The sequence below is a fragment of the Erigeron canadensis genome, chromosome 6 (assembly GCF_010389155.1).
Source record: "Erigeron canadensis isolate Cc75 chromosome 6, C_canadensis_v1, whole genome shotgun sequence".
Lineage (NCBI taxonomy): Eukaryota > Viridiplantae > Streptophyta > Magnoliopsida > Asterales > Asteraceae > Erigeron > Erigeron canadensis.
In genome coordinates, this window is record NC_057766.1 from 38064624 (window position 1) to 38136712 (window position 72089).

General features: G+C 33.0%; 8 protein-coding genes across 9 annotated transcripts; 4 read left to right on the forward strand and 4 right to left on the reverse strand.

Moving 5' to 3' along the window:
- Positions 1–3952: 3952 nt before the first annotated feature.
- LOC122604826 lies at positions 3953–7233 on the forward strand. Its single transcript, XM_043777689.1, has 4 exons — positions 3953–5169; positions 5248–6660; positions 6744–6798; positions 6952–7233. Exons 1-4 carry the CDS (start codon positions 3953–3955, stop codon positions 7231–7233), a joined length of 2967 nt encoding a protein of 988 aa, XP_043633624.1.
- Positions 7234–12619: 5386 nt separating this feature from the next.
- LOC122603502 (nuclear pore complex protein NUP1-like) lies at positions 12620–19685 on the forward strand. 2 transcript variants are annotated; one of them, XM_043776220.1, is made up of 10 exons: positions 12620–12981; positions 14613–14659; positions 15434–15561; positions 15879–16077; positions 16184–16480; positions 16555–16629; positions 16720–17331; positions 17416–17768; positions 17889–17983; positions 18755–19685. In XM_043776220.1, exons 1-10 carry the CDS (start codon positions 12735–12737, stop codon positions 19324–19326), a joined length of 2625 nt encoding a protein of 874 aa, XP_043632155.1. In that variant the 5' UTR covers positions 12620–12734; the 3' UTR covers positions 19327–19685. The 2 variants fall into 2 exon arrangements, with proteins under 2 accessions (XP_043632155.1, XP_043632154.1); XM_043776219.1 differs by having other exon boundaries at positions 17889–19685.
- A 973-nt stretch (positions 19686–20658) lies between these two features.
- On the forward strand, positions 20659–24033 carry LOC122605508 (mitochondrial acidic protein mam33). The gene is made up of 3 exons (XM_043778461.1): positions 20659–20964; positions 21322–21662; positions 23533–24033. Exons 1-3 carry the CDS (start codon positions 20770–20772, stop codon positions 23696–23698), a joined length of 702 nt encoding a protein of 233 aa, XP_043634396.1. The 5' UTR covers positions 20659–20769; the 3' UTR covers positions 23699–24033.
- A 19000-nt stretch (positions 24034–43033) lies between these two features.
- Positions 43034–47018, forward strand: LOC122603313. Its single transcript, XM_043775987.1, has 4 exons — positions 43034–43511; positions 44758–44913; positions 44997–45626; positions 45717–47018. Exons 1-4 carry the CDS (start codon positions 43185–43187, stop codon positions 46764–46766), a joined length of 2163 nt encoding a protein of 720 aa, XP_043631922.1. The 5' UTR covers positions 43034–43184; the 3' UTR covers positions 46767–47018.
- Positions 47019–48852: 1834 nt separating this feature from the next.
- Positions 48853–50192, reverse strand: LOC122605978 (uncharacterized protein At3g28850-like). The gene has a single exon (XM_043778943.1). It carries the CDS (start codon positions 50044–50046, stop codon positions 48979–48981), a length of 1068 nt encoding a protein of 355 aa, XP_043634878.1. The 5' UTR covers positions 50047–50192; the 3' UTR covers positions 48853–48978.
- A 13114-nt stretch (positions 50193–63306) lies between these two features.
- On the reverse strand, positions 63307–63852 carry LOC122604827 (putative RING-H2 finger protein ATL71). The gene has a single exon (XM_043777690.1). The coding sequence runs from the start codon at positions 63850–63852 to the stop codon at positions 63307–63309; it is 546 nt and encodes a 181-aa protein (XP_043633625.1).
- Positions 63853–67585: 3733 nt separating this feature from the next.
- LOC122604828 (RING-H2 finger protein ATL70-like) lies at positions 67586–68098 on the reverse strand. The gene has a single exon (XM_043777691.1). The coding sequence runs from the start codon at positions 68096–68098 to the stop codon at positions 67586–67588; it is 513 nt and encodes a 170-aa protein (XP_043633626.1).
- Positions 68099–69428: 1330 nt separating this feature from the next.
- On the reverse strand, positions 69429–69908 carry LOC122604829 (RING-H2 finger protein ATL70-like). Its single transcript, XM_043777694.1, has one exon. It carries the CDS (start codon positions 69906–69908, stop codon positions 69429–69431), a length of 480 nt encoding a protein of 159 aa, XP_043633629.1.
- Positions 69909–72089: the final 2181 nt, after the last annotated feature.

The following is a 72089-nucleotide window of genomic DNA, read 5'->3' on the forward strand; positions in this document are numbered from 1 at the left end:
TTCGCTTATCTCAAAGGAACTCCATAACTGTAACGAATTAGTCAAACTTTTCCAAAATGCCAGAGACCTTATTCGCATAAATGACGTTCCTAACTTTTCTATCCGTTTGCATAGTTCTTATCATGCACTATCTTACGATAACCCTAGCGACGGTTGTATTGGGGCTATTATCAACGACATTGACCCTCTGTCTGACGGCTTTGACATCGTTATTCGAAATAAGCAAAGCGGTCTCCAACGTATTAACAAGCTACATCCATTGTACATGTCGTTACAATATCCTTTGTTATTCATTTATGGCGAAGGTGGCTGGTCTCCTGATATGCGTATAATTGCACAGGACAGTAGCACATCCAAAAAGATAACGATGAATATGTATTACAGCTACCAACTTCACGATCGACATAACTTATATACGTTACTATTAAGAGGTGGTCGCCTTTTTCAACAGTACTTGGTTGATGCCTACGTATGTATAGAACAAGATCGACTTGACTACTATAGGTATAACCAAAGTACATTCAGAAGCGAATTTCTTCAGGGAGTTCATGATGCGATTTCACGAGGTGACATACACGGACATGATGTTGGCAAGCGAACAATTTTACCGTCGTCATTCACAGGTGGCCCTCAGTATATGTACAAGCATTATCAAGATGCCTTAGCAATTTGTAGGGTCCATGGAAATCCACAGTACTTCATCACCTTTACGTGTAATGTCAAATGGCCAGAGATTGAACAACATATGGCTAAATATCCTCCACTTAAGGCTCAAGACCGCCCTGAAATCATAGCAAGAGTGTTCAACATGAAACTGAACTCATTACTTAACTTTATAAGAATAAAAAGACCCTTTGGTGAAGTTGTCTGTAATATCCTATAAAATTAAGATATTATAAAGAAGTCAAGTATAGTTAAAGAGATGATTTATCTTAAGTTTTATATAAAACTATTTTTCCTAAGATATAAATATAAAAATAAAATTAAGTTAATTATTGATAATAAAGAATGGAGTAGTCTACTGATAAAATTGTTACGTAATTAGAAATAGCAAGACTTAAAACTAAATTATTATGATAAAATAAAGTAAAGGCTAGTGTTTACATAAATATTCATATTACTTATCACTAGTTTTATAAATTCTAAGAGTAGTATGACAATTAATTACAATTAAAATAATTGTGGCCTTTGATATGCTTATGACTACGGTTAAGAAGAGAAACGAAAAGGATAAATAGTTATCTTAATGTTCATCATCTAAACATCTTACTCTCTAAATAATAAAAATATCGTCTGCATCTTGTTGTATACAAAATAATACTATAATAGAAGAAATTATCTTTTAAGACCGTAAAGAAAAGGGAATGGCAAGGGTAAAGTAGTAGGAGAATTTGTCAAGTATGTAGTTTATATATTGCTAAGGCTTCCACATATCAAACCTTTTGTTAAAATCTCGTACGTTGTCTGTATCATTCGAAATGAAAAGTTAAAAAGGAAGGATTTATGATTTGGGGTTGTGAAGCAGAGAAAGAAGTACAGAATATTATATTGATTAGTCAAAGTAAGTTAGTCAAGGCTCCAAGTATCATTTTTATTGGTAAGTTTTATATAGATTTTAGACTATATATACATATATTTTTTTTCTTTTTGATTTAAACATGTAATAGTTATCTGGTATTTTATTTATTTATTTATTTAATTTTTTTTTTTTGACAAACTTTTTTCCATTTAGTTTAATTAGTTATCATAAATTATTATTAAAATTTGTTTGAATGTGCTACCGTATCAAAATTTCTTTTCAAACTTTTGGACTTAAATTTGTTATCATGGAGACTTGTTTAGATAAATTAGTTAATGTTTTTATTTAAGAATCTTCATACAAGATTTGAGTTTCAATTCCATGAATAAGATTTGATTATGGTTTTGCAAAGAATTTTATTGTATAAGTGATCTCTCATGGAAGTAAAATGTATGAGGCGATGGTCTTTTTATTTTATTTTATTATATTTAAGTTTTAATATAAAATTTGGTCAATTGTAAACTAGCGTGTTGGAATGTAACATAATCAATTGGAATATAAATTATAAATTTTGGTTACATCTGCTAGTGAACTAGCGTTTTCGTAGAATTCGCTATATTGTTTATATATATACAAGCATAATAATTATAATTATAATTACGTAAAACAATGAAAATGTAGGATCTGATCGATTCTCGTCTAAATGATATCTAAACTAAAGTCACCTAAGAAATGGAAATGTAGTAACAAAACATTAGTCCTATGGAAATATATATTAAACTCATAAAAATATAAAGGATATTACATACTCCCTATTTGAATATATTTTGTGCTTATACTCTTGTATATGATTAGATTCGGTTTGGTGATCGCGTTTCGTTGGTGGCTCTTGCATTTTTGAATTCGTTGTGATCGGCGATAAGGTACGGATATTCTAGGTGATATTAGAATCTCTCTGGTAAAATCTTTCTTCTCAAAACTTCATTTAAATGTTGTGAAATTTGTATGGATTCGATATATCATTTGAAAAATTGTTTGTTTGTTAACTTTTGAATATATTTGTTGATTCGAAAATTATAACATTTTTGATATATATTAAGTGTGTCAAAACCATCTCTTGAATCTCAATTTGATAATAGTCCCGAAAGAGTTGCGTTTAGGTGTTACATTTGATGCGGTGATTCGTATGAGTGTTCCCCAATTCGTACACTCATATATGTCCCTCATATATGTCCCTCGATTAACGAAAATAATACTGTCGCATATTATGGGTGATGGAGATGTGATTTTAAGTTTATATTTAAATGTCTTAAAATACTTTTATTCTAATTGTCCAAAAATTCATTTTGTCTTTTTAAAAACTCATTCGATATATCTATATATATAAGTTGGTCAAAACGGTTTCTTAAGATATGCATGTAAGGGTAACCTATCCATGGAGGTCCCATGGGCACGTTATTGTGACACCAATGACGTGGCACCGTCCGTAGCGGTATATTTGATTTGTTCTACGGCGTCTCCTTTTGATAACCCGGTGTGGTTCGAGCTCATTATATTATATTTGATAGAAGGTGTATGGATCGGTCCTAGGTAATATTTGTTTGACGGTGGGCGCTTATCGTTGTGTCAGACGAGGCGTTTCGCACCATAAATGAATGATTAGTGGAGTAGCTACCCTATGAATTGATTCGACCCTTATTTGTTTGACTCTTAGATGCATTATTTTATGAAACTTGGTTTTATATTTGATATCTATATTTGATGTATAATATATTGTGGAAATTATACATATTTGTACTTTGATTTGAAATATGTTTGTTTCGAAAATAAGTTTGTTTATAAAAATATGTTTCACTTTTTACACTATATTCCTGCTTTTGTCATATCCGCTCATTGGTCTTTTGCTCAGCCGTATTCCTTTTTCTTTCTTATACGGCAGGTAATCCAGGGGGCATTGGGGACGAGCGAAGAGTGTAGAATGATTTGAACCTAGCACCTTTGGCCTTAGAGTTCTTCAAGCTTTAGTTTTTTATGTTGGATTATAAGTACTTTTGAATATCTTGTTACTTTGACTTTGGTTCGACTTTAGTTTGATTTTGAATAAGATTAATGCCCTTTTGTCGATTAAGTTCCTTTTGATATCATTTTGTACGTTTTGTAAGTTAGGGGCGTTACATTGTCGCAGGTATACTTACTTGCAATTTTCTCCCTAATTTGTAACCTACTTCTGCATCCGACCCCGTAATCTTTCAATACAGATCTGTATACAGTTGAGTTCCAAAAGAGAGGCTTACCTCATTGCCGTATGTTAGTATGGATTGAGCCTTCTCAAAGGATCAAGGATGCGCAAGACATAGACAACTACATCAGCGCGCCGAAATACCTGATCCTACAGATGATGCTCAACTATATAAGATTATATCAGATTCAATGATGTATGGGCCATGTGGTATTGCAAAACCAGATTCTCGGTGCATGAAGTTAGGTCGTTGCTCGAAGAAGTTTCCAAAAAAACATGAGGAAACTACATGCTTTGACAAGAACGGTTACGCACGATATAAGAGACGACAGACAACACGCGTTGTTAAAAATGGCGTGCCCTTAGATAACTGTTTCGTTGTTCACTACAATCGATGTTTGTGTTTGCATTTCGAGGCACACATAAACGTTGACTATTGTCGCTGGAGTATGCTGGTAAAGTACTTATTTAAGTACATATCGAAAGGACCAGATCGCATACGCTATGCAATATCCAGACCTTCAACCACGTCAACTAACGATAGAATAGACACAACTCACGTCGAAATAGATGAAATAAAAAACTTCATTGACAGCCGTTTCATCTGTCCTCATGAGGCTGCCTGGAGAATTCTTAATTTTAATATACATGATAGGAATCCACCTGTTCAATTACTAGCAGTTCATCTCAAGGACATGGAAAAAGTATATTTCAAAGACAAGGACAGGCTAAAGAATGTGGCAAGGAATCCATCTGCCGTGAAAACAACGCTTACTGAATGGCTTCGTAATAATCAGTATGACACGAGAGGTAGACATCTAACTTATATCAACTACATCTCTGAGTACCGATGGGTCGTATCTTCCAAATACTGGACTCGCAGATCATCGACAAAGACCCCAGCCATTGGGAGAATGGTTTACGTGCATCCGACAAGTGACGATCTTTTCTACTTAAGAATGTTACTATCACATCAAAAGGGATGCCAAACGTTTGAAGACATTTGTACAGTTGATGGACAAGAATGCATTACATACCGGGACGCATGTGAAAAGCTAGGTTTACTTCAGGACGATGACGAGTGGTTAACTGCCTTTAATGAGGCTGCTTTATGGGCAACTGCAAAAGAGCTAAGGACTTTGTTTACCCACATGCTACTGTATTGTGAGGTTTCAAACCCACGCAAATTATGGACTACGCATTGGGATAAGATGGCAGATGATATAGCTCATACACATGGCATTATCAATTCAGAGGACTTGGAACAATACGTGCTTTATGAAATAGAATTGTTACTCCGATCCTCTACTCCTACTTCGTCTTTATCAGAGTTTGGCCTACCATTACCTAATCAGCAATTACTTCTTTCTTTAAGAAATAAACTCTTACTGGAAGAAAAAAATTATGACAGGTAACTTCTAGCAGTTGATCATGTTTTACTGAAAGAACGCTTAAATGATCGACAAAGACAAATTTATGACTTTGTCAGCATGAAATTAGCGAGTAGTAGCCAGGTCCTTGCTTTCGTGTATGGCCACGGCGGAACTGGAAAGACATATCTATGGAAAACTATAATTTCAGGGCTGCGATCTGATGGGAAAATTGTCTTGGCAGTAGCTACCTCTCGTATAGCATCTTTGCTACTACCTTCTGGTAGAACGGCACATTCTAGATTCAAAATTCCTTTAGACTATGAGTCCACTTGCAACGTTAAAAAAAACACCCACCTAGCTCACTTACTGATTCAAACGTCACTTATTATTTGGGATGAGGCCCCGATGAACGATAGAAAGTGTTTCGAATCTTTGGGCAGGACTCTCAAAGACCTTTTAAACAACAACAAACAGCCTTTTGGTGGCAAATCAATACTATTAGGGGGAGACTTTAGGCAAACACTACCTGTTAAAAAAAGGGCTTCAAAACATTCTATCATAGCGTCATCATTGCCTAAGTCTTACTTATGGAGCAAATTCAAAGTGTTTCTATTAACTGAAAATATGCGCCTTCAAAGACCAGGTCTTAATGCAGAAGAAATCGCACAAATCTCAAACTTCTCTTCATGGCTACTAACAGTCGGAGACGGTAACATTGGTAAACCTGATGCGAATGACTCCCAAAATACAAAAGTTATTGAAATCCCTTCACATTTCTTAATACCTTTCCACCAAAATGCACTTACTAAGCTAATTGAATTCATATATGACGAGGACACATTGCAAAATCCAACCGCCACTAACCTTAGTACAAAAGCAATAGTCTGTCCTAAGAATGAAACTGCAGATGACATTAACTGTAAAGTGCTTGATATGACCCCAGGAACAACCAGAACTTACCTCAATACGGACACAATAGTTCCTCACACTGGAGACCATATAGACACTGAAATCCTTTATCCAACCGAATATCTCAATCTTCTTACCTTTAATGGATTACCGCCACATCAATTACAACTGAAACTTAGCACCCCAATAATGTTGTTGCGCAACTTGAATCAGACTGAAGGTTTATGTAATGGAACACGACTAATAGTAACACAGCTACTGCCCAAAGTTATCGAGGCACAAGTAATAACAGGAACAATGATAGGTCACCGTGTGTACATTCCGCGTATAACTTTAACCTACACAGACAAAGACCTGCCATTTCTATTCAAAAGAAAGCAATTTCCAATAAGGTTGTGTTATGCAATGACTATAAACAAAAGCCAAGGACAGTCGTTAAATAAAATAGGAGTTTACTTGCCACAACCAGTTTTTAGTCATGGACAACTATACGTAGCTTTATCACGTGCTACTAGCCCATCATCGTTAAAAATTTTGCTTATTCCTGAAGATAAAAACAGCCCAAACGAAACAAAAAACATTGTATATTCTGACTTTCTGACAGAAATAAATACATCACTGTAGAAACATTTAGGTATCACTACTAACCATTATTATTGACATACAATTGTAATAGCACTAATTTCCTTTTGTGTCTTTGCAGCTCCATGACTATCAAACGCATCAGTGAAATCAAACCTTGCGAGCCAGCTGGCGAAGTACGCATAAAAGTACTAAGAAAGTGGATTCCATTTTTCAAGAAAGAAGACCTATGCTATCTGTTTGTAGATATCCATGTAACGTTTAAAACACTGTATTATTATAGAACCTCCTACTACCAAACTACTAACATATATTCACTTTTGCCATAGGGAGATGCTATTGAAGCCTCGGCCAGCTCAGCGAAACAGAAATACTATGATTCCAAGCTAAAGTTGAATTCATGCTATGCTATATCGGGCTTTCTATCATTAGAAGCAAGGAAGACCATGCAAGTAGTGAAACACCCAGCTACAATCAGATTAGGACAAACAGCGACATTTGTGCCCATTGAAGACCCTGACATTCCTACCTATCACTACAACTTTGCAACCCGTGAACAGCTACAAGAACGACTATATAATAATACAGTCTTAACTGGTAAACTCTATTAGTAAAATATAAGCAAATAAACTTTCATATTGCTGACTTTGGTACTTCGCAAATTACATCGGTCGAATTGAAAGAATCTCAGGAATACTCACCAGGCAAGAAATGAACCTACGGAAAGTTACAGTACTGGACACCAGGTAAACCTATAACAAATACTATATTGCACTAAAAACTACATTAATCGATCACTCACATGAAAAAACCTGAACACTTAACAACAACAATTTGATTGAAATAACCTTCTGGAAAGACAAAATGAACAAAGTGAACGACATGGAAGCAATCGGAAAGCTACTGGCAGTGACGTCAACAACAGTTACTAAATTCAATGGTACGTCAATACCTTGAACTATGATTTATAATTTATATAACTTTTCAAGGTTCTTTTTTTTTTCTTGCCCATAAAAATTATATCTTTTTTTTAAGATTTTAAATCATGAATGTTAATTGTTGATATTTTGTTCATATGGATGTGATTTGATTTGATTTTAGATCTGTTTGGTAATACTTTACTAGGTTTATGTACTGTATTTAAGATTCTACAGCTTTTATGTTAAAGTATAACTGACCCATTTTAGGTTTTCAGTATTTTTGTGAATTTAGCTTAACTTATTACATATAGTTGTTGTTTAATGAAGATACATTACGAACCCTCTCCTATGTAATAAAAACACTATTTCATGGTTCCATACTCTACATTTCTTATTTATTGCAGACTTACAACTAGAGTCAACGTTAGCCACCAGTGCTACTATAATTCCTCCTTTACCAAACCTACATTGGTACATCAACATGTAAATCATAACATTGTTCACAATGCAATTAATCATACCTCTCAATTTTATATACATACAAACTGTAATGCATCTTTCTACTACAACTAGGTTCGAAGAAGTTGAGGATACAACAAACCCTATAATAACCCTCGCCGATTTGCTTTCAAAAGGACAGCAACAAATCACGGTATCATTTACTCTACCCGATTCTTTCATAAACATTCAAATCAGAGATTCCTATAGTAACTTCTTATCGACATTACAGCAACATCAGACCTTATGTAAGGCAGCCATCACAAGCATTGAATCTGACAAGCCATGGTATTACGTGCATTGCAAAGCATGCAACAGAATCGCACACTTGCAAAAATCAGAACACTACTACTACTCCTGTGAAGATCACGCAGACAAAGGGGGATTTAATTACATGTAAGTGAAACACAATCCTTCATATACCCTTTTACTTATCCAAAAAAAACAAGGACATCAGTTTCTCCCTTCTTCGTCGCCTCATTTTATACTACAGGTACTCTGTAAATACTACTATTACCGACAACACCACAAGCGCGAAGGCAGTGTTCTTCAATGAGGCCATGTCTGAAATCCTAAATACACCATGTGAAGAGATGGTAGTCGGAAACAACTGCTATGACCGGAAAACCATACCCAAGGATATTTTAAATATACAAGGAACATCGTACCTACTTCAGCTTACCATAAATAAAAGAGGAACCCTGTCGGTCAACAAAGCTAAAAAAGAAGCAACAATGACTCCAACCACCCCCGACCCAAAGGTTGCCGCCCGTAAAAGACAATTGACTGAACTAGGTTAACATGACAACCTACTTCATACTATCTCCATTGCTTTAACACTCCTACTTATCCTTCTAATACCAACATTAATGAAAACTTAGTCTTTCTCTATATAGTTTTACAAATTACTCTTTTGACCATAGAGATAGAAAATGTACGTATTTGTAACTGACTGCATAATTTTTTTTAATTTCATTTGCAGCAGCCAAAGAAGGACCAACGAAGAAACTAAGAGCATAAGACCCCGCAACCACCAAAAAAAAAGAAGCTTTTGGACAACAACTTTTTTGGACGACAAGTGATCAGTAAACTATCTTTTTGTTGTAACATAACTTTAACAGTATCCTGATCATCGTCATGCATCAGCAACGTCATGCATTGTACATATACTAAAAACACATATGCCTCTTATCCATCAGACAATACTAAAAAGTATGAGCAACTTAAAAATCCCGCCGCAACACGCGGGTTAATTTCCTAGTATAAGTACTATGAGCCATGTATACAAGATTGCAAGACCTAGATATCATTGTGCGCGTCAATATATTATAGTAAAAGTTTCTATTTCAACAATTTCAATATTTCATGGATTTTTACATGAGTAATATGTAGGAATGGCAATGGGCGGGTATTGTCGGGGACCTCAATCTCCATCCTAGTACCCGGTTTTCACTTGTAACCCTCATCCCCATCCCCATTCTCGTCGGGGAATTAAAATAGATCTTCATACCGGTCCCCATCAGGTATCACCGTATCAGCGATCCCCGTCGGGTACCAGGGATACCTTTTTTGGATGAACATAAACTTATCATAGTTGAAGATAAGTAGGAGAATGTATATTTCGACATTTTCTTTCGATGCATAAACTAATATATACGTTAAGTGAATAATTGTCAAAGTATAACACACACAAAATATTAAACAAAAGCTCTAAACTTAAAAATGATTCTAATATTTTTTAAAAAACTTAAGGTGATCTTAATAAATGTATATAGTGTTTCGGGTTCGGGTATGAGAATCGGGGATTTACGGTTTTCCATCCCCGTCCCCATCTTCATCATGGAATAGATTTACATCCTCATACCCGTCTCCATCCTCGGTCAACTCAAGGATTCCCCGATCAAATCGGGTGTAGGTATTTTTGCCATCCATAGTATTATGTGATTCAGATTGTACTAAAAATCTAGAATAGAAGTATTCAAAGCCCAAAACATATACCTCTAGTAAAGGGTAGATTACCGAGGTTGGGAAGCAAACTCTTGTAGAGTTGTAGATAGAGCCTATTGGGCTTACTCTGATCCTTGTTTACTTGTTTAGTTATTTTCTTTTTGTTTATATTAGAGAGATTTTTATGACATCTGATATATAACATGGTGTATATGTGGTAGTATAAAGCTTATATACGTGGTTTGAGGATTAAATAAGTAAAGGTTCTATTTAAAGGGTTATATACTACTCGTATTATATAAGATAAAATTACTGTATTTATATATGCAATTTTGAACATATGACTGACAAAGTCATCATACACAAAAAAGTTTGACGCATAATTTGATAAGTCACAGCCTAAGAATAGTTTACCCAAAGTACCGTCACAACGTACGGATTATATTACTAGTTTATACTATAATAAATGATAACTATCTTGGAATGTAACAAACTTTAGATGAATGTTTGTAGTATGAAATAACTAAAATTGTGTTCAAATTATATCTATTGTATGTATCCAAATGTATCTGAGCAATCAAAAACTAACAAGCTATATATGGTTCGCCAATACATACATTAGACATAATTTAAAGATTATTACATACATTGAATTCAACTTTAATTATTTCACACCATAGATATTCGTCTAAAGTTTGTTATATTCCAGGATACTTATCCCAAAAAATAGACAAACGCATACCAATATATTATGTTATATATATAGGGAAAAGTAAATATAAAGTTGTCTAGCTCTTAGCTTATGTGTGAACCTCTCATATACAATTTTTTTAATATTTTTTTATTAATGAATAAATGCTTGGGCCCCATGAAATTTATAGAAAAACAATATGTTAGTGTTCCACACGTAATCTTAGATACCTAACAACATTATATTATCATCCCTATATATATATATATACTAGCCAAATGCCCACACGGTGCGACGATGAAATGGTGGGTTGATAAGTCATAGAGTGTGATAGGTCATAGGAGGTGATCGATTATAGGGGGTGATAGGTCATAGGGGTGATCGATGATGGGGTGATCTACTTGGACGGGCTCTGCCCTTAGCCGTACGGGCTCCGCCATTGGATTTAAAATACATATTACATGAAGTGGTTTCTTTCTTTTCGTCATTGTTGAAGATTGCCGAAAATATCATAACCCGAAATTACACAACACGTTCGCAATGGTTGGTCTCTTGGTGATAATGGAACATGTACTTTAATTTTCTTCATTCATCCTCATTGAAAGTTGCCAAAAATATAGATATAGTATTTACAGGATGGTAGTGCAGGGGTAGCTTGGTAGGTGATAGTGATAATGTTAAAGGGTGAGTGTGATCAAATAAGGAGAAGAATGTATTTTACCATTATATTACTAGATATTTCATACAGTGAGTAATAAAAATATATTTTAACAAAAAAAATAATAAAGCAAACATAAATAATATAATTAATTCGTTATACCCGTTATCCATATATGTTTACTATAAATAATTTTCCAAAATTACAACTTTCTTTTAACTTACTTTTTCCTGTTAATATATTTTTTTTATTATTGAATTAAAGGTAGTTTTAATATAATTTATATACTTCATATAATAAATAAAAGTTGGGAAAAAAAGTGTTGTTTTACGTTCTGCATCCATAATGGTTAAAAACTAATAAAATGGTAAAAACTGATGTAATGCCGATGTGATGTTCTGGATGGTTCTACGCTGCATCCATACTTGATGCTTTTAAACATCTTTTTTAAATGACAATGACTAACTTAAGTGGTGTTGTAAGTAGGGTCGTCAATGAGTTCGGGTTGACAGGTTCGGGTTGGCGGGTTGGTGGGTTGAAAAACTCTGACCCTAACCCAACCCACTAAAAGTTTCAGGTCAGAAATTTCAACCCTGACCCACAACCCGCTAACCCATGACCCAACCCATGTGACCCGATAAACAAATATATATAAATATAAAATGGAATAAATCAACCAATATAAAACTTTATCATTGATTGTGTAAGCCGAAAACAAATGGTACAAAAAAGAAAGAAATACGAGAGTATTGTTAATACTTGATACAAAGTTAACAAACTTACCGCCTCATCTTACATCACTTATCATCTCACAGAATTTTGAATCCTCCTTTTATTTCATATTTGAAGTTACTTTAGGTTAGAAATATAAAAAATGAGAATAAGACGTATGAATTAATGTAATGTGGAATATGAACTATTATATATAATTCAATTATTTTAAAGATATTGGGTTGGCGGGTCGACCTGACAACCCAACAACCCAACCCAGAAAAAATCAGGTTGGTGGGTCGAAAATACTCAACCCTAACCTGATTTTTTTTGGGTTGGGTTTCCGTTGACAGTCCTAGTTTTAAGGTACATATATGATATATATATAAGCAGATAAGAGGTCCCTTTGAAACTTTGATCAGAATATTCGGTTCCCAATTTCTCTATCCGACGCTCCCAAAAGCAGATTTTAAAAAACATAGTATATATGTTAATAATAAAATAATAAAATAACTAAATCTATTACGAGTATTTGATTATTTACATATGTTTTTATACATCGTTTATGATAATTTGTGTCTGCGCTCTCAAAAAAATAAAAAAACCCTAACTTCCCAAACGCGCACACTCTCTCTCGCTCTCTATCCACCGCTCATATTTTCTCTCTCTAAAATTCGAGCTTCTCCGATGGAGACGGCAGAAAACGGTGGTGGTGGCGTTGGCAAGATAATTCGGAAGCAAACTCGTCGATATTCCAAAACGACGCCGTATGATCGACCTCCCACCGCAATCAGAATTAATAACAATATCAGCAATACTCATAACCCTAGCTTATTATCAAAGCTTGTAAGCCCTGCGTCTCGGCTAATTTACGCCGGTGCCGATAAGCTTTTCGGCGCTTTTCGTAAGCGCCTTCCTGCTATTGCACCACCAGGTGTGATGCTTTTTCTCCAAATTTGATTGCTTTTGTGATTTTATTGTTGTTTGGATTCAAATTGGGCTTTTATATACGTATATAGAGTCTGTATGTATAAAAGTTGATTCTTTTTATTGCTTTTGTTTAGGTTTATGGTTAAAAATATGATCTTTTTGGTTTGCTGTAGATGCAAGGTAGAATAAGAAAAGGAATGCAGGTTATTGGGGATTAGTATATTGAGTTTTTATTAGAATGTGTAGGGTTTTATGTACTTCTGTAAAGGAATTTTGAATGGACACGTATTTAACGAAACTAGCAGGATGAAAGGAATGTATATGTTTTTATGAATAGTTTATTAGTTTGCTCAATCATTAATGGTTATTAGTAAGAGGTGATTGGATCCTTTTTTTTTATTGTTTCTTTGTGTGGAGTTTTAGCCAGAATGACATGTCTAGTAGACTAGCACGGTTTTGAGTGAGTATGACTAATGATTGAGAATGGATGGATAGGCTAAGAATTTGTGATAAGAATCCCGAAAGTTGAATGCTTGGGATACTTTAATTGGGTCTTGGCGTTACTTGACTACTTGTTTTATAAAAATGGTATGTTCATTCATAACTTTGACATTGTTGCCCCTTTTAGTTTTTGATACTTCTTGCAACACTTTCATTTACATGAATAACTGAACTAGTCAAATTTTGTTATTAACAAGAGTTGCCATCGTTAATGCTCCAACTCAGCTTGGTGTTAAGGCGCACCTAGTCGCAAGCCTCGGAGCTTTCTGGTACCCTAGGCGCAGGGTGTACAAAAAGCGCTCGCTTTTTGGGCATAAGGGATAGGAGCACCTAGGCGCAAGCCTTAGAGCTTTTTGTACACAACATGATTTTTTTCGTAAATAAGTAATTTTTTTCCTCCTACTTTTTCTTTCTCAACAATATTGATCTTTTTTTTCTTCTTCCTCAACAAGACCAACAATATTTTGTGGGTTTTTTTCAAACACCAAATTTGATTAAAGTTGGACTTAAACGAGGCTCTTAATGATGGTGTTTTGGTATCTTATGTGTTATAAATACTATATAAATAATTTATAATTTTTTTTCAGAGGCTCTTAATGATGGTGTTTTAGTATCTTATGTGTTATAATTTTTTTCATAAGTGTGTGCCTTGCTTACGAAAAGCTTGCCGCTTTTGCGCTTCCAAAATGGACCCTGTCGCTTTTGTGCGCGTATCGCCTTTTAAAACCAAGCAACTCAGTCTCTACTTGTCTTAGGCATGAAGGCAAGAAGCCATCCCTTGGATATTCACTGCCAATAGTTATGGATTCTAAGTTTGTTTTTATTTTTTTGGGTTCAAGACATGCTTCTGCTGGCAGGATTATGTGTTTGAACTCGTTAATGTTATTTTATAAGCCACATTAGATATGGAGTATCAACAACTTCTATCCTTTATCATAATAGCTTGCCATTTTCTACAATTCAATAAACTTTACGGCTTCTCTTCTACATAAAGTTATGAGCATGAGTTGCATTTTTCTATTGTTCAATGGGTGCAATGACATGCATTTTAACTTTTCTATGATATGAATTAACTTGATCCTTCATATTTGTTTAATGCTTTAACACAACTATTTTTTTCCTGTGTGTGACCAGAGCCTAGTGCAGAACCAAAGAATGGGTTTCAGGCGGCAAAGACAAATGTAAGTTATGTACTATAACTGATGCAGAATCTTTTTCATTTGAGGATGTCTCACATGTATCAATCATATGTTTTATACTAGGAATTTTCACTTTTAATGTGAAAATGTCTAATCACGATATATTAAACAATGTTGCACCATCTTTCTCTCTCCCCTGGCCCATATCCTACAGATGTTATTATGCTAACATCAGATCAACTACTCAACTAAAAGTTTGTGATATGTTAGTAGATCCAATAGGTTTATGATCAGAGCAAATTGTTTGTTAGTCGTTTAGAGCTTTTTGCTGGTGGGAATGCTGTTATGCATTTGTACGTTGCCAATTTCCATGTAGAGTTCTCGATGCTCATTTATTGATATAGGACAGATATTGTGGCACATTTAATATGAGTCATGATTTACATATCTGGCATGGTTTTTATATATATTTTTTAATATTAGGAGTTTTAGATACATAAGCTATTTTTCTGATGTTGTAGACTTCGTTTTCTAAGACTGGGCTTTCTAGTGGTGTCCTGGTGCATTCACAATATTTGTTTGGTGCAATTTCTCTGATTTTTATATTTATTTGATAATCTTTGTTGCACACTAATTGCGTCTACATTAAGGTGTGTGGCTTTGAGCATATGGTCATGTTCTGAGTAGTTTTTGTTGTTACTTTGTATTTTCAATATATATTCTTCAATAATGCAAGTGATTTATCTTTACGAGTGATAAATTCTTCTTCTCCTACCTACTTATATTATTAAATCATGATTCACTTGTTTTGGGTAGGTCGGATCAAAGGATTTCGTTGGCGTATCAGAACCTATTACTGATGAAGGTGGGAATTTGGCTAGCAGCTCTGCTGCCACCGATATATCAGAACTTGAGAATATGCTGAAACATAAGAATTTTACTAGGTTAGTACTTTGTTTGGGTCAACTGTCAAATATCACTATTATCTGTTCCGCACGAGGTTTATTTGTGGTGCCTTGGCTTTAGAAGTATGTTCACTTGTATATAATTATATATGTCAGCGAACTATTATTCATTTATATCTCAAACTGCCATCGTTAGTGTCCAACTGATGAGTGCCTTTGTGTCTTGAAACATGTATTTTATAATCAACATATTAAACATATCAACATCAAGTCATTTATTAATAATAGAACCAGGGAAAGTAGTCTTTTGTGGCCGTGAATTTCTCTGATTTACTGATGTGATATTCCAACTTCAGATCTGAAATCGAGCGTTTGACAGCATTGCTGGATTCGAGGACTACCGAGTCAGGTGTTGGTGAAGGGGATAAAGCGAAGCTTCCTAACTCACCTCATATTTTGCGGCTTGAAGCATCCACAAGTGGGACATTGAACAAGCCTGCAGAGGAGACGGAAAACTACAATGCTGCTATATCAACTCCCGTTCTTCATTCAAGAGTGAGTTGTATGCTTTTGCACTTAAAAATCAGTTGATATTTAAATAGATATCTTACCAAAAAACTTTAAGCTCTTTACTCTTATGATATCATTGTGTTATCTCCAGATCTTTGAAGAGGATATTGCCTCACCTGCTGAGCTGGCAAAGGCTTTTATGGGGAGAAGGCTTGCCAAAGTATCGCCGTTACCCTTTAGGTCGAGCAGTCAAGCACCAAGACACGATTCAGTGTTGCTTAATAGCACGACAATCCTCCCAAGGACACCTAGCACGTCACTTGCACCAAGGACTGCCGTCACGGGCTATGCAAATAGTTTGACAACTCCGCGATCTCGAGGCAGATCAGCAATATACAATATGCCACGCACACCATATAACAGAGGGCCTTCAACTTCCAGCCAAAAGGTTAGATAACCTTGGATCTTTCACTTTATGTGTCTTTTAGGGTTTAGAGTGTTAATATGCTTGTCGGATTTCAGGTTGCGACTTCGCCCTTGCTTCTATCATCTCAACCTGCTTGGGAACATGAAGGGACAGTTGAATCAAGCAAGATGGTATCTATAAATGTGATGGATTTTTAGTGTTAATAACATACTTCTGTGTAGCAGGTGAATTGTCATTTGACTACTATTATTTTGTTTCAGGCTGTTAAGCGCAGGAGTTCTGTACTAGATGATTTTGGCTCTAGTGGCCCTGTTCGTAGAATTCGACAGAAAGCAAATCTTCCATCTTATGGAAGTTCTCTCCTAAAACATAGAAGTGAACTCGTTTCAAGTCAAAAAGCTCTTTCAAGGCCTGAACCCGAGTCAAAAGCTTTCAAAGGAGTAGAAGAAAATGGGGAGACCAGCAAGCGTAATCTGGGTTATGCTTCTGTTCCTACGGAGTCGATTCAAATGGCTTCAAAAATATTTGAACAACTGGAAAGAATGAGCCCGAAGGAAAAACCTTCAGGATCCAGACTTGCTCTTGGAAACCTGGAAAAAGTAGATTCACCAAAATTTTTGCCAAGCTCTGAAGATCACCGGAAATCAGAAAGTCAGCATCGCACCCCAGAGGCAACGTTTCAAAGCAAAGATAAATTTGAAGAAACTGGGTTAAAAGCAGCTGTTTCTCGTAATGGGCATAGCCTGATCAACAGAAATTCTACAGTGCCAGTAGGAGGTAATTCTCTTATTATTGCGAACACCGATTCCTCACTGAATCCGACAGCCGAGCCTCCTCAGAAGAAACGGGCTTTTCAGATGAGTGCACATGAGGTAGGTCGTATCCACTGTTTGTTTCATTTGTTGCACTTTCTTATCTTGCAATATTAAATTAACCTCTTTGCTTGTCTTGTGAAGGAATTACAGGAGCTAAATACTGACAACCATTCTAATGGGCATGTATCCACCCCATTGGCCGAATTTAAGAAACCAGCAATATCTGTAAATGCCAACAAGGATGAACCGTCTTTTATTAATAAGCAGACGGGATATAATTTTCATACCTCACGTCCATCAAGTAGCAATAGTCAGCCAGCTGAGTATTCTCAATCATTCTCTATTCGGGATACGGTTGTCCTGCGGGAGGCAACACCAGTTTGCACTAGCACTGAAAGTGTTGCAAATGTGTCACCATCTTTGCTTTCTGTTATGGAGCCCTCGGAAGTCAAATCAAACATTAGTCCAGATGCAAAGTCACTAGGCTCAACCAGGTAATGTATTTAGTCACCCCTGGTTATTAAGTATGCTTGTTGAGATTGAAGCCACATGATGTGTATATGGTGTTTCTTATGCCTGTTTGTGTTCTTTTTTGTTTTTGTGATTATGTGCAGCAATTTTAATTCGCGTATGGAAAAAGATCACTGGCAATTTTCAGCATCCAATAATAATGACAATGGAAACACTCAGAAGTCTACAAATATGTTAGGTAAAGAACATACTTTAATTTCTGCCAGTCCTACAACAGCATCCACCAGTGGTATTTTCTCCTTTAGTCACTCAACCAACAATACAAGTATTGCCAGTCCTACACCAGCATCCACAAGTGGTGTTTTCCCATTTGGTGGCGCAACCAATAAGACAAGTATTGCCAATGGGAATCCTGCTTCGAGCTCTTCTACTTTTGCTTCATCGACTTCTATCCCTGCTGTTGGTTCTAATGCAAATCAGATGTTCAGTAGTAGCCCTACCAACAACGCCACACTGATCACCACAGGTAGCCTAGCTGGGTTCAGTTCTCCAGCAGTTGCGTCAACTACCAATGAGTCTCAGCTAAAGACACAGAATTCTACTGCTGTTAAACAGGCTGTTCCTGTCAACTTTGGCACTTCATCTTCCTTTGTTTTTGGGACTGCTAGGACCACATCATCTACTTCAGGGAGTGCCACTGCTCCTAGTTTTGGACTTAGTTCCGCTATTGCCTCATCAGATATCAAGTCTGGTAGTTCCACCAGTAATTCTCCCTCCAACTTATTTGGTTCTGGTTTCAGTTCGACACCTAGTTTTGGTCTTAGCTCTACTGTTGCTTTATCAGAGACCAAATCTGTTGGTTCCACCAATGTCTCCACCACAACTGCTTCGTCACCTCCGCAGTCCTCTGTTTCTGGCTTTACAGCACCCTTTTCTTTTGGGGTGTCTTCTACTACATCCATGCCTTCCACCAGCAGTTTACCTATCATGTTTGGATTATCTAATGCAGGTACTTCTACGGGATCTTCCATGTTTTCAATTAAAGCAACAGGTGCTGCAAGTTCATCTTCCCCAGCTCCTGTATTCGAACACACAACTCCTGCTTCTGGAACTGTACCCAACAATAATGATCAGATGAACATGGAAGACAGTATGGCCGAGGATATTGTTCAGACACCCAGTCAGACTTCTGCGTTTGCTCAAGCTTCGTCTGGTACACCGACACCAGGTTTCGTATTTGGCTCAGGCACCTCTACATCATCAACGACACCTTTTCAATTTGGTGGGCAGACAAACCAAGCACCATCTCCGAATCCTTTTCAAGCATCATCTCCGAATCCTTTTCAAGCACCTTCTCCGAATCTTTTTCAAGCACCAGTTCAGAATCCTTTTCAAGCACCATCTCAGAGTCCTTTTCAAGCATCTTCTCAGAATCTTTTTCAAGCGTCATCTCAGAATACTTTTCAGGCGTCTGGTAGTGCAGAGTTCAGTGCAGGAGGAAGTTTCTCATTGGGCTCTGGCGGAGGTGATAAGTCTGGCAGAAAGTTTGTCAAAGTTAAACGAACGAACAAAAGAAAGTGAGCGTTAATTGAACATGTGGGAATATAGTTTCTGGGGGCGCCTAAGATTTTACATGAAAGAATCACATTTTATGGCTACTATGTTAGTATTGAGGGAAGGCATGACATTATGCAATATCTACATCCTCCAACAGATAATATTCTGATTTTTTTGGAGGAAATTTACTGTAACTTGCTATTGTAGGATGGATACTTCAGATTTCATGATGAATTTTTTAGTCTGTGTACCCATGTAAAAACATACAAGGTATAAACCACCTTTGATTCATAATGCTAGTATATCTTGTAATTCTGCATTGATAGTTATACGACATTCTAGATTTGGTTAAGTTTTTGTAAAATATGCTTGTGCTGAGTTCATTCATGTCTACATAATTGTTTCAGAGCTAATGAACAGCGCCGGTACAGTTATACTGGCAAAACTTGTGTGTTTTTTATTTTCATGTGCTAGGTTTTGTTTGGGCTAAAAGATGATTTATATTTTATAGCATACTATTAATTTGTCGACATATTTTAAAAAGTCATGGAGAATTATAAGTACCAAATTTGTCATCTATACAATTGTCTTTGTTGATTGTGGATAATGCCTAGATGCCATTTGCGTGTAAGTACCAAATCTGCCATCTATACAGTTTGAAGGAGCCTTAGGCTTCCACTTTGTGCTTAATCCAAAGCACATTCTTCCTTCGGGAATAATGACTCATTTTGAACCTTCTCATTGTGTATACATTTTGAGAATCTAGAATTAGAAATTAGAATTGCCTCTTTGTTGCAATTATGTTATTTATCCTATCTTGGTTTCTCTAGTCTCGTTTTGTGAAAAAGTATATGATTTTAATGCAATTCTCAATGCAAGTCTCGTTTGTTTTGCAAAGTTATTTATAGCTACTTGGTATCATTCTATATAATAGATTAAAAAATATTTATATTATTATAAACCCGATAGGGTGACAGGTTTACTTAAAAAACCGATATATATAGAGAGAGGTGATCCCTACACAACACAAATTTACCATACACAACAATATGTGCATCAGACAGTTGTACTGTACAACTATTTAATTATATTCATTAGTTTTAAATCAAGATATCATGTTATTTCAATGTTTTATATATGGAAAATGATCCCTACACAACACAAATTTATCATACACAACAATATGTGCATCAGACAGTTGTACTGTACAACTATTTAATGCACATATTGTTGTGTATGATAAATTTGTGTTGTAGAGGGATCATTTTCCATATATAAAACATTGAAATAACATGATATCTTGATTTAAAACTAATAAATATACATTTTCATCAAAATGTGCTACCTTTATATTTTTTTCATTTTCTTCCTGAAATTATAAAAAAATTATTTTACTCAAAATAAAACAAACCGAAATCTGACCCAAAGAACACTATACGAAAGCATTAATCTTTGCAGAAAGAAACCATGTTGAGAACAGCTATGCAACGCGCCACCCGCGCTGTTCTCCGGTCACCGCTTCCGGCCATCACCACAACGCCTTTCCGCCGCCACTACTCTTCCAGCAACAGCAACTCTTCACCGTCTTCAGTAGTCAACTCCATGATTCTCCGTTCTCTAAAAGATCACTACACTGAAGTCTCCAAAATGGCTCCACCCCCTGTACGTATATGTCATATCTATATCTTTAGGGTTTTACAATGTTTGGTTTCATAAACTGAATAACCAATAAAAATTTCTTCTTTGAAACATTTCGTCGAACACCTTGCAGACATTTTAGTTTGAATCAGAGATTGAATTTTGTTATCAGGGTTTTATTGGGGTTTATGTATTTATGTATAAAATGATATTTAATATCTTTATTGTTCATCAGAAAGTAAGGCCACCTGCAAACTTTACAGTAATGAAAAGTTAAAAGAAACTATTAAATTACTAAAGATTGAATTTTTTTGATCAGAATTTTACTGGGTTTATTTATTTATGTGTGAAATGGTGTTTAATATCTTGTGTGTTGAACAGAAGGTGAGCCCACCTGCAGAATTTACAGTAGTGAAAGGGGCACTAGATAGTGGTGGTCCGGTTTTAAAGAGGATGTATGGAGACGAAGAGATTAGTATATCGGTTATGCGGATGGTTAATATTTTGCCTGGAGTTGATCCTTCCGAAATTGATGGTGATGATGAGATCAATCAGTTGTTTCTTCATGCTGATGTATCGAAACCTGGGCAAGAGTATGTTTTGCATTTCCTGTGTGGGTTGTATCCGGATGCTTTGGGGATTCATTCGGTTTCTTTAAGACATAAGCATGAGACCTCGGGGCTTCTAGAGGTTCCATCTAAATACAATGGTCCTAGCTTTGAGTAAGTCATCTTAATTTTAATATCTATTGCTAGTTGCAACTATTTTTATGTACTTTATCCTATTGGTATCTCTGCTATAGGTTGATACACATTCTTCTTTGTTATGTGATGATGGTTACACATATCATAATACCATATTTAGTGTTTGTATAGTTTGTTTGTATTTCGACTGTGTATAGCCTTTACTTAGTGTTCCCCTTAAAAGAACTCGGTGGTTGTAGTTGCCTTCGTAGCAATTTCAATTAAATAGTAAGTGGTAAATAAAAAAGCTTAATTTTTAATTGATTTTGGAATCCAATAATGGGTGAAACATCCACATTTGTTGAGCTTTAGCTCAGTTTTGTTTCCAATTAACATTTTTCCTTTAATACCTGGAATATATATATTTCGTACAGCTAGTATTTGGCTTTTTTTTAATCATATCTCTTATATAACACGCGCACATACATATATCGTAGATGCATCAATTTCTTTTGTAAATTGAAAACCTTTTATTCTTATTGGTTGTGTTTTATCAAACTTTGTTCAGGAATTATCAAACTTCATAAATTTATCATTTTTAGTTTTGTTACTTTCTTTTAGTCTCCAAGTGCAAGTGTGCGAATTCAGAGAGTTTATTTTTGGGGATACATTTGAGGCTAGTTTGCAGCTTTTTTCTGCCCGAAAAGCTGGGCTGAAAAATCATGATATTGGCATCTGCCCCTGTGGTGGGGAAGAGCAGGAAGGAAAAGAATAGGGGGGAAGAGGAGGGAAAAAAAAAGGGGGGGGGGGGGGGGGGGGGGGGTGTTATCTAAGCACACATACTACCAATCATTATTCCCTTCTATCCGTGTTGTCAACTCAACTATGAACTTTTTTGTTCCTGATTCGAAGTTATCAGGAATACTGTAATTCTTTAAGATATAAAATGCCAAGTGAGAGAGAGACAAGAGTTTCGGATGGCAACATAGAAACTGGGAGGTATGATGCATCAAATTTGGAGAAGTATAAAAAAGATAGGATGGCACATCAACACGATGCTGATAGTCTGATTATTTATTCACAGTTTCATTTGTTAGGGGAAAAACTGGGCCAGGATGGTGAGGTGAAGAAGTTAGAGAATCTAAACCACCTATATAATTTGTAACAACTTTTTATAATTGCTATATGGTTATCAGTTATTGCCTTATTGGCAAGTCAACTTAATATTTTAAAAATAGCGAGTTGTAGACTGGATGTTATTTATTGGGACGAGTTAGATAATATAACATAGGGAAATTGATGTAGGAACATCATAGGTTGATCCAAATCCTATCTTGCTGATTCTCTAATCTTATAAGTTCTGAAAAACTTTGTAATTACCAATGTTACTTAGAAGAGACTTAATATGGTTAATGGTTTTATACTAAGTTTTTGTTTTATTGTCCTGACATGTGTTTTCTTTCTTTCTAAATGTGTTTTCCGTAGAATCATCTATATAGCCGAATAAATTTGAGGTTTCTGCTATGGGCAATATTTTTTTTTCAGTGATCTTGAACAAATATTGGTATTTTGTTGCTATTTTTTGAATTATGTTTCTTGATTACTTAGTCAATCTGATATTCTTTTTTTTTTAAATTTGGTAACATATTGTGTGAATATTGTTTTTATCAGGAATGAAGCTTGGAAATCAATTCTATGTATAATGAAATTTGGGCACACAAAAGTAAACCTCATGACATTTGAAAAACAAGACTAGTAATTACATTATGCATGCTCCATGTGGTCACATGATTGGAATGGGTTAAACTAACATTATCATTCAAGTTATATGATCAACATATATGATGTTGCTTCTGTGATTAGTTATTTAGTATCCAACTGAGTAACTGTTCTTTCTACTAATTTGCAGAGCCCTTGATGATAGAATGAGGGATGCATTTCACGGTTTCATCGAAGAGAGGGGTATAAATGATAGTCTCTTTCCTTTTTTACAAGCATGGCTCTATGTGAAGGATCACCGAAGTCTTATGCATTGGTTCAAATCTGTGGGGACATGTGTTAAGAAGAGCAGTTAAACTTCATCTCACTTATTATCGGCTAAAAGACCTGACAATTTTTTTTGTTAATGGGTGTATCTGCTCTAAGGTTAGCATATGCTAAAGACATTTATTCCTAAGGTTAGCATTTTCTAAAGACATTTATTCCTAAGTTTACCCTTTCATCTTTCCATCTTCATAACATATGTTTAGCATTCAGTTTCATTTCATATATTTTAATCCTTTAATCATCTCAAGAACATTTGAATTTGGAATCCTCATTTTGATCACCAAGTCATCTGAATTTATAGATTTTCAGGAAGAACGTTGTTACTTACGTGTTCGTCAATACTACCTTATGAATGTAATGATTATGTGCGTGTGTGTGTATATATATACATATATATATTATATAAAAGTCGTATCTTCAATTTCATACTTGTCAGAATGTCAAATAGTGCAGCATCATTTCCTTAAAGTTAGTTATGATCTATAGTTGATGTTCAAGTTGATTATTACCAACAATAGTGTTGTATCAGTGTGACTAGATAACCAATATCTTTCAAGGGGACATAAAGGACTTCCATCAACTAGGTTTCTGAACAAATGTCTAGAAACGATATATTAATCATGTTTCATGTTTTGAGTTGGGCCAAACCAAGTCAACTCTAATGAATCAATACAAGGAATGGTCAGAGGCTCACAATATTGGTCATTGCTAAACAAGGAACGAAAATTAGGGTCTTGGAAGCATTTGTACATGTCATGGCAAAATTAGGTATTCCTGAGAGAAAGTGAATGGAACACACTTGAGCTTTAGTAATACTAAGAAAAAATAATTTAGCTGATCTGATTGTTACATACAGGTTTATATAAATCCAAGGGATATTTGTTAATTACCCGGATTATAAAAGACAAACGTGTAGAACAGATTATTGATTTTAGTTATAGTCACTAACTTTGAAACTGTGTGAATCACATTTAAGCTTGGTAAAGTACTTTTTGAGGGCTTAAATTTAAGTTGGCATCCCGAGTTTTGAATCTGAAAGCAGTCGGATGTGATTTTTTGTAAAATTAGATAGACTATAATTTATGGCATTGATGCCTTGATGGGGATAGCACTTGGACATGTGGTTTTTTTCTGTAGTTTCAAGTTTTAACTAGTAGCTTTTATTAAGTTAAAAATAATCATCATATTACTAAAATGAAAATAACTGAACAGTTGACCTTGTAGTAAAGTTCTCTAGCAGGTCTTATAAGTATGTTTTTTTCTGACACAATATTTATGTCTACAGACATTACAATTGTGTTCTTCGGGTCTCAAAATATAAATATTATCGGAAATCTGACAATATTTTTGGGCGAGATGTGATTTTCATACACATCCTTGTAAGTTGTAACTAAGTATCATGCACACCAAAGTTCAATTGATGACCTTTAAAATGTTAGGAAGACCCTATGGGTAATGTGGTTCATACAAAGTTTAAAAAAGAAATATGTTCGAAATCTGACAGTGGTATGACTAATGTCGCTGGTCATACAAATGTTAGGAAAACCCTTTGGGGTAATGTGGTTCATATAGAGTTTAAATATTTTTATTTAATATTCAACCCATACATATATTTTAAAACGGAGAATATTATATATTCATTAAGTTTGAATAAAAAGTAAGATAACATAGAGTGGGGAACAATGGGCCATTCATGGTCCATGGATTCATGGAATGCGCATCTTTAAGAAAGAAAAGGTTTTGCCTTTGTTACCATAAATTCCAAGTGTAGTGGATATATTATCGATTATGTCAAGTGTCAACTCCTCCATGTTATGTGGGCTATAAAAGAGAGAGTGGATTCCTTTTTTGTGGTTACTTTGGTCAATTCATCATTCATAGTCCCAGTGGATTGGTGATTGGTCATTGTGCACTTGATAATAACCCATATATGGGCTACACTACAACCCTTTCAATTTGAATATACATTTTGGTTTATTGAGTTTCCATATCGATCAAGCATATCTATATATTTCAAAAAAGATTCTTTATCATGGAATGAAAACGAAATACAAAAAGAAGATGCAAGATGAAGACATAACCAATGCTAGAATTGGCAAAATATCGATGGATGTATAAGATAATCAACAATCCAAAGTAAAAAGTTCATATCAACTTCAACTTTGTCCTAATATTAAAGTGTTAACGTTATTTTTCATTAATCGTATTTTTAATCAATAAAAGAGCTATCCTCTTGGAAATAAACTTTGTTCTTTCTGAATAATAAATTAATTTTAAATTAATATAGAACACTTTGTAGTGAAAAGTTATCATCTTTAATAATAAACCATTGGTCTTTTGGGATAAGATACAAATTGCTTCTTTGTTGTATTTTGATGATAAACTAATTTATTAATTCTTATTGTCATCGATACGTGGACGAAGCATCAATTTTTTTATTTTTTATTTTATCATATCGGCATGTTTAATTGTAGTGGGATGTCATAGGTGACATATGAATTTTAACAAAGCAGGCACAAATGTGATGTTGATATTTAGTAATTGTTATTCATAAATCTTTCACAATGTTTAAAATCATTCAGACTCTTTAAGTTGTTGGGTGTCAAATAATTATTTATATGTATTGTGTTTTATTTGCCATCCATCCATCCATCCATCTAATCTATCTAATCTAATATATGTGATGGAAATGCAACATTAGTATACGATTATGTTTTACACTTTTAACAACACTTATTTCATCTATAACATTTGATGTAGGCCTAAGTGTGGAAGAAAAAACTATTTTGTATTTAGAAAACCAAGACTTGATTAAAAATAGACATTCACTAAAAATGGTCATAAATTTTGCTACAAAGTTTCGTTTTCGACGTGCGACCAGTCGAAACGGTCGTTGGAAAGAGGCGCATTTTCCATAAGTTATGGGCATTTCTTTAAGTTTTTCCGGTTTTTTTAGAATTTATTTTTGTAATATATTTCGGCCCACTTATGTTTTAGGTTGAACTTTGCTTGTAACTTTATATCATTGTAATCATGGGAAAATGATTAGGCTTAAAGAAATTTAAAATTCATCTTTTTCCCTAACCACGTGTGTGTGTTTAGTGTGAAAATTTTTAAATTTTGGTATTTCTATTAAAATCAACGAAATTTTAGAAGAATGGTTCATGTCATTCATTTGAATCAACGGAGTTAATTAACTATATCGTATTTCCGTCTGTGTCAACATCTTAGTCTTAATGCAAGTGTGATTTATTTTAAAAGATCATAAACTTCCACAATAACCATCAAATTGTTGTCAAAACATTCTAATAAAAGTATTGATATTCATTGTTGGGTTGTAGTAAATTAGACAACTGTTAATATAATTGCGTATAAGCAACAACGGAAAGAACACTAGATGTGCATTTAAGTAGTGCCAATTCACATTGTTTACAGCTAACATATAAACAAAAGTAGTAACATTTTTGGTATAAGCCATAAACAAAAGAAATGAAACCACCACAGGCCTCGGGAATCGGGACTGTACATAATAATGGAATTAGTGTCTTAACTCTTGCGTGAGAAACTCTGAGTGATATTTTACATTGAAAGAAAGAATACAGTGATCAATGACTTATTGGTAATGTTTTAATATTTCAGGATAAGTCATTCGATTTCGAGACTTATCCTCACACATGTGAGAATCGATATTTGGGGGATATTCAAGAGTTTTGGATCCAATCTTAGATACCGGGATATATAATTTAGAAGTATAATAGTTCCCATTAAGAAAAAATAACGTGTTAAAACTTTATCATATGATGCACATTATATTGGACTTGGTGGAGAAGAATAGTAGCCAAAAATTTAAGCCATAAGAACTAAAGAGAGAATCGAGTGATGCGAGCCACAAATGTGAGGAAAAACTGAAAAAGGGCACAAGAAATATGAGACACAAGGCATGTTAACATCATATGCCCATGACATTAATGATTGTATATTGTAGCCAACCATTGACTATTTCACATGCCTTTTTCACTTTTTCACATTGTATTTTTGTGTGGTTCATGAAACTATCGTGGGTCCCAACTTCAACTAGCTTTTTGTGTTGACTTTAAATTACATTAGGGAGTTGACCAAGCAAAATCTATCTTGTATCGATTTTGAAATATGACCCAAGGTTTTGAGCAAATTGGAGTATCAAATTATCCACCTTGATATATATTACAAACTCTTTCGGTATGTCGAATGAGTTTTACAACACAAATAAGTAATTATGGTTTAAATTTTTGTCAAATAACCAAAACAACAAAGTTAATTACTTAATTACACTTTTTTTTTAAGGTGAACTTTGTCTTAACCGAATCCGCGCTAGAGAGTTTCCTTGAGGTAGAAATGCTTAGTTTAAATACCCGATGGGGAGAAAACCCCCTACTAACCTGTCCGAAGATACGACGATTAATAGGGGTAAATCTTGCCCCTCAGACTTGAACCTAGGTAAAAAAATATTCAAGTCAAACCTTCATAAAAGGACTTAATTCATATGTCCTCCTCAAAACTTGAACATAATCCCTTATGTAAGGAGGAATGGTCTTTCAACCATTGAGCTAAAGCTCAAGGACAATTAATTACACTTACGTTGAACAAAAATAAGCAATTATTGCTGAAACAATGAAGAGCAACGTTGAGCGGCTTAACAAAATTTTCTTGTTAGACCCAAATGTCAAACATCTCGTATCTAATTTTCTAATTACTTATTATAACATAGTTTGACATATTGTATAATTGAACGAAAATATCAAATTACTAATCATAAACAAAATAGAAGACATCTACAAGATCGAATTCAAATTGTCTTTTTTTAGCGGCAAATTACACAAATTAATACTAAATTATCCTAATAAGCAAGAGTCTCTACCAAGTAAGCTAACCCCACATTGATGATTGAAAACAAATTGGTTACTTTGAAAATAATATGTAAAAAAGAAGCATCAATTGGTTAAAGGTTGAAGTCTTAGATGTGATACCAATTGAGGTTTCACGTTGGGTCTAAGGGATTTCCTTTTGTGACAATTAAAAATGATCGGGTGGTCTAGTGACCCTTCAGTGATCTCAATTTGTCGTAAAACAAAAATTGATTTCGGTAACAAGATTCTAGCAAAAGTATCGATGATGATCAGACATTTTTTATGATGATCAGACTTAATTGTGTTTGATTTTCAAGAAATTTTGTACGTGTTTGATACATATAAGCTAAGTTACCAAACACCATGTTTGTATTACGTGGTTTGTTAGGTGATTGCTACTATATATGTTTCTGGCTTCAAATGTAACTTTTGTATATAGGAGCATTATGATAGGTTTTTGAAAAAATAATAATAGTAAAGAGGTCTATTAATTGTATAAACCATGGTAAACATCTATTTCGTGTTGATAAGAGATGAAGTACAAACATAAAGGTTCAATAGTCACTATAAATTATTTACGAAAATATAGGGAGATAGTTTTTAATATATAAAATATTGTTTTTTATGTGTGTAATAACCTATTAATGTCAACCATTAAAACTGTCATTACCATTTTTCTCTCTTTCTTAAAATAGATTTATAAATTTTCTTTAAGACAGCCTCCGTCATGCCACGATATCAAGAATGTCAAGAAGTAAGAATTAAACAAACTTATTATCTGTGGTTCTAATTAAAAAAACAAACTTATTGTTGTTGGGGTCTTTTCAATTTTAGTTTTTAAAAGTATGATAAAACAAATAACTTTTTATCGTTTATTAATAATAACTCGATATACTTTTTTACTAGATGTTGGAAAAAAGTCATATATATCCTTGCTTTAAGACGTTATTAAAGTTTGGAATATATGAAATAAGATTGTATGTATTTATGCATATATTTGTTTATCTATATTCTAAATATCAGATAGACTAATATATGTATAAATACATACAAAATATTTCAAATATCAACAAGGATTAGTGAGTATTAAATAATACATGAAATTAAGGGTTGTCATCTGATTATTTATATATATATATATATTTCAAATATCAACATATTAATGGCATAATTATATTGGCCTATTAATACTAAAACTAGATTTTAAACTCGTGTCCAACACTGGACACAGGATTTACGATATTAACAATATTAGATCTCCATACATTTAAGTCATAAAAACTTACAATTTTTAAAAAAATACGGTTTTAAGTGTTATATTTTGCAAGTTGTAGTATAATAATCATAGGTTCCTCACTGTCATTACTAGCCTAGACATATTGATGAAATTGTTTGCCGTAGTCATTCTACAAGGCACATATTATATATAATAATTTCTCCATTATAGAATATTTTGAAACAGATGTACTCATAATGTGATATTATTAGAAAAAATAATTAAGAATTAAAATATAGACATATTTGTGATCCTGTACTTGACATTCAAGTATATGTATTTAATCATGATGCGCGTTCATAACACGCATATGTTTATTTTCAATCGCTTGTTTTATGATAATATGATAACAGTTAGGATTGTTTTTATATTCTTTGATAACAATTAGGACTCTTCTAATATTTGTTAACAAGTCATTAGGTTTTCAAATTATTTTTTGTAGAAAATATTTCATATGTCAAATTTTTTTATTTAATTAAATGATTGTAAATTTTAAAAAGATCTCTCAAGTTGATAGCTAAAAATAAATATAAATGAAGTATTCATGGCTAAATAGTGTAAATTATTGATGGAAAATAAAAAAAGTGTAAATTAATGAGATTTTTTCTACAAATTAATATAAATATTAATCTTTTATTATACTAAAGCACAGTTACTCTAATAACTTATCGACCTCACAACTCTCGATTACTTAATGTTGACTTTTGTTTTCAATTTTGACTTTAATTTACACTTTTGTTGTTTTCCATCACAAATTTACACTTTTTACCCTATAGTTTTAATATAACAAATAAATAGTTATAGTTAATATATATCTGATAGAATAATAGCTATATTATCCAATAAAATAATAACTAATATATATCTAATAATATGTTTTATTATATATATATAATTAACTGGAAATAAATTAAATTTAATGTAAATATATTAATATTTTTATCTATCTATATCTCTATATCTATCTATCTATCTATATATATATATATACTAAAAGTCAGTTAAACTAATGACTTATTAACCAATCTTATCGTTCGATTTTATCAAATTATTAACCAATCTTATCGCTCAATTTCATCAAATTGACTCTCGCTGATGTCATCTGTAACGTCTCGAAAATATTAAAATATATATTAAGGTAATCTTTTGAATTAAGTTTATAAATAATAATAATAAATTGATGTGTGGTCTTTACAAATAAATAAGTTATACGATTAAGTAATAAAATGTATATAGTCTAGATAACTATATATTATTTGGCTTCAAATAGATACTAATATTAAACTATATAATTAATGGACACATGTCCATTAAATAAGTAATTAGGACAGATGGCTAGCAAGTAAAATTGGATGAGTGTTGCTGCCGATTTTAACTTAAGTATCAATAAAACTAAAAATTTCATTATGATATATCCTTTCATTCACATAAATTTTCTTTTGTAGTAAATAAGACAACCAACTATATTTTATATCACAATAAGTTGAAGAATATTAAATAAAGCTCATAAGGATGGAGATTGTCTAATGCATCTAATCGAGATACAAATTCTATGTCAAATACAATGATCTTTAATTCAAGTCTCTATTAATTCTCTGCCTAAAAGTAAAGTTTGTAACAATAATAATAATTCACTACATAGAAAACAATTAAACTAAAGGTGCTTGTGGTGCTAGAAATTGGTTGGAGAATCAAGTTTAAATTCTCGAAATTAAGGTACGTAGATTATTAAGTGGTATTTGTTTGATTGTTGTTATCATCACTAGTAATATTATAAGTTATGCATGATAATTTATATATAAATATGATCATGAATTATGAAATAAATTATGATAATAATGCATTGGTGATGGATTTATTATAATAAAGTTAGAATGTTAGAATTTTTAAGAAACATGAAGTAGATTGTTGTGGTGGGGGGCTGCGCATTTTAGCCAACAGATTACGAGTACAATCATTAACTTAATTTCAGCCATATTACTATATCAATTTTTCTAGATTAGTATAGACTAGAAAACATATTGTTATGGATATTTAGAAGTTGAGTTGGGGTGTAGCTGCAGAAAGAAAGATTATATTGTCGAGTTCTTAGAATTAAAGTTCTAACACTAAAGGTAGTAAATAAGTAAAAAGAATCCTTTAATTGTGATAATTTGTTCTGTTGTCGTTAGTAGGAAAGTATGTAAATAGCTAACGACATGGTTTGATAAATGCTAAGTGACTAGTATGATATGAAAATATTTGTGATGATCATTAGTAAATTTATATTTAAGCAAAAAACGAGTTTTATAAATGATAAAATTGGTCAAGAATGATGGTGACGGTTAAAAATGTTAAGTTATAATGACCAAGATATGTGATTTTGAAATAGGTAACAATAATCGAGAAGTGACGTTGGCTAGGCAGGATTACTACGTGCAAGGTGAGTTCTATTTTATAAGTATAATTAAAAGTGCCGGGGGTACATAAAAGATAGTAAGTGCCGGGGGCACATAAAAATGATAAGTGCAGGGGGCACGTGAAGTACTAGTACATGAAGGGGCCACCTAAAGTGCCGGGAGCACATAAAGTACCAAGGGTACATAAAGTGTCGGGGGCACATAAAGTGTCGGGAACACATGAAGTGCTGGGAGCACATAAATAGTTATGCCTGTAAATTAGAACTCACTAAGCATTAAGCTTACTTTTTAGATGTTGACATTTTGTAGGTGGGGAAACGAGCAGGGGAAAGGCTCGAGTAGACTGATATGTGAAATGTTGAATGCATGATATCTTTTGGTTATGTGGGACTGTAGTGATGTCTTTTGAATCAAGCTCTGGGTACCTGTTTGAACGTTTGTAAAATAAAGTTTAAAAGTTGTGTTTAAGAATATGTAATTATGTTAATCTTTTGTAACGTTTGGACTAATGTCGGTGTAGTCATCCTTTGTATATAAATAAATTTAAAAAAAAATAATTGTTATGGTCAAAATTGATAAATTTTATTAGAAATAAATGATAAAAAGGGTTGGGTGTTTCATCATCTTTTTTACATAATTTTTTATTTAATTAATAAAAAACAAATAACTAAAATAATTATTTTTACAATGTTATTAAAATTGGTTTCTATCTACAAAGTTCGGTTTTCACACACCAACAATTGTATATTGCAGTATCTCGAGTTAAATCAAGAAAGGGTTTTAAGGTGTTTATATGTGACAAAGATAAGAAAACAAAAAACACTACAACAAATTTCGACTATAAAAAAGTCTTATAATATCCATAATATGTTTAATAAAAGATTAAGATACGTACTTCTTTTATTTGCACATATCCATAATTACAGTATACAAGTGCGACAGACTTATAATATGTTTATCGGGTTTTAGAGTAATATCCACTTGCATGATTTTTATTTGATTTGCACTCTTGCATATAATACAAAATAAATATTTTGTCATCCCAATATTGCAAAACTTACCTACAATATAGTCTCAAATACACAAAAGATTACAAATTTTCAACTTTTCACTAGTTCAACGTCGTAATCATTTTTTTTTCTTTGATTTATAAGTAACTACTAACTACTACCTTATTTTAACAAATTTAAGTTTGACCAACTTAGAGTGTCCTTACTAAACATACTTTAATTCTAATTTGTTACTCTCAGTGTGAAACTAAATCCAACAATTCTATTGACACCCTGTGACCCTAAAATTAATCTAATATATCTTCTAATTATTATTTTATGATACTTTTGACAACACTACAAATAATGTTGCATTTATTCACACTTTTAGTGAGTATAAACAAATTAAAAATTTTTGTCACGCTTTTATGTGTGTACAAATATGTCAAACTAAAACTGTGTAAAAATTTATCCACACTAAAAAGTGTGTAGAAGTAAAAATTCACACTTTTTAGTGTGGACTTTCATAATTATTTTGTAACACTTCATTTGTCCACACTCATATTCTAGTTAGCGTGGACAAATGGGGTGTTACAAAATAATTATGAAAGTTCACACTAAAAAGTTTGAACTTTTACTTCTACACATTTTTTAGTGTGGATAAATTTCTACACTTTTAGTTCTATATATTTTTACACACATCAAAGCGTTACAAAATTTTTAATTTATTTACATTCACTAAAAATGTGGACAAATACAACATTTTTTTGTAGTGCAAGATCAAAGAATGATATTAAGAGAGATAATAAATTGTTTATACTTGTCATGTTTTAAGGTTAGATTATTAAGTTAATTTTTAGGAACATATATCAATTTTTTATACTAATTGTATTTATGTAGTTTATTATGGATTGTTTTTGAACGGCGTCTTCTTTTAATATATACCTACCACTTTATAATTCTCCAAAATGAGATAAAGTCCTCTAGAAGAAATTCATCACCTTATTATCCAATGGCATCATTAACTACTCCCAGTTAAAGCATTCATTTACAGCTTATTTACACTACTTAAATTTATGATAAGCCAAGTAGGAAATGTGTACGATGGTAATATTGTAGTGTGTTTTATTACAAAGATAAAAGTAAAAATAACTTACATATATTGATATAAAATATCTGTATATATATAACGTATATAAAAAGTAAAAATGTACGATGAAACTTATTCTAATTTAATATATGAAAAATAAAGCTCTATATATTTTCTAAAGTATCTTCATCAACATCCAAGAAAATCCAAGTTATTGTCCACATTATTGCGTGTTGTAAGCTATTATTTATACGAGTTAATTCACAAAAGATGGTAATTAATTACATTCAAACATATCACCTAATTGTCTAAGGTTGAGCACATAATTATCCCAAAAACTTAATCGGTCAAGTACTCAAGTATAATATACGTCATGGTTATTATACAATAAATAATTAATATTAATATCAATATATATAGGGTAACACTTCGGTGATAACATTTTTAAAATAAGAACGGTGAGAACACTTAAAAACATCATTTTGATGCATTAAAAGTCCATAAAACTAACATAGTGCATAACTAATTATCATTATTTAAGTGTTTAACAACACATCGATCCTTTAAAATCAAAAAAATCATGTTTTTTGTTTTGTGCATCCACCTTGGATGCATATTATCAAAATGATGTATCCAACAAAAAACGTGATTTTTATTTTATTTTGACGGGTCTATGTGTTGTTAAACACTTAAATAATGATAATTAGTTATGCACTATGTCAGTTTTATGGACTTTTAATGCATCAAAATGTAGTTATTAAGTTTTCTCATTTGTTCTCATTTTAAGTTGGTTATCATTTGATTGCCACCCAATATATATATATACTAGAGTGAAGACCCGTGCGATGCACGGTTTGAATTTTATATTTTTGTCAAACGCTATATTAACGAACGTGGTTTCATCTTATAAACACAAATATAAAACTTGGAAGGGGCTATCTTGGAACGGTATATTTACTCAGTCCACCGCACCCTACACAGTTTAAAATCAAACTACAATTACCAGGTAGTCAAAGAAAGGGGCTGTCTTGGAACTGTTAAAACTATTGGTGTTAATATGATCACAACAGTGGATTTATTCGCTTATGATTTCCAGTATCGTCAATGCATCCCAACTCGGAAAACTTGTCAATGTTATCATAAAATACAATTATATTCAATCCTAACACGCAACTAAATTACAGTACTCCCTTATAAGAACAATACAAAAAAGGGCATTTTTTTATGTAGTGTCTCAGTCCGGGTCCATTTTTATCCGCTACCCAACACGACCCAAACTCTCCCATTTTACAGCCTCTAACCTAAACAGTTAGCAATATAAACACATTCAACTCGTTGCCCACCCGACCCGACTCACACACTTTACAGCCTCAAACCAAAACATAAGTAATAATGCAACCGTTTAAATCCATTGACCTATAGAACCAACTTGCCCATCTTACAACCTCTAGACTAAATATCAAAAAAAAAATATATATAAATGAACCCATTTCAACCCATTGACCAAACTCAACCAAAAAATTTCCTAATTTACCACCTCTAACCTATACTTTATTTGAAAAAGAAAAACCTGGATATTAAAAACGTGTTGATTATTATTTTCATTAGAAGTCAACCAATGATATATATCCAACACGTGTTGATCATTTTCTTCCTTTAAATTATTTATCCCTTTCAATGGGAAACAAAAGCTTCGATTGGAGTTGAAACCTGTTGCACGATCAGATAAATAAATTAGAGTTATAGCTAATTAAACGATAACTGAAGACAATAAGATTCCTCGAGCCAATTTGTTTTGTAATGAAAAGGATAACGTGAAAAGAGAGATATATAGAGGAGTGGATGATAATTTATAAATACCTATCATCTTGAATTGAAGTTAATGCTTTTACATCCTCAAACACTCTCTATACCCTGAAATAAGAATATCGGTTAAAGACAAACAAATATACAAATGCATATAAATCATTATCCAAGAATATGACTAACATAATACCAAGAATTCAGAAACCACCTTCTAGGCATTTCATCAAACTCTTAAAGTGTAACCTTATAATATGGCACAAAAGCATTAAAAAGAAAAAAAACTCACAATTTTTAAGTACCTAAATTAGAAAAGAAGAGATGAAATAGAAGCAGAGGAGTTTCAATCCAAAATTTTCATTCATTTTTCAATTTATAATAAATCAAAAAAATGGTCATAACCAAAAAGTAATGGTCATAAACCGTATCTGTTCTTCACCTTATAGAGATGGATTGAAAGAACTGGTATGATAACTTTTGGAAGAAATTTTTGAGTAATAATGGTAGAAAATTGAATGGGTTAGTATGAGGGGCATCAACATTATAATTATTATTTGTTTGTATTTTTCAATTACGTAAGTGAAAGGGTGGAGGCTGGGTTTATTTTTATAAAACCGATTGGAATCTTTTAGGTTGGGCTGATGAATTATAAGGGATATCAAAAGGTTATAGTTAATGACTTAAATCATTTACTTGTGCTATTATTGTTATACTAATACCAAATTACCAATATCAAAATGGTTAAATTATAGATTATTAATCCTTAATACTCCTTCATATATATAATTAAGTACTTAACTAACCTCATTTAGTACCCTAATGAATGAAGTATCAAAAAATATCAGGCCTTCAACTTTATATAATATATATATATATATATATATATAAGGTAACACTCTAGTGAGAACACTCTTAAAATAAGAACGGTGAGAACACCTTAAAAACATTATTTTGATGCATTAAAAGTTCATAAAACTAACATAGTGCATAACTAATTATCATTATTTAAGTGTTTAACAACACATTCATCCGTCAAAATCGAAATAATCATGTTTTTTGTTTTGTGCATCCATCTTGGATGCATATTCATCAAAATGATGCATCCAACAAAAAACGTGATTTTTTCGATTTTGATGAATCAATGTGTTGTTAAACACTTATATAATGATAATTAGTTATGCACTATGTCAGTTTTATAGACTTTTAATGCATCAAAATGATGATTTTAAGGTGTTCTCACCGTTCTTATTTTAAAACTGTTCTTATTTGATTGTCCTATATATATATATATATATATATATATATATATATATATATATATATATATATAGGGAAAAGGGAACATAAGGCTGTCCGGCACCTAAGCTTAGGTGTGGAACCCCTCACATACTAATATTTTTTTATTTCTTGTTTAATGTATAAATGCATGGGCCCCATGATTTTTATAAATTAAAAAAACAATATGTGAGTGTTCCACACCTAAGCTTAAATACCGACAACCTTATATTCTCATCCCCTATATATATATATATATATTTATGAGAAAAGGTAACACTCCGGTGAGAATACTTTTAAAATAAGAACAGTGAGAACACTTAAAAACATCATTTTGATGCATTAAAAGTCCATAAACTAACATAGTGTTTCACTAATTATCATTATTTTTTAAGTGTTTAACAACACATTGATTTGTCAAAATCGAAAAAATCGCGTTTTTTGTGTGTGCATCCATCTTGGATGCATATTCATCAATACGATGTATCCAATCAAATAAGAACAGTTTTAAAATAAGAATGGTGAGAACACCTTAAAAACATCATTTTGATGCATTAAAAGTCTATAAAACTGACATAGTGCATAACTAATTATCATTATTTAAGTGTTTAACAACACATTGATTCATCAAAATCGAAAAAATCACGTTTTTTGTTGGATGCATTATTTTGATGAATATGCATCCAAGATAGATGCACAAAACAAAAAACATGATTATTTCGATTTTAACGGATGAATTTGTTGTTAAACACTTAAATAAAGTTAATTAGTTATGCACTATGCTAGTTTTATGGACTTTTAATGCATCAAAATGATGTTTATAAGGTGTTCTCACCGTTCTTATTTTAAGAGTGTTCTCACTGGAATGTTATTATATATATATATATATATATATATGTGAAAAAAAAAAGTCACTCCAAGACAATCGAAAAAGTGCATTTATCGTTTTCAATGGTAACCGGTTTGATGAGTTGTAAACTATCAAAACCAGATTGATCTAATTGTTTTCTTTTGCACCCTTCTTCCTTCCTTCCTACTCCAATATATATTTTTCCTTGATATCGATATCCACATCAATCAACCTCCTTTCCGTTTTCACACCTTTGTTTTATTCGCATTAGTTAAATTAAATATTAATTTTCCTTTACAAAATAAACGTAACACGTACTCTTCTAACACAAAAAAGTTGGCACAAGTATGAATATTAATTTTAAGATTATATTTTGAATAAGATTTCGTTTTTAGTTTACATCTTTCTACCAATAAAACACCATTTAGTTTTTTCTTTCACACTTTTAACTGTGAAATTTATAACTTTTTTTTCACACTTTTTAATGTAAACTAGTTGTGTATATCCTTAAGTGATAACAACTTAGAATAATTTTACGTATTTTTAAAAAGTGCATAGAATAAAATGTGTACAAAGTACCAACGGTAAATTTGTTGTAGTGTGACGAGCTCAAGAAGAGGTGGTGACATCAATTGATCATATCTTCGACGTAACTATATTGATCAATAAACATATGTTAAAATAGTTTATCTAAAAATGGAATTATAATTAGTTATTTAAGTAAAAGAAATGTTAGGTTACTCTTTTGGATCATTGAACTTGTAAGCCAAAACACATGTCCTGTATGAAGGAGATGTGATGAAGACTAAACCACCAATGAATGAGTCACTTTCCTATAAACTAAATGATAATCTTTCATCTTCAAAACAACCCTAAGCATAATCCGTTGGGGTCACTAATATATAATTGAATCAAGAATCAAAACTTGAGTTAAATTAAACCACCGACATCTTTTAGGTCATGACTAGTAAGTAATAACTTAGCGAAGATAACCAGGGCCAACAATGCAACGTATGTACGATAGTTTTGGCATGGGATTAATTAAATCCAATTCTATGTTATACTTGGAAACCAAATATGAACCGGCAATTTTGTCATTAAGTCAAATAAATCAATCTTATAGAACACAATTTCAAAAGGTCTGTTTATAATCAGTTTTTTCATTCATATGTTACTTTCTAATGACTTTTACGGTAGATGTTTGACATATTGGTGCACTAATGATAATAATCAATATATCATTTTATAGAAAAGAATTACCCCGTACGGCGATAAGTATTGCCGATTAAATCAATAAATGGATTTATAAAAACAAAGTATAACATGTAAAATCTGAATTATTGCAATAATCGATCATTTTAATAAATCATAATAAATCTTAAAGTCAACTCATAGCACTTGGAATAATCAAGCATGTCATCTGATTAGGAAATGCATCGATGGATGTCTGACACTCTAATGAATATATATTTCTAATCTTCACTTGCATGATTTTTGCGTAAAAACAAGTTTATCAGTACTACCCAGCTAGCTTGAAAGTTGGTGAAAGAATGAAACAAAACTTAAAAAATTGTATAAAGTTCAAGAGAAAGAGAAGTTCGGTAGAAAAACTTCTAAATATCAAGACATCTGAATTAATCTTTTATTATACTTGTGAATTTGATAAACGACATAGGGTTTTCATTCAAATTACTAGGAACAAATTAGACTACTTCGTATTTGATTAAGCTATATAATATATATATATATATATATATATATATATATATATATATATATATATCATGATTTTCTTGATTTTGACAGGCCAATGTGTTGTTAAACACTTAAATAATGATAATTAGTTATGCACTATGTTAGTTTTACGGACTTTTGATCATGCATCAAAATGATATTTTTTAAGTATTCTCACCGTTCTTATTTTATGACTCTTCTCACCAGAATGTTACCCTATATATACCCTATATATATATATATATATATATATATATATATATATATAGGGTAACACTCCGGTGAGAACACTTAAAAAATATCATTTTGATGCATTAAAAGTCCATAAAACTAACATATATATATATATATATATATATATATATGACCTCACTCAAAATATTTACTTTATCTTTTTTGAATATTTATTTTAACCACTCTCAAAATGTTACTTATATATACAGATTTGAATGATTGAATCGACTCTTTTTTTTTGGTTATATATTTGACATCTATTCATGTAGTTAATTAACAAAGCAATACTGATATGCAAAACATATTTATATCTATACTCCTTTATAAAACAAACTTTTTCACCCTCTCATTAGATTTAAGAACTTGAAATGACACATTTACCCTCAATTTTAATACATTCTTATTTATATGTTACATACTGTAACTAAAATACCCTTAAGAAAAATCAACATTTATCTCTCACTCACGCAGAAACACATAGCGAAAACCCTAACTCAAAATTCATCCCCCTCCACCCCCCTTTCATATCCCACGCAATAATTCATCACATCCCCAATCACAATAAAATTACTTTTACGTTAATAACTACACCATCACTGCCGCCGTTACTGTCGCTGCATTGCGCGAACACCAATCTAATTCAACAAAATGCATAAAATATTGGGTTCCGTTTTAAGTATATGTGTAAATTAAGAGTCAGAGGCAGATTAACTTGTTGAAAAAAAATCTAAAATTAATAAGGGTATTTCTAAACATTGCCCCTGTTTAGAATTCTATTTATGGACATCAATCTTCATTTAATAATTAAATTTCTAAAATATGGATAATTTTTACATATTTTCTTTTTGTGTGTACATATATCTAGCATTAATTCACCCCATTCAGATCCCGTTATTCCGCTAATTTCTATCAATCGATCAATAATGTCAAATATGACATAATTTCTTTCCCTTTATTCTTCAACTAGTAATTTAGTATACAGGTTCATCTTTGCCAAAAAAACATGAATATTTTTCATAGTTTTATATTGCATTTTGAATCATAAACATGCATTCGAAAGAAAAACGCCATATACACAATTTCCAATAGATTGATACAACATTCATTTTTACTTCATTGAAATGAAATCTAATGACCCGCAAGAATCAATTTTTTTAATGCTTATTTACTATTACAAAATATATATACTTCCAACTTCCAGTTTGAAGTTAAATTTTGAGTCTTCTTATTATATGATTACATTGTGTTTAAATGTTATTTTTACAAAATTTGCATATTATGCCTTTTAATTTGGCTCACTGTCGTCTCTGCTTTTTAACTTATGAATATAATGCCCCCAAGTGAAGTGATGCTTAAAATAAGTAAAACTTCCATTGGTCGGTTAATTACAGAATTAATGTTTTAAAAAAAAATTGATGAATCAATTGCTAATTAATGCTACAGTTAATATTAATATTAGTTGTGAGAAATAATAACCATAAATAGAATTCTAAATCATTGCCTTGGGGAAATGTTTAGAAAAACTCAATTAATAAACTTCTATATTTATATTTCGTAGACATAGTTAGATTATGGAATTTGTTAACTAAACGAATGGTTATTTAAAAACTCTTTATGAAAAAACAATGCATGAACAATTATTTGTCACACATTTTCTTTCCTTGTCACTCCTTTACACATGTGTAAATAACGTAGTGACGTTTTCATAAATATTGACCTTTTATACATACTTTCGCATATCTTACATATGTGTAAGCGATTCATATATATTGTTAAAAATATACAAGTTACACATGTGTAAGTTTCTTACATATGTGTAAAGCATTAATATTCGAAGTTAAATGCACGGGTTTTGTAGGGAGCAGAATTTACCCCTATTAATCATCGTGTCTTTGAGCGGATTAGTAGAGGGAAGAAAAAAACCTCGCCGGGTATATGAAATAGACATTTCTGCTTTGAGATAGCTCTCTAGTGCGAACCCAATTAAGATAGCGTATGCTAGATATTTCGCTATCGAATAACGAAACGAAATTTCAAACGAAATTCACCTTTTAAAAAAAAATGTATGGGTTTACACATATGTAAGTAAATAAAAGGAATCACTATTTATGGTAATATCACCTCGTCATTTGCATATGTTTAAGTAAACGAAAAAAAGCGAAGAAAATAAATTGTGGCTGAGACGAGTTATCACGTTCTTTTTTTAAAAATTCTCAGAATAACTCACCCTTATTAATAAATTTTGAGTTTTTTTAAATAACAATAATTTAATCCATGTTTATTAAAAATACATTTAAACCATTAAATCAAATATTTTTTTTATCATTTTAAATTGAAGTATAAATACATATTATTCTATTGAAAAATAATTTATTTTTTAAAATAATTAACATAATACTAATCCTTATAGTGAAATGTGAATTTTAAACATTTCTTAATTTTAATACTTAGGGCACGTTTGGTTCACAGAATATTTTTGAATGAAATGAAATCTTCGAAGAACTGAAATCTGAAAGAATGGAATTTGATGAAATGTTTTTGATTTTTTGAAGCTTAAGTAAGGGACGGAATGAAATTTATTCCTCTATCCCCAAGGAATAAAGATTCCCGAAAATGTTAACATTCCAACATTTTTAAAGTATTTATTAAATATATTTTTTTTATTGTTAGAAACTCACAAGACACGATAGTTAACAAAATCCCGTATTACTATCTCGGAACATATATAAAGTCGTCGTTGTGAAAATATAATGTGTTCGACTATTCGGTGTTGCCGGCCCCCCTCCCATACACACACATGCATATATACTTACAGAATCTCTATATCTATCTATCTCTATAAAACACAACTTTCTCTCTCTCTCTCTCTTCTTCAATCCCAACTGTCTTTCAAAAAACAAACAATTACCAAAATTCATTCCAAACACTCACACTCTCTAACACACACACAAAGGAATTCAACAAAATAGAAATAAAAAAATGGTGGTGGGGATGATGAAATGGAGGCCATGGCCACCAATTTCATCGAAAAAGTACGAAGTGAAGATTATAATCAAGAATATCAAAGATGGAAACTTTGATGATTTTTCAAAACTGGGTATTGAAGTTAAGTGGAAAGGGTGTAATAAATCAAATAGCCCATTAAGTTTTAAGCGAAAAAGCGTAAGAAGGAATGTTACTAAAGATGGATTGTTTAAAGATGATGGAATTGTTGAATGGAATGAAGAATTTGTTTGTGTTTGTAACTTTCTGGGATTAAAAGATGGGGGATTTCATCAATGGGATGTTGCATTCATGGTGTTTGATGTAAGTCCTCAATGAACCAACTTTGTTTATGATCATGGTTTTTTTTGTGTTTATATGATTTTTTGTGCTTGTTTGTTGAAAAATTCTTATTCTGTCATATCTCAACACAATTAGAGACTGCTTTGACTGTGTATGGAGATTATTGAAGATATGTTTTTTAGATTTTGTTGGAGATGTTTTCCTGGGGAAGGTTTTATAATATCTGTCAATATCAACCATAAATAGTGTTTCTATCTATTCTTTGTATGGGATTCAAAGCTATTAAATTTAGTTAGTAGACTGCTTTTTTTTATACCTGAAAGTCAAATATATTATGGATCAAAAATGACTGCTTACCAGATTACCAGCATATTCCAAGTTTTATCCCCAGAGGAATAGTCATTAGAATTGTTTACAAATATAAAAAGATATTAAAGAACTCGAATTTTACGAAGAACAGCTAGTTTAGAGCTGTTAGTGGTTGTGAATTGTGATTATGATCGTATGAAAATCGGAGAGTTCAAACTGCCTTTGATCTTGCTGTGATATTACTGGTATGATATGGTTAGTTGATGATCAGTGATCTGCATTCTTTTGCGACCGTAACTAATACGTGTATTCCTTTTTTAGTACTTAGTTTCGATTAAAGAAGAAAAAAAGTTATAGCACGAGCTTTCCAATATTGAGCATGAGGTTTTTTCAATAAAAGGGGGTGGTCTTTTTAGTATTTTATCATCTTATAGCTAAAGTTGGCCTTTAATTATGTATATCTTTCTCCTAACGTGTCGTTTCTATATTGCCATGAGCCACTATGAACAAGGATGAAGACTTCTGGTAAATGAGAACATATCCCTAGATTTAATCAAGAGGGAATTTAGAATATATTTCCCATGTTATTTTTTTCTTATATTTAACACTTCCTGCATGCCTGCCAGCCAAAGTTGACTTGGCATAGAGAAATACCTTACCTTATGTCTAGTAAGCAACCTGCCATAAATAACTTTATCATAGTTCTTTACGTAAAGAAGTTTCCTATCATGTCTTCTTGTGTTGAAGGTATATACTATATACCTAATTAGTATTCTTTAAAACTGTCAACACGGTAATGCACAAAGCCCATTTTATCTTATGTGTGTGACGATAGTTAGCAACCTTCCCCACTGATGTCTTTGGGCCAAAGCCCATTTCATCTTTTTTGTATGCATACTAATGGTATCTTTTATTTGGCTACTTTTGTATGCATACTAATACGTTGTTTCTCATTCAGGGATCAAATCATGGACCAAAACAAGGGCATGGTGCATTAGCAACTGGATCGTTAAACCTTGTGGAATTTGCCTCTTCTGCTGAGCAAAACGAAACCGATATAAACATTCCTCTTACAATATCTGGTGGCATCACAGAAACTAGTCCTATACTCTGTGTAAGTGGCTTTAGCATGTCTTTTAAGTATTTAATATACACTTGATTTTGTGTATTAAGTCTTTATTTTTATTAAATATACAGGTGTCTCTGAGCCTGCAAGAATTGAGAATTGCACATGAGAGTACAGAACAAGCACAAAGATCTATTATACCTCTTCCATTGTCACCCCGTAATTTAGAAGATGAGCCCTCGGGTCTGAAAGCTGGTTTTCGGAAAGTCAAAATCTTTAGGGCAATATCAGTCAATCGAGCTAAAAAATCATGCCGTGAAGAAGACGGTAGTGATGGAAAGAGCTCAGTCAGAAGTTATGATGCTGACTATGCATTTGACTCTGACTCACTGGAAGCAGACGAAGATGATTCGGAGGATGTAAAAGGTGCTGATTCTACTGTCAGAAAGTCTTTCAGTTATGGAACTCTAGCTTATGCAAATCATGCTGGGGGGTTATCTCACTTCAACTCAAGTTCCAGTGAAGACGAAGATTGGATATACTACCGCAACCATAAAGAAAAGTCCGATTATTTGAGTCCATCTATCGAGGAACCCTCAGAAATTCAAATCTCAAAACGAAGCATCTTTCCATGGAGGAAGAGGAAGTTGAGTTTTAGATCCCCAAAGAACAAAGGTGAACCGCTTTTGAAAAAAGATCTTGGGGAAGAAGGTGGGGACGATATAGATTTTGATCGTAGAATGCTAAGTTCTTCAGATGAGGTGAATAGATTTTAACCCTTTTTTTTTAATTTAAATTTATTTATGAAATATATTACCGTGTTTGACAATTGGTTATTAACATGGCTGCAGCGGAAAAGTGAGGACACAAATACAAATAGATCGTCAGTTTCTGAATTTGGAGATGACAATTTTGCTGTAGGTAAGTGGGAAAAGAAGGAAGTTATAAGCAGAGACGGGTACATGAAGCTCGAGGCCCAAGTTTTCTTTGCCTCCATCGACCAAAGAAGTGAGCGAGCTTCTGGCGAGAGTGCTTGCACTGCTTTAGTGGCGGTTATAGCTGATTGGTTCCAAAACAACTGGAATGAAATGCCAATTAAGTCACAACTCGATAGTTTAATCAGAGAAGGTTCGTTAGAGTGGAGAAATCTTTGTGATAATGAAGTTTATAGGGAACATTTCCCAGATAAGCATTTTGACCTGGAGACTGTACTTCAAGCTAAGATACGTAATCTTAATGTAGTCCCTGAAAAGTCATTCATTGGATTCTTTCAACCTGAAGGGCTTGAAGAGGGTGATCTTCACTTTCTTGATGGTGCTATGTCGTTTGATAGCATATGGGACGAGATAAGTAACATTGGGTCAAACTATAGCGACAGCATGAACCCACTGGTTTACATTGTTAGCTGGAATGACCACTTTTTTGTGTTGAAAGTCGAACATGATGCATACTATATTATTGACACTTTGGGTGAGAGACTGTATGAGGGGTGCAATCAAGCCTATGTGTTGAAGTTCGACAAAGAGACTGTAATTGAGAGACTACCTGTTGAATCTCAAAAGGCAAATGAAAAGCCGGAAGGCGAAAAAGTTGATGAAAGTCAAAGTAAGGAGACCTTGGCGGCGGCTGTAGTGACTGACGAGATAGATGAAGTGGAGACTATTGTGTGCAAAGGTAAAGAGGCGTGCAAGGAGTACATCAAGAGCTTTTTGGCTGCAATCCCGATAAGAGAACTGCAGGCGGATCTCAAGAAAGGGTTGATGGCGGCATCAACACCTCTTATTCATCATCGGCTGCAAATTGAATTTCATCACACCAAGCATTTTCTTGAGAAGCAGACTGTAGAAGGTGAGTTTTCTTTGGTTGAAGCAAGCACTGACACAACGGGTACACGAGTATGAGATAACACAAGCTAACTGGTTTTTGTACGTTTATGTAGTCTAGCACCCACTTCCAAAATCGTGTTTCTACTCGAACAGGTTAAAATAGAATCTTGTTCGTGTCCTTTTATTGTGCTTATTTGATAAGCATTTTGGGTTTTTGTACGAGTAATGTCTTCAACATTACCTCTTAGACGTGTCTAAGATGGAAGTTTTAATTGTAAATGTCTAACACGTACAAATATGTTAAATGTTTGCTGTTGATGACTTGTTTTTGCGTTTCATTCGTCTCTTGTGAATAACTACATACGAACATAAGCATTGAGAACGTATGGTATTATGCTGTATTTTGGTTTTGCTTGTTAGGCCTGCATCAAAACTTAATCTTCTAAAATATGTTTGCCATTTCCCATTTGGAGAAAACACGGATTATGATTTGTTATGATATACAACTACTCGATGTATAGGTCAGGTGTTTAAGAAAACATAGAAGCCAAATATGTGGCACTAAAACAATCCATAAATGCCGAAAAGAAACTTTTGATGATAGTTTTTCTTCAACATGCTCTCCGCACCTCCCCTTACAATTTTGCATATTTTTTTGTTACGATTCAGTTACTCCTTAAAAATTTATAAATAGGTTCAATGATCCAAAAAATGGATTTAAATACCTTTATCACAATTATTATAATTAATTTATACTACAATAAAGTAAACAGGAGAGAAAAAAAAAAGGCAAAATGCCAAAATGTATTGAATAACCACGTTACACTTTCGTTAAACTTCAAAAAGGTTAAAGTGATGAAAATGTTAAATAGTAAAAGCTTAGATAGAGCAAAAGATACTTATATTTTGAATGTTATGGAATCTTGGTATCAATTGTTAGAAATGTTAAATAAGGTTTAGGACAAGTTTGGTAAGGAGAAATTAAAAGAAATAAAATATTGAGAAATAAAATTAGCTGAGAAATTAAACAAATTTCTTTTGTTTGGTATTGAGGGAGAAATCCATTTTAGAATTCTGAAAAAGGAAAATAAAAATCATTATTAGATAAAAATAAAAATAGAGAAATCAAAAGCTACTATCCAAAATAGAAACCATAACCACCTACCATTCTGTTTGATCCCAATTCCATCAGGCCCATCAAAAGAAATATCATCGAATTGTTGTTGATATTAAAAGTTCCTTTAGATTTAGAAGTTATACAAATTAAACTTCTTATATATGTAGGAATCTATCGTTGAAGATGTCTAAGTTTCTTCACAAAATGAATAATACAACCAGATCCAAACAACAAATCTGTGATATAAAAAACAATATCCATAAATAGGATTAAGATTTGTCAATTGGAAATAAATAATTTTAAGGCAAAAGAAATATATATATCTGACCAAGAACATACAAATAGCCATGATAATTTTTGAATCGTCACAAAGGAAGAAGATAAGTTAGGCTTCAAAAAGATTTTATTTTTGTGGCATGTGAGAAGGCACATGGTTTTGTATTTATAATTATGGTTATAAAGCAAAAAAGAATAGAGAGTTGATTTCTCCTTAGATTCCTACTCAGAGTAGGATTCTTCGTGCGTACCATTCTAGGAGTCTGAATTTACTCCGCTTTTATTTTCATGTTGAAAAAATGGAGAAATGCGTTTCCTTCACAATTCAGAAAAGTGAGGAAATCAGTTTACATACAAATGGATTTCCCAAGAAATTGAATTCTCCGTGTCCTTATTTCCTTGGTTGTACCAAACGTGAGAAATGATTTTATTTTCATTTCTTTGCCATCAACTCCCCCTATCAAACACACCCTAATGCTTTCAATTGGAAAGCTCTGTATTATTTCTCAAGTGGTATGAAGGAACTTCACATAGCTATGTCACAGTTTAGAGAACAGTTGGTTAAGACCAAGAGTTTATAAGTTAAAACAAATTTTTGTATGTGTCATGTGAATTATATAACAACTATATTTCTAACAGCAACATACTTTCAGGAGTTTGTGAGGAAGGATGATTTTGTATTTACACATTTGAATTTCATGTGAGGAATACTAGCAATATATTGGTTTTTTTCCTTAAATTAAATTCTGAGTATAAACCATATGTAAGTAACAGGAAATCAGGAATCATGAATTATAAATGACAAAATAATGAATACAAGAATTCAAACACATTTCATTATCAATTAATAATGACTGCACCCTCCAAATCAACACAGGTGAGACCAAAACAAATTCAGCAGCAAATTGGACATTTTATCAGTCCATTCTCATTACACTCCATACACTTCTCCGGTAACCCACCATCACCGGAATCCACCTTACGGCTACCACTGCAACTAAAACACACCACAAACCGAATCCCTACACACCCCTTACACAGGCCATCCGAAGTATTCACCGGAATTCCAGCCAAAAGTGGTCTAAACTTCCCCTGTTCGTGCAATCGTAAAACCTCCTCTGCTCCTCCAATGTACCTTCCCTTTATAAACAACCTTGGAGGTACTATTTTTCTGCCCAAGATCCGCCATAGCTCATCTCTAAAATCCATGTGCATCGATAAATCACGTTCTTGGTATAAAACCCGAAAACTATCAAGTAAAAATCGAATACTTGAACAATCTTCAAACGTCTTTCGGATACTTCTTAGGCCCGTTGTATACAAAACCACCGAATCACTTCCTCCCGGTGGACAAATTCTTTCGAAATCCGAAAGGGGGTTATCGATTTCTTCCAATTTCAAAGATTTTAATGGCCTTTCTGAATCTTGATCATGTTCTTCATCTAAACTCTCACCAATGATCTGTAATACTCTGTTTTTCCTCTGTTCTTCTAGAGCTTTAAACTCCATAACCGCCTGCTCAAAAGCTGCCAACAGATTCGGGTCGAACAGAGTGCCCGAATCCAAATCCGGTGGCTTGAAAGACAATACATCAATCTCTGATAAAGTAGTACCACCAACATCTTTTGAATTCTCACTTACTGGGTCAAAAACCTTCGGATCAACATTAAGGGGCCGAAAATCTTCAAAGTCAGAACCCGTATCAGATTCTGACCCGTACCCATCTTCAAGATCCTTCATTAGTTCTGTTACATCAATAACTTCTGGTTCTTGTATTTCAACACTACCCTGTTTTTCTTCTTTAGAAACCAAAACGGGTTCACTTTTATCGCTCGGTTTCGAAAAGAAACTATCGATAAACCCGTCGGCCGCATTAACCTGAAGGATTCGATCGGGTTTCAAGTACCCGATTGTTTTAATCGTCTTCAATTTCATCAAGAACTTCCCTTTGACACTCTTCATATTAACTACTGTTCTTCTTTGCAACCTATATATATAAAATATTCTTATATGTATATATTAGTGAAGACCAACATTCAATTTCTTGAAAAAGGATAGAGATTGGGATTTCTTTTTCGATAGGAAAGAAAGACTGTTGGTTTGTTTTATTTTGCTTAACGGCTAGTAATATTTTGGGGGCGTGTAGTTTTAATTTGATTATAAATTATAAATGATAGGGTAAGGTGAGGTGCATTTTTAGATAGTGTGAAGATGCGTTTTAAGCCGTTGGATTGGATAGCAACAATTGGTGGTTTTAGGCCGTTAGGATTGGATAATTGTAGGAAACGGTCTAGCTGGTGCAAGGGCCTACTACGACTTTTTCATTGTTCTAATTTCCAAAACAAAAAACAATTCACAATTGAAAAATGATGGATACTCTTAAATTCTTCACAATTTCACTCATTGAGATCTTTTAAGTTGTTCCAACTAATTTTAACTATTCAATAAAAAATTGAAGACTTAAATTCAATTTTAATCTTGACCATTTAATTTAAATGGTTAGCTATTATGCTTTTAGCAGCATAATTCCACTATGATTTTTAGGGAGGAGAGATTTTATATTCAAACATGTGATTTTTATGAGGGTGACTTTGTGAGGAGGAAATATGTTTCTTCCATGCTTCTAGCAGCATATTGATTTTTCCTTAATTTAATTTAATGAGTCTAATTGATCAAAATTTACTTATACAATTAAATCAACTTTAAAAGTATCTAATCCCAAGTTTACATGTACTTTATATATATTTTGAATAACTAACACGAATACCAACATAATGTGGCAACGAATGATGGACAATGTCAAATGGTTTATGTAACTGATGTAAAACTTTTTAATGTAAAAGGATAGAATATATATTTTATTTTATATAACGACTCATGTTATAATTTAATATCAAGAGTTGATACTTGAGTTAATTCATTAAAATTAGTTTGGTCAATTCGCATTTCTTATTTTCTCAAGTTTTAACATGTGACTATAAACTTTATACAATAGTGTAGTTATAGATAAATTATCTGCAGGTTTATCTCATGCACATTCCATTATTATAAATATTTATTATACAATTTAATATTAAAAGTTCACTTTATAAATTTTATGGTATAAATATAACCATTTTAAACACGGTAATTACAACTTTAAAAATGTGATTAGCAAATATCATATTATTATTATCATTTTATCCTTTTCAGCTTGGAAAGTAATTTTTTTCTTTTTGGAAAGTAGTTTTGTAAGCAACCTATGTAGCACCGAAACGGGTATGGCAAAAGAGTACGGGAACGACAAAACTAAAAAATTCAGGAAACGGGTACGACAATAAAAATTACAAAAATATTAATTATATTGATATTTTGTAGAGAGAGAATTAAGAGATTATGTATTATTGTACATGTATATATGTATAATATATGCTTGATCAGTGATCACTCATCCAAATCGAATGTTTAGTGTTTAATATTTAGTTTTGGAATAGAAAAAATTTAATATAGCGTGTTTGGGTTTGAGGATATATATAATCACTAAGATGGCAGTCGGTTTTGGAGTTAAAAAAGTCCATTAAAACCCTGATTTTAATTAGACAATATGAAAACTTTAAAGAAACGTTTCGGTATCTATTGAAAATTGAAGGAAAAGTTTCATACACGTTTCGTACGTGGAAACATTTCCATGGAGTTTCCGAAACGGGTACGGCTACTTCTTTGGAGTTTCGGTGCATCATAGTAAGCAACTAAACACTATTTCTTTATCAAAGAGGCTGGTCTCTTGATTTTATTAACCACCAACAAAACGTCACAAATTTGTAAACCTAGTTTTTTTAATAGTCGGTCGGTATTCGACATTAGGGGACACCTCATCGTATAATGGCGAAGCCTTGCACGTATTTTAGATACGGATGGCAACGGGTCAAAAAAAACTTGTAATCCGTGGATACCCATCCGTCATGGACAGGTAATTTCAATAAATTTCATCCGTGGATACATAACGGGTATAAATATGTGCCCGTTTGCGGATCACGGACGGGGAATGGATATACCATATTCGTCATGGATATATCCGTCCCGCGAACCCGTGATACACATTAGTAAGATCCGTGGATATATCCATAAGATAACCCGTCAAACACGCATACTATTTTTAGTTTTATATAAAAATTATATATATGATACATATAAGTAAGTCTTAAAACTCAAAATATCAAATCGTTTACGTATTATGTTTAGAGTTTTGTTCCAATATTAATGATTCATTCCTAATTTATAGCCCATTGATCATTTGTTTCCAATTTAAATAACATTATTACTTTAATTTGACCGTTCGCATAAATTTTTTAACATTCTACCATTATCATCTCTTTCTACCATTATCATAATTTTAAGGTGATATAAAATCCGCAGATCTACCCGTGAACTTGTATAACTGCGGATGACAGACATGGATCATATATTTTACCCGTTTGCGGATACCCGCGAATTGACGGATCAAGAAAACCCGCAGGCAAGATAACGAGAAAGACGTATCCGCATCCGTTACCCGCGGGTGCCATCCCTAATTCTAGAGAGACAAACCCATGACCTGAGGTAAAATGACGGATGACTCTACCCATGGCCAGACTTATGCCCGCGCATTGCAGCGACATGTGGGGTAGTGGTGGTTGCGACGGGTGACGAAAGTGGTGATGACAGGTGGCGGCGATAGTGTTGGCAGCGATGGTGATGAGGTGGTAGAGCGGCGATGATAATGAATATAAAAGCAGTTAATGTTAAAGATGATAATATAGTTATTTTAGGGGTTGCACAATTTATATTGTAAATTATGTCATTAAGGTATTATAAATGTATTAGGTAAAAATATTTAAATTAATATATAAAAAAATGAAATATTTTTGATTTTTTTAGGCTGAAATTTTAATTAAAAAGAGTAATGTCTTTTATTAGATACGATAGATATAAATATTACATTTAGAAAGGTTCAATATACGTTTATAAAGTTTCAATGTTTCACTTTTCTCGCACTTGTTTACATGTATTCACCATTTTTACTACATAAAGAACATATTCCTTATACATTATATATATATATATATTTTAGATATTCAGGTAATGGGAACAATTTCTTTCAAGAAGTTACATTGTACGTTTCAGATTTATTATACATTTATTTGACTTTCATAGTTTTCCATTATAAAATTTTCAACTCATAACAAACAATATATCCATAACTACACTCACAAATATAGAAAAGGAAAGAAGAAAAGAGATACATCATTCTGTAAAAACATGAAACAAATAAATGTTCATTTGATAAAAAGGTAATGATCAATCATTTTAAATTGTTAGCCTAAAAATCTTCCTAATTAATAGGATTGTGACATGTGAAAAATTAGGGGATGAGATTAGGAAAGAGAATTAGTGGATTCCATGTGTTAACAAGTGGATATATTAGGAGAATTTTTAGAAGGTTTGGTTAAGAGAATTTATCATTTTCCTTGATAAAAACATGAACAATTATACATATACGCTTTAAAATGTATATATTTTTGTTTGTCTGCACAAATCCCGGCACAACTCGGGGGGAATATTACTAGTATATATTAAAAGGGAAATGATTAATTTTTTGACTAAATAACTTAAAAATCTCTTTAATCGCGAGATAATGACATGTGAAAAAATCAAGAGGCAAGATTAGAAAAGAGAATTAGTGGATAACACATATCACATTTTTATAGTTTTAAAAGGATTTTTAGGCTATTATTTAGAAGTATTTATCATTTTTCATATAAAAAACCAACTTTTAAATTTTTTTTCTAAAATTTTCAAATCTATTCAAATTGTTCTATACAATGAAAAAAAAAAAACATGACAAAAAACATATCGAAGGTGGACAATAATATAATCCCGGATAATGATAAATCAACCTAATTGGTGTGTTTAAAGATATGTGTAATTAGCGGATGATGACATGTGAAAAAATCAGAGGCAAAATTAGGATAGAGAATTAGTAGAATCCACATGTCAAATTCTTAAGGTTTTACGTTGATCTTTAAACACATGATTTAGATTGATTAAAACATTTTCCTAGCATCCTAGATGTTAGATCCATCTACTCACCTATATCAAATTTAATGTCTCATTTATTCGTTCAACTAACTCTTTTTTTCTTCATTCAATTCCCCAATTACTGCTATTAAAAATAATAATAATAAAAAAAAATTCCCCAATTACTCCGTACTAAACTTTAAATCAATCTTTTTCATATTTCATTCATACACCCCATTATATAATCATCATCATAGTTATAAATTCATTACAAATATTATCAATCTCATTTCACAAAAAACAATCTCTAACAATGTCTAATTTTTATCAGTTCTTAAAAGATTCTATCTCACTGCTTATAACTAGATTGTATTTGCTGGATGGCAAGTTTTTTGATTTCCCTTAAAAAAATTTTAATTTTTGTATTAGTCCATAAATGTTTAAACGAATGAGGTTTTCGTGTGAATTTTTTGGAGAAACATGACGTGTGACCACTAGGCCACCTTGGTGATATTTTTTTTACAATTTATAACTTATATTATTATGATGTTGAATATTGTTTTTTTGTGTGTGATGATTTTGGTTTCAAGTATTGTTTTTGACTTTGAAAACATTAAAGGAATCGGGGCATGAACACAGTAACAATATTGAGAAACCACTTTTGTTAGCTCAATCTGCTTCCTTTTGAGATGTACACTCTTTTAAATTTAGAATTTTTTTTGTGTGAAATCTTGTGTAGATTATTTACAAAGTAACACCACCTGCGTTCGTTTCGTTTCAGACTCAAACCTTTATTTAAATTTAGTTAATTTGACACTCTTCGTTGGTGAACTAAATGTAACATCCATGAATTTTGACCCGTTGACTTTAAGTATCATGTTATGAATTATAGTAGTTAATGATATCTTTAAATCCATCTTGTGGTTAAATGACTAATTGTATACTCAATGAGCCGGTTGACGGTGTGCTAGATGTAATGTCGTGGGTTTTGAACTAATTAGTTATGTTGACGGGTCAACCCATGGATCAAAGTCTTGACCCATGACCCACCTTAGTCAACCCAACCCCCACCCACCTTATCCTTTCCTTCCCTTATTCTTCTTATCTCTCTCTTCTTTACTCCCAAGAACACACTCTCCTTTCACTCTCTCTCTCTAATTTAATTCATAGTTCATGGAAATTCAAGCTTAGTTAATGCAAGAATAATAAATCTTATCACCATTTTAACTTCATATCAAAAACTTGGGTTCCAAAGTGTAAGAAATGACCTCATTTGAATCAAAATTCGGGTTTGAGGATTTGTGAAGCTTTTGGTAAGTAAATTCTACTCTATGACCTTCACTTCATGTTAGTAAATGTACCTATAGTTGTGCCAAAACATTTTCGGGTCACAAATCGGGTCAAAAGTCGAATTAGGGTTTGTCTAGGGTTAGTAATGGGTTAAACCGAATTTGAACTTGAGTTTGGTGTTTTGAAGAAAGATTTGAAGTGGGTTTGGGTTATTCATGTGTAAACATGCTTAATTATGCTTCATATTGAGTTTTGATGCTTCACAAATCGATTTTGGGTGTCAAAAATGAGTTATGGGTTAGTTTTGGTGTGTTTAGGTCGAAATGGGTTGCTGATGCTGAACTGGGTGAGCTGCTGCGCAGCTAGTTAAGCTGCTGCGCAGCTTCACAATTCTGTTTTTCAGCTGCGGCGCAGCGATAAGTTGCGGCGCAGTTGGGGGCTTAAATCACTTAACTTTTTCCTAGCTTTAGTTCTAACATCCTAGGATCGTCCCGACCTTTCCGGAATGTACTCTTATGACCTTATTGGTGCCCTACACATGACAAACGAGTCGTTTAAAGTTGGGTGTCCTCTTTGGAACCTAATTCAAGACATTAACATAAACTAAATAAACATATAACTTATGTTTGAGAATGAGGCGACCTTGGGGCGACTTCATTTTGGTTACAAACTATTACATGACCTCCTTAACGACCATGTTGGGTCCCGAAAGTCTTTCAAAGCCATAAACTAAAGCTAAAACCTAGTTAGAGAATCGTCTTTGGTGAATAATGCATGTCTTGTAAACATTACTAGGTTGTAGACGCGTGGAGCACTATAATCACCTATAATCTCATCTTAATTCGATATTAGCCTCTTTTGCCAATCAAGGTGAGTTCGTATCTCCCTACTCTATTGAGATTCGGGCTGAAAAGTGTACATTGTGTGTTTATTTGTTTGAATTAATTGTTTGTTGATTGAATGATGATTGATGGATGAATCATTGAAATGTTTTGTGTATGTTGGTATTGAGAAAGGTTATATTTAGATTAGACGTACATACATGGAAGTCGACTTCGCGTTCAAAAGGTTTGAGATGTGGAGGGTTAGCCGCTGGTACACCCTGTATACAAACATCGAGGACTCCTTGAAAGCAAGCCCTCTCAAGTGTATGTATGTATAGTTTCATCATATTGTTGGTTATTGGATGTTGGATTGATGGATTGTTGGGCTTGTATTGTGTTGGTTGCTTGAGATGATTTGGTTGTCTGTTGAGACAAATGTGTTCATCCAGGTATAGACGTATACACTGGTGTTGGTCATCCGGGTCTATAGACGTATATTCGCCGACGTTTTTGAGATGCCACAATGGTCATGGTGATGACCTGTGAGTATCGTTGCATAGATGGCATAATGGCCCTACATATTATATGTATTTTGGTTTGGCATGCATATCATTCACATCATGGCATTGACATTGCATTGATTGTTCTTATACGTTTGTTATATAGTGATGCATTGGTTGGATGACGTGTAAGACTACTTGTATGTGATAATTGTTCTTGTTTTTATGATATGTGGTTATGGTCGGTGGTTCATCTTGGGCCACCACTACGAACTCACCAACCTCGTGTTGACTTGTAGAACACTTTTCAGGTAATCAGGTGGTTCAAGGATGTGATGCATGATCTGGTGTAGCTTTTGGTTTCGGGCATGGACTTTATGGATCAAGGATTCATTCGCCCACTTTTGGATTAATGCTTAGGATCGATAGCCATCTCTAGAATTCTCTTTTGTAAACTTTGATGGTCAATTGCTCCTTGTGCATTGTTTGAATATTTGACTTGTTGTGGATTCACCGAATTCATTAATGTCATTTAGTAGCCTACGATAATCCCTCCTTGTGCTATATGATTTCCGTAATATTTCGAGCCCTAGCTCGGGGTGTTACACTAAATTTCTAGTTGGTGCATTTATTAAATGAATCCACATTTACTCCCGCTTGTCAAGTCTCACCTACACCCCTTTAAATCTAATAAACCATCTCTCTCTTTTTCTATCTGTGTAAAACATACATACATTTTTTTTTATGTTTGAAAGGTTAAAACATACATACATGATACATGTCACTCAACCAAACACCTACTGCATCCAATAACGTTGCTCTCACCGTCCGTTCATCCTGCCGCCGCCGACGTTTACAAATACGACTATCAGCCGAAAGACCTTGTTGGATATTTTAGTGTAATCGGGTTAACTTGTTTGATCAGTATTGTCATAATAATACATCATATAGGATTGGTGGTGCGGAGTGCACGCCTATTTGAATTTATTATGACCTAACGTACGGGGGTCCGGGGGCAGCGCCCCTGGGAGCGGGGTCCAAGGGGAGGAGCCCCTTGGAAATTTTTTATTTCCGACATATTGCTATATTGAAAATCCCTCCGAAAATTTAATTTTCAGAACTTGAGGGACCAAATGTGGCAACTCGAAATTCCTAGCAATAATCACCCTTTTGTTGATAGAAAGATATCCCGTAACAGAATTGATTATTCGATTCTTTTTCTTTCTGGTTCTATTTTCTCTCAAACACAAACGCACAGAAAATTCTTAATCTTTGATTGTATCCGATTGAATAGTTTGGGTGAACCGCCAAATTGATTCAATCTGAAAGCGATCACGTGCCTTCAAAGATTGTTTATATCCGGTTATCTGTTTGTTATCTCGAATTTCCCCAACAGACCTCACGACTGTAAGCAACACCGACATCTCTGTGGGGTTTATTTATGGATACTTTTTAATACGACTATTCTGCTCTCACATAACTTTTTTTTTTTAATATATTTTTACCGTTTTTATTTATGAATAATTTAATAGCAGATTACGATATAAGTTTTTGAATAGATCGAATCTGAAACAAATTAAGAAACAGATTTCTCTAAATCTAAGTTTTGTTTGAACTTTGGGTGGATTAGTTGTTGTGGTTATGGGGTTGTATGGCATGCTTAATACTTCATTTTTGAAGTTAGCAATGTATTTTTGTTTGTATTGTTACAGATGTTAAGTGGCTTTCGAAAGTAATTTTTTGTTAACAGAGGTTGTCGGTGCGTAATGTGTTTCTCAAGGCAGATTTTCTTCCTATACGTGATTTCCAGGCAATATTAGATAAAAGTTGTTTGCATGGGTGAAGCGTTAGGGATATTGTCCAAGTTTGCCTCATCATGATTGTTGAGGCCGAATTTTTAGGTAAAGAATCAAGGGAAGTAGTCTATAAGGTTTATTTTAATGTTTGCTAATGATTTTAAATGCTTGAAAAGTTTTCCATGGGGGTCTTACCTCTCGTCGCATGTGTTTGATGAAATTTCCAAAAGATTAAACATCATAGTAGATACAACTTAAAGGGTTTTATGTGGGCAAAGATATGCAATTTTAAATTTCTACACAACGTGCTATGTATGTACTATGTATATATTTTGAGTTATTTAATAAAGTTTAGGTGTATATTTTGTAGATATGGATCTTTGAAGCATTTTCGCACATGCTTAGTTATGCAAAGAAGTTGGAGAATCGTATTCTTAGAGGCGTTAGCTGGGAAAGGGTGGCGAAGAAAGAGATGATAGCAGCCGATGAATGACTTCAGATTGGTGATGCAAGTGACAAATATTTATTTAAACTTTGTATTCTTAGTGTAAAACCAACTTAAAAAGACACCACTAGTTTTGTTTTTATATTGATAGGCGGAAGACTTGCCCCTACGAACACTTACATCAACAGAAGGAGTGGGGTGGGGGGGGCTAAACCTTAGAATTCGAACCAAATCATGACCGATTGTTCGTAACGCGGCTCTGATACCACATGTTGGAATAAACATGATTCGATTCGAGTGATAAAACATCCCCAATCGTCCTGTGGAACCTGTAAGAACATGAAAGCATAATTGCTATTGATTTCGGGTTCCCATAACAAGGTGATTGAGTAATAATGGGATGAGTAATTCGGCTGGAACATGATGCACGAATTTGAGAGGAATACACACACGAATTTTAGGGTTTATTATGTGTTAGGATTAACCTTAACTTAGGGTTCATTACCCTCTATTTCTAATGAGAGTAATTACACATTCAACCCTTTAGTATTTACACATTCAACCCTAAGTTATATAACCGAAAACGATTTTTTGATAGGGTAGATGACATGAATGAGGAGATACACGACAAAGTAGTAACGTTACATATAGAAAAATTCGTATAATAGTGTTTTGCAGAGTCAGCCTTCCATGGATGATGTTACAGTTGTATCATGTCCCTTTACTATGCTCAGAGTCATTGATTTAATCCAAAATGGTATGTACTCATTATGTTTTTTTTTTTTTGATGGATTTAACACATCACAGGTTTAACTTCATATTTTTGTTGGAAATTACCACATCAAAAGGGAATAAGATGGAGTCGTTCACTTTTGATAACGTGTTTCCACCCAATGCATCGCAACAAGATGTCTTCATGGAGACTTCACAGCTACTGCACATGATGGATGCTAGGTAATTATGACCTTAACATACTAAACATGTATATAAAGTAAAACTGCCTTAATGTGTATTTTTGCAGGTTTGCATTTTTGTATACGGGCAAAGTGGATTTGGTAAGACCATATACCAAGATGGGTACCCCAGAAAGAAAGGGTCTAATTTCACAGATGCAGGTTATTTTGTAGTTTCTTTTCTTATGGTTCATTTGACTTTTGACTAGTGCAAGTGATTATTACTTTTTTTTTTCTAATCATTTATAGGTTTCAATGTTAGAAATTTACAATGATACAATTCGTGATTTGGTGCCCGCACAGTCAATTAGTGCATAAGTTGGTGGTGCAAGAAGCAATGTTCCAGACATGATAATGAAGGCAACATACATGTTTCTGATCTTGCCATTGTTGATGTGTGCAGTTACAGTGAGGTATTTGACTTATGGAGCACGTTGCACAACAGGTACGGAGATATACCACCGATTTTAACATTTAATATCTACATGGTTTTCTCTTTCTAAGTCAGAGTTAACCATTACATCTCTGACTTAGAGAGAGGCAACCATGTAGAAATTAAGTGTTAAAAATCAGTGGTATATCTCCGGGCCTGTTTTATCATCGTGCTCGATAAGCCAGACACTTTACTATAACTCCACACATTAACAATGGCAAGTTTAGAAACATATATGTTGTCTTCTTTATCATTTCTGGTACATTTCTTCGCTGCACCACTAACTTCTGCACTAATTGATCGTGCGGGCACCAAATTAACGAATTGTATCATTGTAAATTTCTAACATTGAAACCTATAAATGATTAGAAAAAAAGGTAATAATCATTTGCACTAGTCAGAAGTCAAATGAACCATAAGAAAAGAAACTACAAAATAACTTGCATATGTGAAATTATACCCTTTCTTTCTGGGGTACCCATCTTGGTATATGGTCTTACCAAATCCACTTTGCCCGTATACAAAAATGCAAACCTGCAAAAATACACATTAAGGCAATTTTACTTTATATACATGTTTAGTATGTTAAGGTCATAATTACCTAGTATCCATCATGTGCACTAACTGTGACATCTCCATGAAGACATCTTGCTGCGATGCATTGGGTGGAAACACGTTATCAAAAGTGAACGACTCCATCTTATTCCCTTTTGATGTGGTAATTTCCAACAAAAATATGAAGTTAAACCTATGATGTGTTAAATCCATAAAAAAAAAAACATGACTGATTGTTCATAACTCGTGATAACATAAGCACGAAGTCATCTAATAGTTCATGATAATGTAAGCATGAGGACATCAGTAAGTCGTGAGCAGTAAGCACGAAGATGTCATAAATCCGTGATGATGTCAGCACGAAGAAGTCATAAACTCGTGATGACGTAAGCACGAGCTTGTAGTTAATTCGTGTATAGAGATAAGCTGAAGTTCGTGTGATCATGTAAGCGTGGAGGTGACGTAAGCGCGAAGAGCAGAAGTCGGATGACGTCAACACGAAGATGATGTCAGCACGAAGAGATCTTAAGTCCGTGATGACGTTAGCACGAAGTTCGTGTGACGTCAGCACGAAGTTTGTGCTTCTGCAGCTTTTTTTTTTAGTTCGCAAAAACCTTAGAATTCGAACCAAATCATGACCGATTGTTCGTAACGCGGCTCTGATACCACATGTTGGAATAAACATGATTCGATTCGAGTGATAAAATATCCCCAATCGTCCTGTGGAACCTGTAAGAACGTTAAAGCATAATTGCTATTGATTTCGGGTTCCCATAACAAGGTGATTGAGTAATAATGAGATGAGTAATTCGGCTGGAACATGATGCACGAATTTGAGAGGAATACACACACGAATTTTAGGGTTTATTATGTGTTAGGATTAACCTTAACTTAGGGTTAATTACCCTCTATTTCTTATGAGAGTAATTACACATTCAACCCTTTAGTATTTACACATTCAACCCTTCTGGTGTTTAATGTGTGTATCATTAGTCCTCTTAGTTACAATCACCTAATGGGAAACCCTATACTACGTCTCCAAGAGTAAATACGCCCATCATATATTTACCTAGACATAGGGATTTCAGTTATTGTCAATTATCATATCAGGAATGATACATGATCAGTGACGGTCACACTAACGTGGTTCCAATAGAATACAAATGGGGTTGCCTGGTTCTGCTGTGTTACTCGCTAAAAATATCCAGCTGCTGCCTTTAGCAACATATCTACATTGTCCAAGTTGGCCCAGCCTCGGCAGTTGCATTGATTTTTAAAAAGTGTTAATGAACAAAATGGCGTGCCTGGTTTTCGGACTGGAAAACTAAGCAAAAACACTCGAGTTCCAGGCTACAACCTACCATTTAATGTAGATGAGATTCCAAGAAGGAAAGAGTTGGAAGCCTTGTCTCAACAAGGTAATGCTAGTGATATAGGAAGCAGATGATAGATTGTTTATGGGTGGTAAAGTTTAATCTTTTCTTTTTATCACCTCTGTTATATATGCTTGTTGTACGGAGTTGAGCATGTTGGACTTAATTATTTAAGTCTTGTTGTTAAAAGTTTAGGGTCAATTGGGCCTAAAAGGAAAAGGGTCGGTGACAGTTGGTTAAGAGAAACCGACACCTACAAACAGATGGATGACAATTGAAAAGAAAGCATCAGTTCACTGCCCTCTCATGGCAAAGGGCATGAGTGTTTGAAGAGGAGCGACTGGTTTGAAGCAACGTGACTCTTCGGGATTAACCGTCGTATGTGGGGCTATATATATATATATATATATATATATATTTGTTTGTATTCAATTTTTCGTGTGTCTTCTTCAATATAACCAACCGTTTTATTGGGTTATAATAGAATCAAGTTTCTTGTTCAATCTTGTTGTGGATACTGCGGATATGGAATCTCGATTCTTAACAGAGCACTCATAGGACATAGCCTGTCTGTTTTGGTTTAATTCCATTGTTGTCATTATCGAATTGTAGTATCTTTATTAATAATTATTAGTATATATATCTGAAGTAATCTACCATTCGAACACTCAATTGATTTAATCAATTATGCAATATATGATTTCTATATTAAAACATTATCCACTTTTAGACTAGTATATTGTAGTACATAATCTGTATCATTGCATGCGTACCGTACATTTTAGAAAAACGTTATTTTTTTTAAGAAAAACATTTCATTTTCATCCGAAATTAATTTTCCAATCTAAGTTTGTGCATTTAATTGGTCTACAAAAGCATATTTAATCCTGTTACATTGGCGAAGGCTAATAAGAAAACTTTACCAAGTTTAATTTAGGCAGATAGATATATAGTTTACAGTTATGATCGAGTTTTCATTACTTATTTGTTCGTTAATCATATCAAAAATCAAAATGATCAACTTCCTTGTATTGATACTGCTACAAAACCGGCAAGGGGGGAGTTCCGGCACACAGGACAAGTTGGATGAACCTTCAACCATGTATCTATACACTTAACATGAAACAAGTGTCTACATTCTGGTAATAGCCGAACGACGTCTGCTTGTTTATAATCAGCCAAGCATATTGAGCAACCAGAAGGTAGACACTTGGTATCAATGGTAGTCATGGCGTTGTCACCCTTTTGAGCTATCGTGGCGTCAGAGTAAATAAACATTGGAAAAGCCAAAAGAACATCGTCATCAAGGCCTCGAGAGAATCGTAGGAGCTGGTTATCGTGTGCTTCGTCATAATTAGTGATGGTTACACGACCAAAAGAAAGGTTGGGCGGTGGCAGGGGTGATCTTGACCGCTTGAAGAAGTAACATGCGTAGGTGATGGTGAACATTAGGAAGACAGTGAGGAAAAATGCGATGACAAATAAGTTGTTGCTGGTTCTATGCGGGCACTCGTTGTCGGTGACATACGGTGGTTCTATGGCGGCCGTCGTGGAGGTGTTCATTTGGTGTATAAGAATTTTATTTATACAAGAGTTGGAAGAGTTAGTGAACTTGTAAGCTGTTCATATATATATGATGATAGATGTATAGTACAACATGAAGGAGTGGATAATGCAAATCAAAATGTCGTCGTCTGACCCGGCCCTGAAGTTGTTGAGTGTGTGGGAAAGTCAACATCTGTTAAAATAGAACATTATTGTGTAACAATATATATAAAGTAACAATCAAACGGATAATTAGCATAGTTGGCGAAAACATTATTTGAGTTACATCATACGAGTATCTAATGAATGAAATTAAAATACAGGAAACTAGTACTATAATTTAATCCAAGTGGTTTTTTACATATACATTGTCTCGCAACACCCCAAAATGGCATAATATGTCGAACTTTTGACGTTTTAAAGTACTTTAATTTCAAGTAACATTTATCAATATTAATCATTTTGTTTGTATTTTAGAATATTTGAAAAAATAATATCAATAGAATATACTTAAAATTCAATCCATATATATTTTTTATCATCAAGTGCTTTGAGGAAAAAAAACAAGGTCAAAGTTGTGAGGGGGAAAAAAAGTCAAAATTAGACTATTTGAAACGGAGGCAAATCGCATATGCATCAAGAGTGAAAGATCGTTGTTTTACCCTGTCATCATTAATATAATCAAATATTGTTATTTATTTTATATAAGAGTGAAGAATTGAAGATAATTACTACCCGTAATTGTTTGAGTAACTAGTAAGGCAGCTCATGAATTTCCATATAAAATCCAACATATAGTTTCAAAAGTGAGCTCAAGTTAGTTTTTTTCTAACAACAAATTCTAAATTACTACCAAACTATTTGAATACACCAAATAAACATCATATCATTTGCTAAGATTTGAACCTTAATTTTCTCCCCAAGAGGCGAAAACCTCTAACACCCTACCTAAGTGCAAGTTAGTAATTAGGAAGATATGTTTGAGGTAGAATCGACGTTTAAACTTTGGATTAAACGATACAATAACAACATATACATATACTTGAATAACATGTCTAGTCGTATCTAGAAAAGAGCATTACGTGCGTATAATTTACATAAATGGTTGTGTAGATCAATTCATGCGACGATACACTTAATTCACCACGACCGATCAACTAAAGAACTTTGGTTGATTTCTGGTTTTGTTATCAAGTTACAACTATATACATTATGGTTCTACATATAAATCTTAGTTTTTCGCTAATTAAATAAGCAAACTACCTACTTCCTCACTAAGGAACTCACAAGTCTATTTGTTTTCTTTAATCGTTAAGTGACTGAATTGATAAAGAAATTAAATGGATAAAAATATCCGTATTGATTAAATCAATACCATTGTAGTAAAAAAAACAAACAATTTTGATAAATTAATGAATTAAATATCTTCTAATTAAATCATGACTTAATTTATTAAGAAACTAGCCAATTAACCAGAGCGCGTGGTACTCTTTAGATCTCAACTAAGGAAAATTTTGGACACATTGCAATTCTAGGATATACGAGTATATTATATCTGAACCTCATTGCAAGATGGCTAGCTAGTTTGAGTTAAATAAAGATTTTAGATCCAAACTTCCCACACAAATTAACATAAATTGGTATATATAATTAATGTCGATGAAGAAAGAATCTACGGAATCTATATATATGTGTGCTTAACTAGATGAATGATGATATCGAATTATGACATTTAAAAATTACTCATCACACATATCGAATATACATCTTCTTCAGTTCTTCATATATAAATCAGCCAACTCTATGAATTGTGAGTGATTATGGCAACGTCGTCCCAACAAGGGGCGATTTTCAATATACAGGATAAGTAGGATGAGCCTTTAACCACGTATCTACACAACTTACATGAAACAAGTGTCCGCATTCGGGCAATTGTCGAACAACATCTTGGCATCATTAATTATTAACGGTGTATTCAGAGTAGAGGAACGTCGGGAAAGTCACGAGAATATCATCATCAAGGCCTCAAGAGGTTTTTAGAAGGTGGCGGTTGGAGGCGGCCACTCTATATATATGGGGGAACCAAAAGAGATGGTGGGTGATGATGAAGAGCGCTTGCACTTGTAAGAAAAGTAGTTAAGGGCGAGTAGAAGGACGACCAAACAAAATTTATAATTTGGTATCTAAAAGGTTGTTTATTTACATTATTTTTATTATTTGTTAACTTGACAAAATCCGCAGCGAAACGCCAAGAAATAATGAAGGCTTAACTATTTGTAAACTTTGGGCTTTTTTTATTTTGGCCATACAACTAAAAGTCATTTGATTTTGGCTACAACTTTATCTCTTCTTAATAATCTAATTTTGTCCACATAACTTTTAATCATTTGACTTTGGTCACAACTATATCTCTTTTTAATAATACAAGTATTCAAGTATTTGTTTTTTCTTTTCAACACAAACTTTGTATTATCTTTTAACCATGTCCAATTGTCCATCATCAAACAAAATATAACTTGGTAATGTCATAAATTATGATGTATTTTATAAATATCGTCAAACAAAACTTATAATTTGGTATCTAAAGGCTATTTAATAACATTATGTTTATTAGGGTTGGGTATTATAAAACAAGTATTAAAGTAAAACAAATAAGGCAAGATCTTAACCCCTAGATCATGGTTAAATTGATGTACGAACATTCACGAAGCAATTGATGCACAATGATTTTTATAATGCACGGTAATATTCAGTGAAGAGAAACCTATTATTTTATTTGTTTTACTTTAATACTTGTTTTATTTTACCAAAACTTATGTTTATTATTTGTTAATTTGAGAAAATCCGCAGCGAATCGCGAATGAAAATACTAGTTGGTGATACAATAACAACGTATAACGATATCAAGTATGACATTATATACATACGTATAACTTACATATATGGTTGGGCAGATCAATCAATTCGATCGTGTGACGATATACTTAATTCACGACTGAACTAAAGAACATTGGTTGTTCGGTTTTAATATTGATTTACAACTAATTACGTTATGGTTCTATTTATAAAGCTTAATCAGTGTCTTGCTAAATAAGAAGTTTACCAACTTAATCACTAAGGAACTTTGTTAAATAAGAAGTTTCTTGCTAAATCAGCTTCACACAATCTTTTTAGAAATAGTGGAATCTGTCAAAGGAATGAAATTTGACATAATATTTTTTTGTTTTTTTGAATATTCAAGTGGCGGACAAAATGAAATTCATTCCAGCTCCCTCTCAAGTTATGGAGACTCAATTAAATGAGGAAATGTTACATTACAATGAAGTGTGATTATTTTATTTGTGAACAACCAAAAACACTAATGAATATAATTCAATTCAAATTTCATCAGATTGCATCAAAATCTGTGAACCAAACATGAATTTGGACTTCATCCCGTTCCATGGGTGGCATACATATACACGCGTAACCTTTCGTGTTGGAGAATTAAGAAGGTAATTAAGATCACTAACTACTAAAGGAAAATTTTGGACACTCGAGTTAAATAATTACAGATTTCAGATCCAAACTTTTCATACAAATTAACAGAAATTAGTATAATGTTGATGAAGACCAATAGAAAGAACGTATATGGAATTAATCTATATATGTGCATGAATGATATGGAATCACGATATTTAATAATTACTTGCACATCGAATTAATATACATCTTCTTCATATAGTATAAATCAGCCAACTAACTCTATGAATTAATTGATTATATATGGCAACGTCGTCCCAACAAGGGGCGATTTTCGACACACGGGGCAAGTAGGATGAGCCTTCAACCACGTATCTACACACCTTACATGAAACAAGTGTCCACACTCTGGCAGTTTCCGAACAACATCTTCCCGCTTATAATTCACCAAACATATAGAGCAATCACCGGCGGAGCCATTATTGGCATCGTTATTATTCTCATCACGCACGGTGGATTCATCAGAGTAGAGGAACGTCGGGAAAGTCACGAGAATATCATCATCAAGGCCTCGAGAAGTAGTTCTTAGAAGGTGGCGGTTGGAGGCGGCCTCTCTATATATGGGGGGACCAAAAGAGATGGTGGGTGATGAAGAAGAGCGCTTGCACTTGTAAGAAAAGTAGGTAAGGGCCAGTAGAAGGACGACCAAACCAAAGAACCCGACTACATATAAGTAGTCCCTGCTTCCTTTCGGGGCCGGGATGGGGTACTGTGGTTCTATGGAGCCCGTTGGGGCATCCATTTAATTTGTGTATAATTAATTTTATAACCAAGCTAGGTTTGTTCATATGAAAGAGCTAGATAATGAAAATAATTAAATAAGTATATATGTGTGTCATTGGTGGGTCTTCACAAATGGAAAGTCAGCTTCTTTCGTTTTCGTATAGTAGTCATTATACGGAGTAATATATATCTCCGCTAAATATATACGCTCTGCAGGTATTAATAAATATGGAAGATGAGGTAGATATAATAGTTATGTTGCTATTTCGAATAATGAGCATCAAAATCAATATAATTTATTGATGGTATATCATCAATAATAATATAACAGAATGACGAGTAAACGAATAAAGTTTTCATATTCAGATTATAGATTATTGTTGTTTAACCGGAATATAACATTGACTATGCTTACGGGCTTGTATGATTTCTTACTCGATCGTTAAATACTACGAGTATTTAGATAAGGTGTTTAACCAAATAGAGTATTAGTTACTAGTAGTAATATTAATTTGTTAAGTCATATATGCTAGATGAAGTATAAAAAGATATTAGCAACAGTCGTAGGTCTACGTTCATTTCCTTTCCGGATATGGGTTCTCTTACAGGACTCCAATTAAACTACACCACCACTATTAGTCGTGTACCCGCGCGATGCGACGCTACCTTTGAAAAGGTAATGGTTAAATATATTTCTTTTGAAAAGGTATTGTCCTTGAGTTTTATACTTGGGCAAAATTAATAAGAAATTTTTTTGCTTATAACTATATGGGGCGTGTATAGGCTAGCTATACGCCCGATAAAAAATTTTTATTGAACATTGTATTCTTTAGACTTATCAGAAAATGTCACGTATCATTTCCCGTATATGTAAACACCCTGTCACCTCAATATGGGAAGTATTGGGCCATATGGGTTGTATGGTAGCTAGGTTGACTTTTTGGTCAAAGTTATACGTACGTGCTGGTGGGGTGTGTTTGCTTGCTAGGAATTAATTGGAGGGTGTGAATTGAATAGACGAACCCTCCCATAATTTCAATATCTCATTCTTGTTCCTAAGACTGGGTAGTTTCCTTTTAAATATAAACTACATTTGGAATACATGAACACAAAAAATTCTGTACACATCGAATTAAGTTGATATATTGGTATTCTTTGATTTCAACAGTTAGCAGCTAGTAATTATAATACAGTATTCTAATGTAATGATGAATATATTAACAAGCTAGAGTTGGAAATGATTCGGTTATGAATTAATTAACTAAAAATTTGATTTCATTATTGATGATCGATCAACAAACGAATGATAACATATATGTCCTTCATTCATCAATCTGTATTGGCGTACGTCATGGCATAGCAATTGGGGTGTTTCGACACACGGGACAAGTAGGATGAGCCTTCAACCACGTATCGATACACTTGACATGAAACAAGTGCCCACATTCTGGTAATAACCTTACCACGTCTGCTGGCTTATAATCTGCCAAACAAATCGAGCATTCGTCTTTGTGAGGCATCGTGGCGTCGGAGTAAAGAAACATAGGGAACGTAACAAGAACATTGTCATCAAGGCCCCGATCAGAGAACCTCGACATGAGATGATGATGCCGGTTTTCTATATCCTCATTATATATGGTATCAAACGAGATTGTAGTTGGTTGTTGTGATCGAGATTTCTTGCAGATGTAAGAAGCGTAAGTGAAACTAATAAGGAGTACGAAGATACAAAAGAATCCTACTACGAATATGTAGGCGTCGCCTCTTTTGGCTGGTTTTCCGGTGTCGGTAGTGTAAGGCACTGCATCATCGACGACTGTGGCATTCATTTTCAAAGTTAGTTAGTGTGAAGGTTAATAGAGTTGTCAAAACTTAACTTTGGTTGTTTATATGAGAAATTAAGTTCCAAAAAATGGGAAGATCGATTTGACAACCACGTACGTACGTCAACCAGGGGAATATAATTTGGTATATCTACATGTTTTGACCTTTGAGCTACTCAAAAAACACAAAATGAAAAATAAGTTTCTCGAATACAACAACTACGTCAACCAGGGGAATATAATTTGGTTTGGTAGAGATGAGATGAGATGGATGCATTTAGTTTGGTATATAGATGAATGCAAGCAACTATCTATATATCTAGTTTTCAATTATTGAAATTCATATTAAGATAAATGTATATAGAATGGGTGCATGTGTATAGTAGGTAATTTAAATGAGCCGCCTGTTATAGTGTTATAAATATGCTGCTCACGTTGTTTTATTCAGAGGATAAGCCAAACTAATTAGACCACACGTTGTTTAAATTATGTTTTATGGCTGCCAATTATGTGAAAGCTTATTTCAGTTTGGTGGGTGCTTGTCTTTATCTAAAGAATATAGCTGTTTTTTTTCCCCTCCTAATTAATATGTCACTGCCTTCAAATATGTATAGTTGAAAATTAATTTTATATGTATTTTCTTTCAACTTTAACCATACATATCTTTTTTATTTGTGTTACAAATAACACTATTAAATATTTTATAAATTGATATGAAGTATATAAATAGATTAAGTTTTTAATGTATTTTATCGATATAATTTTAATCAACTAATAATATATAATAAATATATATATACATATATACTGCCAAAGTTAAATAGTAAAATAAATTTAAAAGTCAAACTAAAATATTTACAATGGTACGGATGAATTAATAAATAGACTTACTCTATAAATCTTAAAATCAATTAATCAAATATGAAGATGACTTGAGGATTTGAATGAATTTATAAGCTACTTTTATAAAAAAATTAATTTGTCAGCTTAATTGTCGAGGAGCCTTTTAGTGGCAACCGCACAGTTAAAATAATGTATGTTAGACTTGTTGATCTTCATGAATGATACCGTACTTTTTCAAAAAATCACGACACATACACACGAGAGTATATCATATCCCATCATCATCATCACCATGGTCTAGCCACCACCCAACCACTACCAAAATCAGGCACCTCACCAATACCATCACATACCGATCCAAAAGAAGTCAAAAAAGTTGGTAACAATAAACTTCCTTAGTTGAAAAAAGAAGGTAAATGAGGGCATACGAACCACACATTTGATCACCATCCTAACCTCGTTGTTAGCTTTTTGATGCCGGTAAAGTATCTTTATTCAATACCCATATTATTTGGATATGCTTAAGGATTGAACCCATGTATTCCACTTCAAATGTAGCCTAAGCTATATGTCTATATTGGTAACGGGTATTATTACTCATATATAATGGCTTGGATGGATCATCATATCTTCTTTAGTCGGATAACATTATTTAAACGTAACAAAGTTTCTGAAATACGAGTAAAATGGGATATGTTGACTCAAATTTCGGCTATGTCCAATCCTCAATGTGAAAGTTTGCTTTAAATGAAGAAGCTAGCCAATTCGTCTGATCGGTGTCAATGTCATTGGGCTTCACTCTTCAGTGTTAAAGGCTTCGGTTTTAACACGTACGTTCGCATTTGAGGTTAATTCGGTGCGTATTTATTTTATTATATATTAATTGTTTTTGTGTGTGTTAAAAAGTGAGATGTAACGTGTTTTCTAAATAGTCTGTGGTCATAAGATTGATGCACTCGCAAAATTGAAGGGTTAAAATGAAGCGGTTCATTGTAAAAGTTTAATGAGATGTTGATATAATAGTAAAAAAAAATTATTTAAATCTCAAATTGAGTTGCCATTGGGGTGTTGCTCATTATTGGTTAGAGAATTTTTCATTTTGCAATTTTTTGGTCTAAGATTTTGGGTCATGTGGCATATCAAAATTAAGGGTGTTATTCATAAATTCGTTCCATCGTTAGGGGAAAAAAAAATTGAGTTAAAAATGACCTTACACCGGGGTATTGAAAAATTGATTGATTACCAGTAAACAAAGTATAATATATACTGGGATTATGGAAATAATTATAGATAATCCCCAAGACAACCAACAAGGAGCATGCGGTTTTATAATTTATATACAAA

Coding starts and splice junctions, on each gene's coding strand:
- LOC122604826 (XM_043777689.1), top strand. CDS start 3,953: ATGTATGGGCCATGTGGTATTGCAAAACCAGATTCTCGGTGCATGAAG. Junction 5,170..5,247: donor GAAGAAAAAAATTATGACAG/GTAACTTCTAGC, acceptor TGACTTTGTCAG/CATGAAATTAGCGAGTAGTA. Junction 6,661..6,743: donor ACAGAAATAAATACATCACT/GTAGAAACATTT, acceptor GTGTCTTTGCAG/CTCCATGACTATCAAACGCA.
- LOC122603502 (XM_043776219.1), top strand. CDS start 12,735: ATGGAGACGGCAGAAAACGGTGGTGGTGGCGTTGGCAAGATAATTCGG. Junction 14,660..15,433: donor TTCAGGCGGCAAAGACAAAT/GTAAGTTATGTA, acceptor TGTTTTGGGTAG/GTCGGATCAAAGGATTTCGT. Junction 16,481..16,554: donor CTTCAACTTCCAGCCAAAAG/GTTAGATAACCT, acceptor GTCGGATTTCAG/GTTGCGACTTCGCCCTTGCT.
- LOC122605508 (XM_043778461.1), top strand. CDS start 20,770: ATGTTGAGAACAGCTATGCAACGCGCCACCCGCGCTGTTCTCCGGTCA. Junction 20,965..21,321: donor CCAAAATGGCTCCACCCCCT/GTACGTATATGT, acceptor TGTGTTGAACAG/AAGGTGAGCCCACCTGCAGA. Junction 21,663..23,532: donor TACAATGGTCCTAGCTTTGA/GTAAGTCATCTT, acceptor ACTAATTTGCAG/AGCCCTTGATGATAGAATGA.
- LOC122603313 (XM_043775987.1), top strand. CDS start 43,185: ATGGTGGTGGGGATGATGAAATGGAGGCCATGGCCACCAATTTCATCG. Junction 43,512..44,757: donor TTGCATTCATGGTGTTTGAT/GTAAGTCCTCAA, acceptor TTTCTCATTCAG/GGATCAAATCATGGACCAAA. Junction 44,914..44,996: donor AAACTAGTCCTATACTCTGT/GTAAGTGGCTTT, acceptor TTAAATATACAG/GTGTCTCTGAGCCTGCAAGA.
- LOC122605978 (XM_043778943.1), bottom strand. CDS start 50,046: ATGAAGAGTGTCAAAGGGAAGTTCTTGATGAAATTGAAGACGATTAAA.
- LOC122604827 (XM_043777690.1), bottom strand. CDS start 63,852: ATGAACACCTCCACGACGGCCGCCATAGAACCACCGTATGTCACCGAC.
- LOC122604828 (XM_043777691.1), bottom strand. CDS start 68,098: ATGGATGCCCCAACGGGCTCCATAGAACCACAGTACCCCATCCCGGCC.
- LOC122604829 (XM_043777694.1), bottom strand. CDS start 69,908: ATGAATGCCACAGTCGTCGATGATGCAGTGCCTTACACTACCGACACC.